Source organism: Amblyomma maculatum, chromosome 5, assembly GCF_055883805.1.
Source record: "Amblyomma maculatum isolate TAMU_Amacu chromosome 5, ASM5588380v1, whole genome shotgun sequence".
NCBI classification, from domain to species: Eukaryota; Metazoa; Arthropoda; class Arachnida; order Ixodida; family Ixodidae; genus Amblyomma; species Amblyomma maculatum.
The window spans coordinates 41166456-41238544 of NC_139348.1; the positions used below are offsets into that span (position 1 = coordinate 41166456).

Genomic DNA, 72089 nt, shown 5'->3' on the forward strand with positions numbered 1-72089 from the left:
CGAAATAAAGAGTTGAACCGCGGGCGATGCAGCATGGAGACGGAGGTTGAATGTGCGGATCCAGCCAAATTAGGCCCTCTTGACTATGAAGTGAGAGCGCGATACAGACCGGTGACAGGATTATTTTTGCCCCTTTAACACGAGCAAATACACGATTGCGTGAGTTAGTATCCACGTTCCTCTTGGCAAAGGTACGGAAACCAGAAGGGAAAACATATGCAATAAGCTGCTGCCTGGGCAGGTGGTGGTTTCTCCGTTTACTTACATCGTGCGGCCTCACAGCGACCTCGACACAGTTTTGTGTACGCAGCGCTAACAGACGGAGACAAAGAAGGAACGATGCAACACAGACAGGCGCTGAACTTTCAACTAAGTTTAATTGGGAAGTACGTACCTCATATACACATACGAAAAAAAAGCGGCTCAAATGCGCATAGTGACGAACAAAAAGAGAGGTAAGAATGTAAAACCGCTTCAAAAGCACGTCTACACATGCCAAACCGGATGCACTGTGTAGCAAATGTTCATTCGCGCGTGGACATAACGTAACAGATTGCGTACTTACTTTTTCTTATGCAAGGATTAGGGCGCTCGGCTGAGAATCGGAGGAATTGTGGTTCAGTTCCCGGTAGGGACATATTTGTTTTGTTTATAATTTTATGCGGCAGATACTCCACGAACGTCACCATGAGCCGAGAAAGGCTTATGCCTTAGTAAACAGGCCACCAGACGTAGCTGTAAAGCCGCACTTCGACGTAGCCGTAGGAACGTTCGTGGCTGCTTGGCCTAGGAGCAGCTTGCTGTATTCCTTCCTAGCCTTCAAATCTGAAAGGCGAAGGCTACGGCCGGAGCCATTAAAGCTGTGGCGTCATGCACTTAAAGGCGGAGCTTAAGTGCATCTCTACTTTTTGAGTAGGTGGGAAATACAAGGTTCTCAGTTCAGTCCGGTCTCACCTATAGATATTTGTGGTGTAATGAAGAAGATGACCTTGTGCCAGCGCGCCGGTACGAGACGCGAACACCAGAAGTTCGAGCCAGGGCCTGCAAGCACCTACCTTGATCTAGCTCTAGAAAACAAGCTCGCCCTACAATAAAGCTCGTTATAATCTTGGTGGAGATGCGGGGTAAAGAAGCGATTGGCTGGATGGCGTCAGAAGGCATCGTGGTAGCGAGGGTACGACTGTGCAGCTCCAGGATCAGTCCTCGCACACTCCACCAAGTTGTTGCTGCGGCAACTTTTCTAAAATGACACTAATTTGAAGACTTTTAAAACAATTAATTTCACATAAAACTCCTGCACAAGAAATAGGTGAGTCCGCTTGCCTATTTTTCGTAGACATTAATTTTGGGGCGAGCACTTTGAAGTTATGCAAAAGTTTAGAATTGTTTCCGGTGTATGTGTTTTCTATAGTTAAGGAAACGTTTGAAGGAGTCGGGATGTGTGACGTGCTTAGCAGGGAAGTTGAGCCAAATGTTAGTGCATGTCTTTTGCGTGCAAAAAGGCGCACTACTAAATTTTTGGTTTCTGGGCACACTAAACCACAGGCTACGTAGGCAAAGGTGGTTCATGGTACGTCTATCTCATCTTAATTATATGCAAGAAGCGTGGCCCAGTGCGAGATGAAATGCAGAGTTGACTGAAATGTCGGCGAAACACGGCTTCAAGACGGTGTTACTGAGTGCTTGGAGTGCAGATCATCTATGAGTCTATGTAAAATAAAACTGAAGAATGGTGCCTCATGTAAAGTCTTCGTCAAAAGTGTACAGCTTAGGGATTCTACTTTTGAGCTGTCTCGCGCGCATTGTAATGTATAGCTAATGTTTACTATCTCTTGATGGCAAGATTTTTTGCCTGACCCTCTCCAATGGGAAGTGCCTCCACTAGTGCTAAATCACGTCGCTACAGGAACAGAAGCAGACACCCTGGACTCAGGCTGTACATTAACAGGCGCCTGCGCAATGCAGAAATCAGAAGAGCGAACGACACAAAACGTATAAAATATATGAAGGTAAGGTCCACGCATAAAAATCGTCTACCAGACTGTCTATAGTATATCGACGCGGAGGTATGATATATGGTACGTGAGAATTAATGTATCAAATAGACATCGGCTAAGCGGGACGCTGTAATAGAGCGCTCTGGTAATTTCGACCACCTATGGTTATTTAACGTTCACAGATATCTATTTATTCGTATCGCCTCACAGGCTCAACGCATCAGAGCTCCGTGGGAAACGGGATTACACATGGGTTATGCCATGAGTATGGATAACACGTTTATACAAAACTTATTGGCTTTTAGTAACGGTCACTGAGAAGTAGCAGCATTATTATACAATAGTTATTGACGTGTTAATAACTCGAAAACAATTACTCTTATTTCGGCCCTAAACCTGCTTGCCCTAAGTGCACAGTGTACGGCCGTCCTGCATTTGGCCCCTGTCGATACGCAGGCGCAATGACCAGTATCGTCCGCGGGCTGAATATTGAGCACTAAGCCATCGGTTTGAGTGCACGCTTTGCCCCATGTCCAGTTTCTGATTACTCTGCAATTGTGCCGTGCCTGTGTTTTACATAATTTCTGGGCTTTGGAGCTAGCTATTGCCGGCATACTATAACTTTAATTGCGGCCTTTGTGTGTCAGATGAATGCTCCTGATGTGATACCTATTTGTAAAGCTGTACATTTGACATATTGGTTTATTCTGTGTCTTGAAGCTCAGGATACATGGTTGTTGCGTAGGCCGTATGATAGAAATAATCGTGCAAGAATAAGACTCCTTAACTTGCCTAATTCATCCTGCCGATTGATAGAGGAAATCTCCTTTGCGGGGCTTGACGAAGCCACTTTCTCTCGGCCGTCAGGAAGAAATAGTCGCTCAGGACTCGGTAAGGTGGTATTTGCCCTGACAACTGAGTTTGTGCAGGCCGCGCCTATGTTCCTGGAAACCTTCCACGCTGAGGAACGGGGTCGAGTGGTGGCCGTGCTCAACCGGACGGCCGAGGCATTGACGAACTTTCTGCGTGGCTCCAGTATCATCGCGACGGACACCAAGAGAAACGCAGCCCTCAAGATAGTCGTGCATGTCTACCGAAGCTTCTGGCCACCAGAGCCGTTCTCGCAGTTTGAGGTAAGTGAATACCATTGTTGCTTAATTCGTTATGATGACGGAGATTAAACCGTGATATCCAAGGGGTCACGGTTAACAGGAGTCATCTGGATTCACTTCCTATGTTCTGACTGGAAAACGACGGTCTGGTTACTCGTTCACAAATCTGGTGAGCTGTCGTTTCCGAATTGAATACGCCATAAATTAGCTTTAGAGCCGACTAAACTCAATACTCTGACGTGGATAGAAAACAGCGGCCGCTGGCAAGGGGGTAAATATTGTGGTGTTTCTTTATTCAAGAGGATAAATTAATTTAGTCACCTTAATGATCTAGTGAACTCAAAGATAGTTACTGTCTTGCAGCACTACGGTTCACTGGCGATCGAGCTAAATATATGCGCATGTATAGGCATGCGGTACTCACCTGCTTTGCCTTTGCAGTGTTCCTGTTTACTAACCGGTCAAGAGGTCCGGTCAAGAGAGGCGCTGATTGACTGGAGGTTGAAGTGCCATAAAAGTGATGAAAATCAATGGCTTCCAGCTCGCTACAAGTTTACCAGTCGGACAAGATACACAGTTTACATCTGTGCGAATACATTAATATGCGAGCCATCTTACGAAAATAACATTCGCCACACTTTCGCAGGTGCTTGACTTGCTGTACGGTGCGTTCCCGAAGGACACCCGCTCGTTCTTTGCCGTGTGGCTGGAGTCGCGCAAGGCCCTCAGGGCGTCTGCGGCAAATCGTTACTACGGGAGCCTCATGCTGGCCAAGTATGTGTCTCAGGATATATCACACGCTAATCTCGGTGCCCAGTGCAAGCACCACTAGATCTTGACAAGGCAAGCGCATCTCAGCCGCCTACGTTATGACTAACGAATGGAAGATAATGGTAGAGCAAATGAGATTGTGAGAGCATGTGTGAGTCTGCACATGAGGTGTCCATTCATCACTTCACTGATGTTTTATTTGCTGGCCATTTATCGCCCATTTGTTTGTATTGATTCTGGCTTCGCACAAAAGAAGGTGATACAGCGCTTTTTTGAGTTCTTGTTTATGACGATGGAAAACGCAGACTGTGCGGACACGCTGCCGGAATAAAACTGCTGTTTTGTCACCCTTTGCACACTCTAAATGTGCACTCTGCGGTGTAGACCCGCAGCATTGGCAGTGGCGCCTCGGAACACAGGTTCGCGGGTTTCATCCCAATGGTTGCGGTCGAATTTTCAAGGAAAAGAAGAGAAAATACTCTGCTGATATAAATGTTGTTGTGTACGATGGCCCAGTGTAGCTCTGCCCTTGGTATGTCGAGGCCTAAAATTTGTGGGTTACTGTCGATGACATGAAAACCAAGGAAATCTATGCAGTGCTGGTAGTCCTATAGGAATCATTACACCCCTAGATTATGGCCTCAAATTTTCGGCGTTATAAATCCACAAGTTTCGTTGCCAGCAAACGATGACGATTGTGGGGATGGCACACATCGTCACAGCACAGAGGACGCGATTAACCATAGTAAGTTCTTTTCAAGCCGAGTATATATGTTTGCTGTGCTTGCGCCTCATTTCGATAGTGCCTAAGCGTTGGCGGAACAGGCGGCAAGCGCACACATGTTCCAGGTACCGCTGGCGTTCGGCGCGGGTTATCTACCTATACGCGCTGAACCTGCTGCTCCTGGGTCTAGCCGCCGTGTTTCCGCCATCATACTTGAGCCGTGGGTCGCACGTCATGACGTATGCGAGCCTGGGCTTCCAAATGGCGCGACAGCTGGTCCGTGCCGTGGACGACCGGGGACGGAGCCGGGACCACGTTGGCCGGCTACACATCTGGCGCACAAAGATTGTCGCTGCCGTGCGTATAGCACAATTATAGGATTGTTAGTTGAACAACGCATGATGATGGCTTCTAGTACCAAACTTGGCAATTAGCTGAGTGTTACGCTATTTGCGGCATTCAAATAGACAATTAAGCATTATTCACACACAATACCATGCACCTTTAGGTGCCTTGTCCGATGGCGGAACGAATCACTGCCACATCGGCGCAACTATTTAGGCCGTGACACCTTTTCCCAAGCATTTCACCCCAGAAGAGCCGAGCACCAGGCCGGGGGAAAGCTTGTACCCATTGAAAAACCGGTGGGTAACCGGCGGCACCAGGGATCGAACCCGGTACCTCCCGAATGCGGGGGGTATGCACACTTCAAACGCGATGCCTCACACGACCACAGACGGACTCCATCTATCACCATAGGAATTAAGGGACTGATGTCTGCAAGGGAGCTGCTTGGTCGAACATATTTTTGTAGCAGGAAACACCACTCATAACCGGAAGGAGAGACGTATGACACGATCGCGGGACACCGCCTAAAACCTCCGGGTTTGACAGGGAGAAGAGAGAGAGAGGTCAGGGAACAAATATACAAAGAAAAGATATACTTAAGCTCTGAATACAATCGCAGACGCGTGTCGGCGTTGGTCGTGGTAGTCTTAAGGAGTGCTATGTGGCTTCAATCATCAGCTCACGCGCGCTCTAAACTTCTCAACAGACATGTCCCAAGTGTACCTTCTCAGAAACACATCAGCTGAGGTTTCTGCGACACTTTCCATCGCGTCGTGCTAGCGCTAAACGTGTCCTCCTTTTACTGCTACAGAGCCGGGAGTGCCTGCTATCCAAGGCGAAGAGTTCGGGCGAGCGGCGGTCCATAGCCGACCTATTTGCCCTGGACCTGTCCCTGGCAGCCATGAAGGCCGCGGCGGATGCCGATGAGTCGCCGCAGCAGCTGAAGTCTCTGGAAGAGCTGAGTGCTGCGCAGACCTTCTACGTGAGCTACTGCAGCCATTTCTGCGACGAGCAGCCGCTCAGCCAGGCGCGCTCCATGTGCAACCTGGCCGCCAACGCCTCGGACTTCGCCCAGGCATTTTCCTGCCCTGCGAGCGGAGTGCCTGCTGCCCGGAAGTGTCTGTTCTTCTGAACCGAACGGCTTCCATCATCACAGCTCACTATACGATGTCCTGCCATATTAGTGAGCAGTCATACTGTTCTGTTTTAATGTTTTCGATTTGGCTTAAGTAGTGATGATTCCGAGGAGAGGCACTGGTGATCTGTGCCAGATAATTATTTGTTGCGACGCCCTGCTTTTCTGTGTAGAGGGACATTTTATTTGCCTGGACAACATGGCACAAAGCCGATTTTTTTGCTTATAGTACTGTTTTTTTTTACAAAGTGACAGTACATATTATCTGATAGGTGGTGTAATGAGCATTGCAATTTTATATCGTACTTGGACAGTTTTGTAGTATTTATTTTGTGGACATAAGCGTATTGGCCCTAATTTAGCAGCTGAGCGAAATGTTTGGAGACTTTTTTTGTAACGCTGATTGTATCTTGTCAAATTGAAAATATTGTTGTTTTAGCTCTCGAGGTTTAGCCCTTAATAACTAAACCAGTGTGCGTACAAGAAGACCGACCAGCGGTTGTCGTTGCGTGTTGAATGAATCACCACTATGGCAACATTTTTGGCTTTGCATCTAGAAGCGACTAACTAGGACGTGACAGATCTACCACATTGTCCGCCTCCAACTTTGTGAGCAACGATGAGGCAGTTTCTAGACTAATATCTCTTCAACAATAGGAAACTAAATACGAAACGGCAAAGCCCGTTTAATTTATCCTGATCACTCGATAATTCCTGTGTCTTTTTTAAAACCTACAGTTAACCTACATAACACTTAAACGCGAAAAAGTATTCAACAGTGCCACATACTATTGGACCTTCTAAGCATGTCTTATTGTCGGCTTGTTATCCACCATGCAGTAAAATGAGCTACATCAAGGCTGCATCACTGTGCTTATGATGACTTCTGAATAGCTGTGAATTTTAGTCTCAAGCCTAGAATAAACTGCTACGGCACGCGGCTCGGCATATCTTCTAATTACAAGAATGTCATCGAGGTCGTCATCCTATAGCTGCTATGTCCTTCTCTCAAGTTGTTTCCTGTATTTGGCCTTTGAAATAAAGGAACAAAAATAAACAAAATTATTACGCAGATCGTTTCTTGATTTGCGATCAAAGTTTCAAGCCTGGCCATAAATATATCATGTAATCATAATGCCTCTTTCCAGCGCCGTGATTAATTCTACATTCAGTCACGAAATGCAGCTCGGAATAGCGTCTTGTGTTGTGTTGTGTTGAGGTTTTTGGCTCACAAGCAATGAAGGTTATCATGCGACAAAAACAGCGTGGTTTCTTTTTACTTTCTGAAAAGGACTAATCTGTTATTCCAGCTTGCTTAGGCGCTTTGACTCTTTCAGGAATTCAAAAACATGAAAAGTTTCTACCAGTGCATCTTCTCTCAAAGGCGGGCTAGGATGAAACGGGATTGGTTCTTTGTAAAACGTTTCAAAATTTTTTTTCTTAATTTCTCTAGTTAAGTGCATGAGAGTAAAATGTGATTTATTGTTACCTCCACACCTTTCACATAAACGTTTGTCATCTTTCTTCAGAATGAAGCCATGTGTTAGGTGCGTATGTGCGATGCGCAGGCGACATAGAATGACTTCAACAAAGCGTTTTGGATGGCTGCACGATGTTCATTCCTCCACGATTCGTTTGGCAAAGCGTAATTTATTGTTTGTTTCATTGTTTCATGAAACCTGCCATTTTCCTGTCAGTGTTTCCTTCACGAGTTTTACATCTCTATGTGGTATGTTTACGAGTTTTATTTCAGCGTCACGGGCTGCAGCAGCATATGTGTCAGCTCTGTCGTGGCCGTGGATTCCAACATGGCTTGGCACCCAGCAAAACTTTATTGAATGCTCTTTTGTTTCTGCATCTATTATATTGTGTATTATGCGCTGTCTTTCAACCATCTGCATAGAATGCTGTATAGTCTTTGTTTCATTCAGTGCGAACAGCCCTTGTACTATGTGTTCATGCGGTGATTGTTCTTTAGGAAAGTGGGTTAATGTCAAATCACACACACAGGGGAATTGGTACCAGGGTGGCAGAGAGCTTGGTCTCCGGGCCATATTTCGAAGTGGATCAGGTATGTTTAATTGCTGGCATGCCTGTTCAAAGCGTAGGATTAGTGGTTTGATTGCATGGGGTTTGTTATTACAGAGTTCCAGATGGACAGCCTGTGACTACTTGTAACATAAATGTTTCGGTAGAGACCTTATTTCACATGCACATGCTAGCATTGTTCTCCTTTCTGCGAGGGGTGGCTCATTTGGTTCAATATAAAAGCTTTTTATTGGAGATGTTCTATGTGCGCCAGTATATAGGCGCAATTCCATGTTGTGTATTGGATCTAAGCGCTTCAAATACAAGGGTCTCGCTGAATTGTAGGCTATGCTTTCGTAATCTAAAGTAGAGCTTATTACGAATCGACAGATATGTAAAAGGCATGTCCTGTGGACCCTCAGTGTTTTCTTGAGAGTACTTTAAGCATGTTAAAAGACAGATGCTTTCTTTTTGAGGGTGTTTATGTGGGGTAAAAATGTTAACTTTTTATCAAGGGTAATACCCAGAAATGTGTTCATTTTTTTACAGGAAATAAGGTTTCCTTAAAATATAGGTTTTGGGCTGTACGCAAGCTTCGTTTGAGCGAGAACAGGACAGCCACTGATTTTGTGGAGCGAATCGGAAACCATTTTTGTCTGCCAATGTAGCTAGACTCCGTTCTCTTGAATAAAGCTCCTGGACAGGGCTTATCCCAAACGTATCCTAAATAATTCATTTGATAGGAAATCTCTCAGGCAGTTTGACATCCTGCCGCGGATACCTATGTCTGCTAGGCCACGCAGAATGCCGAACCTCCAGGCTGTGTCATAGGCTTTCTCCATGTCGAAGAAGACGAGAAGACAATGTTGCTTATGGGTAAATGGCTCTTGGACAATATTTTGAAGCCTAAGAAGATGGTCTGTCGTTGAGCATGCCTTTTTAAAACCGCACTGATGTGTATCTAAGTTTGCGTGATTCTAAAATAAAGGTTAATTTAATGTTTAAAACGCTTTCAAAAGATTTGGCGAGGCAACTCGTAAGGACTATGGGCCTACAGCTATTAAGGGAACTTGCTGCCTGTCCAGGTTTAAGGAGTGGGACTATAATAATTATTTTGCAGGCTTCTGGTACCTTTCTTGAAACGAATATTGTGATAAAAAATTTCAAAATTGCATGTACAGCAGCAGAGATGGGCCAGTATTTCATAATGTATTCTGTGGGGCCCTGGGGCAGTTTGTTTTCCGACAGACAGTATTGTATTAATTTCATGGATTGTAATTTGTTCTACGGTTCACGCTGCCAGTTGTTGCACGTTTGTGTTTTTCAGAGGTGTTTTTGCATTTCAAAAAGGCTGCGTGTACTGCGAACAACTGAACACAGCCTCAAAATGTTCGCCCAATATGTTTGCCTGCTCCTCTAGAGAAATTGTAAATGGTGAGAACCTGCCATTTAGCCTCTAAACCTGCGCCTACATTATTCTGACGAAGTTAAGCTGCTTATGAACGATACATAACTTCCCACGATTTTCGGCATTTCGGATTTGCCATGCTTTTGCAATTGCTTTTTTAAAATTTATTATGTTATCATAGGTTGGGTATCTCCGCAAAGTTCCCCAAGCTTTATTTTGCATCTTTATTGCTTCCTTGCATTCTTTATTATACCAAATTTAGTGGCTGCGCCTCACTATTCCGCAAGACTGCGGGATGGCAATTTGTGCTGCAGCGAGAATACAATTGTAAACGTTTCGTATAGTTCACTAATGGTAAGGTTTTCTGAATATATTTCATGCAAGTTAGCTTTTTCTTTAAACGTTTCCCAGTCTGCTAAATGCAGCTTCAAACGTTGTGATTTAGTTGGAATGACAGCAGGCGATGATGACAGATTTATAAAAATTGGCAAGTGATCACTCCCGTATGGGTTATCTAAACATCCTATGCAAAATTGGTAAAACCAGATGGTGAACTCAATGACAGGTATAAAACACTCATTTTCCTGGATGATGCAGAGCAGTATGTGGGTTAACTCAGCAAACAAACGTTACTGGAAAGTATGAGCTCCTCAAATTTCACCTCTGCTGTCCGTTGTTTCGCTACCACAAAGATGAGAATGTTCATCAAAATCCTCACCTACCAAGTATGGTTCTGGTAGTTGGCTTAAGAGGTGTTCCAACGCTTGCAAAGTTATTTTTAGATCTGGTTGTAAGTATATCGTGCACACTGCAATGGAGGGTGGCTGGCACAGCTTCAAATTTGGTTTTCAATTTTCACGAGCTGCGATGCCTCTTTGAACAATTATAGCTACACCTCCTGAGAGCCTGTTTGTCTGCTCTCGGTCGTGGCGGAAGACATTGAATTTTTGAGTACACTAGTAACTTCGGGCCTAAGTTTGTTTCCTGCAAGCACAGGGATACAAGGGAAAATGATGCTAAAATGTGTTTAATGTCGGTTAAACTATTCAACATTCCTTTGCAATTCAAATGAATTAGGAATGCCATTTTTGTGTGAGAAAGGACAAATTAGGTGGTTTAAGGTCCTGTGATTCGGGCCATGTCTATTTGTGCTCGATCCAAGGAATTTCGCTGTCTCCGCGACGGTAAAGTGCTACCTTGGGTCGTTTCCATTGCGTCGTCAGGGACGCTGGACGTGGGTCCATGCTGCACGTGGACACTTGCATTTGACCTCGCCCCGTGGGCAGAGGTTTTGGGGGCACGCAAACCCTGAAGGCCGCGTGGCCTGCTTTGAAGGTAGTGGCGCAGCAAGAGCTGCTTCCACGTGGGGCGAGGATGGCTCTGCTACAGTTCCACAGTCTGCGGTCTGTGCAGGTGCCGAAGGCTGGTGTGATGCATCGCCCCGTATCAGTCTATTTTCGAGGTTAGAGAGAACATCTTAGCGGTTTTAACACAATTTCTAGCTTCTTGGAAATATATGGTTTCTGTTGTCTTTAATGTAATTATTTCTTTTTATTTTTTCCTTGACGGGTGATCTGGGGGTTCCCTCAACAGTTCGTGCGTTATCGTGCTGTTGTACGTATCTCATAAGTGTGATCCTTTGAAGAGCATTTCGCACAGGTTTGGTGACCGCGGCAACTTTAGGATCCGTGGCCAAATATCTGGAATTTGAAACAACGGCGAGGGTTCGGGATATATGGACGCATTGCTATCTTTGTGTGTATCCTACTGAAATAGATTCAGGGAGCTTGGAACAGGTGAACTTCAGAAGAAGATGTTGGTTTGTATTTATTTTCTTTTCTTATTTTGATTCTCTGGAATTTCATCACGTTGTTTTCAGGATCAACTTTTATCAAGTCCCTTCTGCATATCTTTTTCAGTGAGTTCTTGAAATCAATTTTGGAGATTACTCCGCGGACTGTATTCAGTGACCAGAAATGCGGCGCAACGAACAAAAACACGTGAATAGAAACACAACACAAGTGCACGCCACCAACTGGGTACTGTGCAGCACCAACTCGCCCCTTAAGCTGTTATTCTGCGTAGTTAGTGACCTATGGGGCGTGATGGATACTTGAATGTCTCCCAATGACTTGTGTTTGGAAGTTTCGACACTTGGTGTTTGTAATTTAGTGCTAGGAGCAAGTCACCGCTGCCAAGCTTCGTGGCCTTATAACAGGGGCCTATGACAGCTTTGAGGCACTTTGCAACAACGAATGAAAAAATTTTCCTGGCTGGTTTTTCCGGCATTTCAAGTGAACAATGTGGTATTTCGGAAATACGTCTTTTGTTTTAGGGTAGAACTCAGCACTCACATTGGTCCACCCTCGTTTCGGAGGGAAATTATGTTTGGAAAAATAAAGGAGCCATACAAAAACTTTGTACGGCCGCGGTGGCAGCCACCCACCACGGAGTCCAACTAGGGGCGGGACAAAAACTTCGATATGAGTCATGCCTACGACAGCCGTACACCGCGACTATAATCATATATGGCAGAACTCAGGGTAGGTTTGCCACATGAGGTTAACCTTCGCCGCCTGGAAGAAGGAATAAATCAAGAACGTAGGAGAATACAGGACGGTTTTAAGAAAGGAGATAGGAAAGTGAAAGATGGAGGGGAGGATAGGAAAAGGCGACTACTGATTTCCCCCGGGTGGATGAGCCCGGAGGTGCCGTCTATGGGAAGCGCGGGCCAAAGTTGTGTGCCTTCTCTGCCGAGGGGCCTTTAAGGTCCAAACACTAGGCATCGGCTCAACCACCAGGATCCTCTTTTCCCCAGACACGGTGATGCCACACACGGCTAAGCGTGGATGCTCGGGGTCCGTGGTGTGCATGTAAAAGGCAAACATTTGCTTTAGCAGATGCCCCCTGCGGGAAGTTTCGAAATAGCATTAGACGGAATGAATCAAGGCATAATAGCACTCAGGTGGGTTTTCGGGTGGCGAGTTTTATTTGAGAAATTGCCTCCCTATGATGTGGTGTAGTTCGATGGCACACAGTTCTGTACAATGAAGTGACATCCTAGCATGCATGCAGTTTGCTGAAAGTTTGCGACGAGCTGACTTCAGTACCGCGTCGAAGAGGAAGAGGTCTTCAGATCTTCTCGAACTTGATGTATGGGCCATGCGCTGGCGCTGACACTGAAGCATGAAAGCTGAGTTCCAGCTTGTTCTGCAGAGATTTGAAAAAAGAGACGCATTCAGTGACGTGTTGGGTGCTTCGGACGCGGCCTCTCGTGCCAGTGAAAGGAACTAGACGTAATACCTTTGTAAATTATTCTATGCTTTCAGGAATATGAGGAGTGCCCAGCTAAGGCGGACCAAGTTAAAAAAAAATACAAAAACCTACGTGTTTTTTCCAACCGAAATCGCGATTTTAGTTAGGAATCATAAATGTAACCACTCGCATTTTTGCTGCGTTTGTTTGAAAAATCGTGAAATTCACTAATTAAAGTTGTAACTATCGCTCTAAGCGGCCATGTGTGATAAGGAATGATTTCAATCACCACAAAAATAATCCATGAAACGTTTAGTGCGAAGACAGGATAACCGATGGTCGCTAAAGGTAACAAATTGGATTCCAACGAATGGAAAGCGTAGCAGGGGGAGGCAGAAAGTTAGGTGGACGGATGAGGAAGGATTAGGGATCAAGCGGATGCAGCTAGTCCAGGGCCGAGTTAATTGGAGGGCTGAGGGGGTGACTTTGGTTATGCACTCCTGCGCCCCAATGCACCGCGATCACAGCGCTCACATACGCGACTGAATAAAGGGGCAAGGTTAGCGCTGTTATTATCGGGCTTCTAGCCGCGGTTCTCGAGGCTTCTGCAGCGGCCGACGACTGGAGTCGATCGAGTGTGGGGAGCGCCTGACACCCCCTTTACATGCCCGGTGCTACTCCGCATGGCAATAGAGCACTTAGGAGAAGCATCATTATCTGGATTGTGTGTACTTGTCCGCGCAGATGCCAGCCATTCTGGCACCTCGACGACCACCAGCGCCATCTAGGTGCGCATTCTCTCCTGCTTCCTCACACATCGGCGGGGCCCAGCGCGCTTGTTAATGGGTATTTTGGCCAGCAGCCAACTACAGCGTCCGGAGTGGACAGTTCGAGTACCAACGGCTTTCTGGCCCATAAAAGAAGACGCTCGGCCGGTGGTCGGGTGAGACCATCGTCATCCGTCGACAGCGCCGTCGCGCGCAGTGCTGCTCGCCTGGAGTGGACGTGGCGGAGTCACTCTGGCCGTCGAGGTCAGGGAAAGGAGCGCTGACGTACTTAACCGAGACGTGATAAAGCCTTCTGCGATGCCCACAACATAAGAGCTTTGCGCTGCTCCTGCCTCAGGGATAACAACCATCGGCGTTTGGCCAACGCGCCAGAAAAGCGCGCTTTCAGCAGTCTTCGACGTTTATTTCGCGACCAGCAACAAAGCGAAGCTGTTTTCGGGAGCAACGCAGAAAGGACGAAATAGGCAGCGTATTGCCATGCCATGGATGATAGCGCTGCAATCGCTGTGCATCGGGTGCACGGAGCACGCTGTTACGTAGTATGTTTTTTAAACTACGTGTGTTTCAATTTTGACGAATACAAAGGACTACGCTCGGACTTCTTTGTCTGAAACACCCAGTTTGGACTATTTCCTTGGCACAAACACAAAATTCTTACACAATCGGTATTTAAAGAGTTGTTTCGTTAACGTCGACTAATTATTTAGGCAGACAGAAGGGAAAACTACCATGATGTACTTTACATGACTGCTAACAACACTAATTTGATTTCAGTTGGGAAGAACACTTCCGTTCTTATTCAGTCTTTGTCCAACTTAGCTGAGATATGCTGCATAATATGTTCCTATCAACATTATGCCCCCCCCCCCCCCCCTCACACACACACACACACACCCTTATGGGCTTATTTCGCCGACGACTATGCACAGTCTATAAGAAATATATGCAGCCTATTCTGAATGCGAGAATTACAAAGCGCACCCTTAAATATCAACCGACGCGCCTTGTACGCCGGGTGTACACAAAAAGAAGCGCATCAAACGAAGCGAAAGTAACATTTGGGAATGGGTCTCGAAGATTCCTGCCACTCGCGCATGCTTCCGCAATGTTCTAAGTTGTGCTAGCCACCGTTTGCAGCTTTATCTAGATGTTTCTTGCCGCCTTTAAATTGAACGTTGATGTGTGCGACAGTTATTCTTCGTTCGACGATCGCCGAGCACGTTTGTTGCTATCTTCGCCGCCGAGTTGCTTAGTTCTCTTGCAGGCGCAAGTGAGCCCAATAACGAGTTAATTTCTGTACTATCACGCATGTGGCATCTTTTGGTGTCTACGGCCTTGTCACCTCTACTTGACAATATCTTCTTTGGTGTAACTTAAAAACGAATTTATACCGTAAAGAAGAACAAAATGGTTACTCTTTGGCAGAGATACAAACTCTAACCGGGAGGGAGGCTGCTTACAGGCTGCATATAGCTACGGCGTGGACTTCGCACCTTTTGGGACTCTCCGAGGGTCATCCGGTACTTCTCAAGGATCCTCGCCATGGTGTACATGATTTCCAGCATTGCGAGGCGCTCGCCGATGCAGTTTCTGGGCCCTGCGCCGAAGGGTTGGTAGGCGATCGACGACCTGGCTGCCACATTTTCAGGTAGGAATCTAAATGGATGAATAACGCTGTTATCTTCAAATAACGCAAACATCAAAACAGTCAACACATAATTTAAAGCATCGATCGACTAATAAATAAATAAATAAATAAATAAATAAATAAATAAATAAATAAATAAATAAATAAATAAATAAATAAATAAATAAATAAATAAATAAATAAATAAATAAATAAATAAATAAATAAATAAATAAATAAATAAAAGTAATAAATAAATATTTAAAGTAAATAAATAGAATTCATAATAAAGTTCATACACAAGCAGCATTGCGTAGTTCAACCGCGAATTCATGGCGAGCGAGTATTGAGCATTACTACCACGCACCTGTCCGGGTCAAACTTTTCGGGCTCGGGCCAGTAGCGTGGGTCCATGTGAATTTGCATTGTCGGTGCCAGGATCGATGTGCCAGCCTTGTATTTGATGCCGTTGTATTCAAAATCTCTCACGGCTCGCCTGGTGGTGAATCTGCGCAGTGCCAACGCCAATTTATCGTAGAATGAAAAAAGAAAGTCTTCTGACACTCATGCACCGTCCCCAAACTGTGCATCGATGTTCTAGTGCTTGAAGTGACCCAAGCGTTGCGGAACTTTGTTTTGTTCGAAAGCAGTCCAGGGCGGCTACAGAGCACCGGCCTCCACCGTTGTGCTATTCCAACCTGCCCCAAAGTACTTCGTTACTCTCATCCATCTCCTTGATTTTATGCATTCGCTCCCTGCTGCGCTTGCATTTTCTCAGCATCTACTCGGTTGGTTGGTTTGTGAGGTTTAACGTCCCAAAGCAACTCAGGCTATGAGAGACGCCGTAGTGGAGGACTCCGGAAATTTTTGACCACCTGGGGTTCTTTAACGTGCACTGACATCGCACAGCACACGGGTGCCTTGCTTTTCGCCTCCACCGAAAAGCTGCCGCCGAGGCCGGCATTCGATCCCGCGTCCTTGGGAACAGTAGTCGAGCGCCGTAACCACTGCGCCACCCCGGCGGGGTAAGTCGGTTGCCCTTAGTGACCATCAGCTACCTTACCTTCGCGTTAGAAGCAATGCACATTTCTTCGTGTTTATTTCGACTAGCGTAGCATTAATTCGCGTAAGGTGCCTGGCCTACTGCACTCTGACCATGCCTCTCAGGGTTACACCTACCAGGTTCCTTTGTGTAGCTTGCCTGTGCTGTATTCACCCTAAGTTGAACATTTTTCCCGCTTTTATATTTCTATGTCAGTTGAGCGCTGCAAAGACAAATTTTTCATGTGCTTCTCTTTTGTGGAATAGTGTTCCATTCATGACCTGAGTTTACCTCAAAAGGATACGTTGTTCGACAAGTTCGTTTATGACAATGGAAATACAGGTTGCGCCAAGAACACAATCACAAATGAGGGCTTGAGCTCTCTTGTGATTGTATTTTATGCCTAACCTATCTTCACATCTGTGGGTACCTGAGAAAAGAAAACTGCTTTAAAATGATACTTATAGCTGCAAGTTGTGCATAGAATTGACTCAGGTGCCAAGTGCTGACTGATATAAATACGCCTTTGAAATGAAAAATTCGAGGACGTGTTGTCTGACAGCCGAAACTTTGTGATCCGTCGGCTGGAGGCTCATTATGATTGAACTGCAGTGCGGAAATCGGGCGCTACCTGTACTCCACCTCGTCACTACATAATGAAATAAAACAGCGCAAGGAACGGGACGAAACACGAAGGAAGGGAGACAAAGACACAGGCGCTGACTAACAACTGAAATTTTATTCCGAAGCAGGACACATATATAAGGTACAAAGAGAGAGGTGTGGAATAAAATTTCAGTTGTTAGTCAGCGCCTGTGTCTTTGTCTCCCTTCCTTCGTGTTTCGTCCCGTTCCTTGCGCTGTTTTATTTAATTATGCAGTACCAACTAGCCCGGCATCTTGCACTTCTGAACCTCGTCACTACGCCCTGCCTTGGTGATGCAGTGGTTAGGGCGCTCGAATACTGTGCCCGCGGATGCGGGATAGAATCCCGGCCGCGGCGGCCGCTTTTCGATGGAGGCGAAAAGCAAGGCGCCCGTGTGCTGTGCGATGTCAGTGCACGTTAGAGAAGCGCAGGTGGTCGAAATTTTCGGAATCCTCCACTCATAGCCTGAGTCGCTTTGGGATGTTATAACCCCACAACCAAACCAAATCATCTCGTCAAGTACAGTTATGTTAAAGCCACAACTCTATTTAACCAGTGAGGAGAGAAACTGGTTTTTAAACGTGTTTCTGCACATCTCCTCCTATGTTTTGAACCCCAAAAAGGCACACAAGCAAGACTCGCGCGACATTGGAGGTTCCGCATTAGGCCCATTTACGCACATACTGATACCTGGAGATAAAAGACGCAACGATAACAGGGGTAAAGTCCGCCATGGTGGGATTGCAGCGACGCGCATGATGAGATAACCGGAACGATATCACCGCGTTCGCTGATAATCGTCCTTGTATGTTATGATGCAAAAGAAGGAAGGGAAGTAGAGCTATGACGCGGAACAATTGCTCAAAGGAACGATACAAGTCGAGTTTTGTTCAGCGGGCGCAACCTTTCCGAAAGGTTCCACACCGCCATACCGCTGCTGTCCACCGGGCTTAGGTTATTCTTAGGTGTTTCTCGAGAGGCGCGCGAGAATTCAATCGAATGATGCCCCTATACACGCATGAAACATTTATCAAACGGCGTGTCATTTATGTTGTAGCTTGGTGTGATAAACATGAAGGAGTAGAGAAATATTTTAGAGGGTTACTGTTTGAGAAAAAAAAAATGCACTTTTGAATTTAAATTCAATTGCTTGAAATTCTGTTTCGTTTCTGCGCATAGAAGCCTTCTAACTCTTTATCCATACCTTTCACAGTTATCATGATGCTGTTATCAAACAGAAGGCCTAACACCATGATTCTTTGCGCCAGGAAGTATATATCATCTTCACGCTTTGTAATTTCTGCACCACATGAGGGCACATTCAGGCCGAGGTTTTGTCACTGTAGAAGCTTAAAACCCAACCTAGCCGACTGCTAAAATACGAAAAATATTACATCGAGATAATGACTCAAATTTTCATTAGGCACTTATTTACTCATATCGCGAGCGCGCGAAAAAAAAAACTGCCGTGTTATCATAGTGAAGCAAGGCTTGGCAAGTTAGAGGTTTGAAAAAAAAAAAAAGAAGAAAAAGATAACCTGCACGGGTTGCCGGCAAAGAAGCTAGGGCAATGATTTTTGAGGTCGATTTGACAATGAGCATTCATTCTGTTTTGTTTTCTTTGTTTAGTTTTCGTGTCATGTTTCATGCATGATTTAAATCATGGCTGTACTCACACAACGCCTGGTGGATACATCCTCATTGTCTCTTGCACCACATTTCTCATATACTTCATTCCCTGTATGACCGCCGGGTAATCCAGCTTACCCTGGATTGAGAGAGAGAGGCAAAAAAGGAACGGGAAGGCAGGAAGGTTAGCTATTGGTCAATGTTTCATGCTAACAGGTTATCTAATAGTCAATACGCTATGCACCACTAGATAGAGCAGCAAGCCTATGCACACCCCTTACTTGAAATATTCACACTGGCCCAGTTCCCTTCTCCGCGCAAGTAGCACGCCAGCGACTTTTTAATTGTCAGCTACTTCTCTGCTTTTCATTAAAGGGTTTCTCTCTCTTGCCTTCCTTCACATGACTTTCAAATGTTGTTTTACCACTTGAAACCAAAGACGGAAGGTGCACTTTCAGTGTGGTATAGCTTGATTACGTTTGCCGTACTCTACCCAAATAGCGGCGCCCGGACTTTCGCTTGTTCTCTCTGACACCTTGCCCTTGCTATTATAAAGGCAGCCGGTGCACTATACTCCTCAAACGATAAACTCATACAAGAGTACTGCGCTGTATATAGTTAAACCAAGCAGCCTCCACATGTAATGGATGCTGTGATGGACTACGAAAATTTAAGTCTTTGTGGAAAAAGCAGAGCAAGGCTGCGCTAGGCGGAAGGCACCTAAATGACGTGATCTGGCACTTCATCAAAATTCCCAATGACACCGATAGTCAAGCGATCACTCACTGCTTCCTCACAACTCGAGGACGATTTGGATGGAAGACCTCAGAAACACTGCACTTTCCCATGAGCCCCAGTGGCAAATATCGTCGGGATCAAAATAAAATAATCTGTTAAGCTCACAGCGCTTCCGCTCAAGTCTGGTGCGCTAGAAAGTTTCGCCTTGACGCTTCGTTGGAATGGGTCGTTGCCGTTTAGAGCATATGGAATGCAGAGCTTTAAGGCAAATTGAGAAGTCTATATTTCGGAGCCCCTTATCATTTACAAAGGTCAACACACTTACATATTGGCTGATGACTGAGATGACTTCTTTCCTGACTTTGTCTTGGATATCCTGGTACTTTGCGAGAACGTATGAGACGTAAGCCATCGCAGTGGACGTGGTTTCAAACCTTTTGGGAAGAAAAAAGTTTTAAAAAGCGGTCAGGTCGAATCGCTTGAATGAGTTGGGCTGATATAATATCGTACAAACTTCATCTCGAGACTGAGAACGAAAACATAAACGGGAGCATTTTGCTAGAGCTTGAATCAAACTTGTTGGCGACAGAGATTTTGTGAAATTCACGAGAGCTGTAATAACACAGCAGGACAGTAAGCAAGTTGAAGGGGCTGCAGTGTGCTCTAATGTCGCAAGGTGATTATTAAAAACTTACACATCCATGCTCATTTGAATATAAGTATCATTTAGCAACATCAATAAATGCATGCTTGATGCTTTAATTTGCTATATTAAAACGTTGAAAGATAATGAGATTCATGTGATATGTAGGCATCAGTTTTACTTTTCCGCAGCATGCTACGTGATTAGTAACTCCTTCGGAGAGAGGAAGAGACCGCTCTAAAGGTGACCGGCTATTTCCACGAGCGAAGGCGAACTGAGCAACCTCTTAACAGATGTCCGGTGACTTTCATGAGCGAAACAGAACTAAGAACCGCCCAACCCGTGTTGAATTGAAAATCCGCAACAGGAAGCCCCGAAACCCCCTAGAAACCATTAAATTGAATATTTGCATCCAAAAGATTTTTTTTACGCATTTATTCTGCTGTTCAATCTGTAAACAATGTAGATGTATTTTAAAAACATAAAATACCCATATTTCCGATTTGAATAGAAACTTCGGGCTGCAAATACTTTCATTCTCAAAAATAGTCCGCCTGCCTTTAATTCGTTTAATAAAATTTCAGCACTTTTTTTTTTTGGGTGTTAACAGATGGCCGCAGGCACTTTCATTGGCACTGTAGGCACCGCCTTCTAGATGACGGGACCGTTGTCTCGCCAGAAGAGTGATAACTCTAGCAAGTCTAAAACATCGGCTTATTCCGGATAAACAAAAAAAAGCACTTTGCAAAGGCACAGTCGACAATCCTGAGGACGCAATGTCACGATTAGCAAAGAACGGTGATCAGGGCTTTAACGCGGCAAGGTAAAACACAATGCTGCGCGAATAGCGTGATGCGACGGGGTCAAATGGATCCGAGCGGTACAAGGAACATTTTTGCCTCTCGAGCGGCAGCAACTCATGTAAGAGGGCCTAATTCATCTCCCGAGGCACCGGTTCAGTCTTCGTCCAGGCAAGGCTCCGCTCTACCGTCCGTGCACAAATGTGGAATATTACGGAGCACGCCTCTGATGTCCGAATTTTTCTCATGCCTTTCGCAGAGAAGATACGAGGTTTAATCGAATTCTTACGCGAGCGTACTAGTGGCATGTTCTTGCATACTGTATATGTAAGATACTTGCTAATATTCGCTTGGTGAGAAAATGTTTTATCGCGGAGCCGTGTTCCGTATTATTTGGCCGGGACTGTAAATCCGACGGGCCCGTGCCACTCGCCGACTGTGCAACCGCCCAGCCGGGCTCCTGCAGCACACTCTGCCTCTCACTTCCGCTGTCCTGATCTATCCCCGCTATAGGGCAGCTCCCCGAATTACCGCTTATGCCTTATCTATGACGACTAGGGTGGCTCCGTAAAAATCGCGCGTAGTTTGAAATGCTGAGCAGGCCGCAGGGGCCCCACAGCATAAATACGTCTTTCTTCTGTTTCACGTTGGTTTGCCGCAAACTGCGGACGTCTGTCCGCTCCTCGCGTTGCTAGCGTTCACCTCCATATTGTGCAGATCTTTGGATCAGATTTGCGCGCTTTTCATACCTTGATAAGCATTTACTCTGCCTTCGGAGTCTGGCTCGGAGAGTTTCGATTGGGTTCGTCATTTTTGTTGAAATTTTATTCCCTATTTACATAAAATGATATTCAGTTAACTGAACGTACGTAAAAACCCTGCGTTAGATCAGAGCAGCATTAACAAGGATAATGCAAACTTAGTCAGCTCGAAAAAGGAGCTTTGTCCAAAGTATCGCTGTACTTGCTCACTTCGTCGTAGGATCGGGCTGTGCTCCCACAATTTCACAGCTAACGATAGTGGGTTTCTTCAAGTGCAGTTGAATGGCAGCTATTTTTATCCCGTGAAAGACTCATGAATTACGAAAGTGGTAGCAAGGAATCTTTAACTCTACACAAAGGGTTTATTTGCATTTTGAAATTTACAATGTCAGTCTCAAAATGACGCGTTCTGCAGTTACTCTTCCCTGAATATAAGAGCGCATTGGGCAGGTTCCAGGGTACCAGAATTAGTCCAGGGTACCAGAATAGCTGTGTCGGTATATAATGTCACGTGCCTAGCACCGCGCGGCCTAATGACAATGTATTAAAAAGGGCTGTATAAATCTATTACCACTTACCGGTATCGTTCGAGAGGAAACTATACAACAGCATCTTACCTGTACCCACCTATGAGGATGAAACATGGAGGCTAACGAAAAGGGTTCTACTAAGTGTAGGACAACGCAGAGGGATATGGAAAGAAGACACACCTGTCCTGTGTGTCTATTTGTGCCTATTTGGGAGTGTATTTTTGTTGCGCTATTAGCCTTTCCTTTATGTGACAATTTTCTAAGTCTCGCCGTAACCTAAGTGGCATAACAAGCCTGCAATTCAGAAGAAAATTAAAAAGGCGAGAATGGTGGTGCTCGCTAAAACTAATTGATCAGTCATCGCTAAGAGGCGATGTTTGAAGTTTATGCTCATATATCCATTAGTTAATGACAATGAATTCATTAGTGTGAATTCATGCCCGGACTACGCTTCGTAAGCGATAGTGTAACTATCGTGCCGTCATTCACGTTTTTTTTTTTTGCGTAACGCTCGGTTGCTGGACAACAATGGGCTAGAGCCAACTTTGCAAATCAAGGCATGTGAACATTTTCGAGAACCTGCAGCGGTAGCTAAGGCAAGAACTTCAGAACTAAAAATGCGCAGAATATTTACCAACATACATGCATAACTCACAAGGGCCTTCGCGCTCGTTTCGGGACGTGAAACCCACTCAGATAACTCGGAACAGCTTTGCTGATGCGCACACAATAACAAAGAGACACTAGCACAAGATTGGGGTAGGCTACTTGTTTAGCGCCAAGCATATACAATTATTGCATTCTATACGCAAAAGCGCATTTGATTCAAGAATACGGAAATGGCATCATATCTTTCTGCAACTTCAATATTTTCGCCGACGTGATGATTCAGCGGTCAGGGCGCTAGACTGATGAGCTTGCAGGCGCTTGTTTGATCACGGTTTCGGCGAAGGTGTTTCTACGGAGGCGAAACGCATGGCGCCCGTGTACTGGACGACGTCAGTGCATAATAAAGAGCCCAAAGTGGTCGAAATTAACACGAAGTCCAACACTGCAACCTGCCTTTAGCCCTCGTCGCTTTCGATGTTAAGCACCATGTACGCCTTACCACCGAAAAAAATTGTAGACGTTCAAACATCCTTTAACCAAGTTTTACGAGAGTTATCCGTTAGCCGCATGCGCAGTCGCTGCTGTCGCTTCGATATTGGCTCGCTTCCGCTCTTGGTAAGCTTCTCGGCAATGGGCTAGTCTGGCGTCGTTAGATGGTCACGGCAGCCTTTCTGGCATGGGTGCGGTCGCTATCTTTATCGAGATGGCGCATGCACATGCCATATTTATCTATGTTAAATGAAGGAGCGCCGAAGATGGAGCTGCATGAAGATGATTATGTACAACGTACAGTGGAAGAGTGTCTTGCTATTGGAACTTGATGAAGACGACGATGCTTGCTGCACAGCGCAAGAGTGTGTTGCAGTTTTAAACGAGGCGCGATCGGCTGTGACGAAACATAGTGCTCTCGTGCCTGGGCACGAGGATGAAGATGACAAAGCGTGCTACACAGTGCGAGATGGAACAACTTGTCGCGCACGAGTACATCGGCCTCTCAGTGTAGCGCATGAGGTAATATGTCCAGGAACAATGCGGTAGGAAGCGAAACTCACAAATGAACTCTCTAGAGCTTAACCCTCTAAAAGAAAAACTCAATTCAACGCATGACTATCGCAACCACTCTCTTCTTCCGTGGCATAAGATCTGAAATCATTCAACGAAACCATTGATTTCTTCCGCAGAATTTTAACACGAGGCATTTAGTCACCATAACACTCGGAATTATACTTACGCTGCCAGCATTGTTATGGTCGTGTTGACTTCTACTTCTAGCAGACTCATGGTGTTTGCTGTCTTCCCGTCAACGGCGCCTGGAAGAAGTACAGTTGGTTGCTTTGGCTATTCGCAGCGAACTGCCGGATTGTCATATATGTTCGCGCCTCACAGGCCAGAAATTACGAATGAAGAAAAATATACAAAATATGCACTTGTATTTAATGATTTATTCGCTTGTACATACTGGAGCACAAAAGGAGCTTCAGGATTTTGGATATAAAATACACGGGCCTAATTAAGCAGCTATTCAGTATTAAAAAAAGTATTAAAAAGGAATATGCACACTGCGCTCGCATAAGAAAATATCAGTGTCGTCCAAATGTTTTCCTAATTGGGAATGAACGAATTTCACCTAAAAAGAGATGCAGCTTTCAATGACTCGTAGATAGAAAAGGCAGTGTATGAATATGCCATTGCACACGTAAATATGATAAATATTTAATGCGTGATTTCGCGTTGGGGAATGATGGGCTTCGGAAAACCGGTACAGGAACTCACAGTAGCGAAATATGAACAGCCGAACACTGCACATTTGTAGTTACTGAACTAGGCATACCGGCGCACCAAAATTGGTGTTGCCGATAGCGGACGAAAGTTAGTTTGTTAGTTGGTAGTAGTAGTAGTATTAGTAGCAGTAGTAAGTGATAATTTCGTGAAAATAACAAAAACGAAGTAGAAAGATTTTAAAGCCGAAGTCGAGCAGTCTGTCGTATTTTCGGCTAACAAATGAACTGCTTTCCTATCTATAGATTACATTTTTAGACAACAAAATGGAGCCGTTATTTATTAGCGGACGGATGAGTGTCTTTTTAAGCATAAGTCTTTGCATATCAGTTGTTGGGCTACAGGCAACGTACTCAACAGATACCAAGTTTCCGAAATGTTTTGTAGCACATTAGATGCGCTTCGATCAATATACATTGCTGTTTTATTCTAATGCATCCTGTAGAGGATATTTTAATGCGACAGTGCAAACCTCAACAGCGGAACACTTGGTGTAGACCTCAGAACTGCGCAGTGAAAATATGCATTTATTGAGATAGTCTCGATGTCGTACAAAAATTAAAATGAATAAAACATTAACGAATTGGGAATTTAGGGCTGGAGCACGACTCATACTTCATTATTACGTGTATGCAAAGTAACGTATTAGCACGGAAAATAAATTTGTGCTACTTAGAAGACAATGAGCCCTTTGATCCTTGGATCACTACTCAATCTCTAGGCCAGAGATGTACAATCGTTCGACTTCATCGAGTGAAGGTATGTATGTCTTTTGATAAAAAAAAAAGAAATAGAAAAACAGTGTCGTTGAGGGCGAAATGACACGAAAAGATGATGAAAGACCGCTGAAGGGAGCCTTTAATGCTATGGCTTCATGCCCTGAAGAACGAATTTTACGGTTCACGAAATGTTCTTTGGCTGGCTGCCGCAGGTCCTCCTTTTTTGTTTTTCTCATAGTGTAGCACACTCAGGCCATACTGAATAGAAGAAAGTTTCTGTGTGTGGGCCCAGAAATGATTAGAATTAAAAAAAAAGCGAGGTAAGAAATATTCAGCTTTTTTTTTTTTTTTATCGACGGTGTTGTCAAATGAATTAGAAGTTTGCTGGCTGCAGGGCAAACCTAATGATCTTGGGCCTATGTGGAATAGATTTTAATGAGGTTTCTGAGTAAGAAAAATAAAAAAGTACCCTCTTTTTGCTTGGTCTCTTCTTGATGCGCGTCGAGCATGACCTGCAGCAGGTCCGGATATCTTACCTGAAAAAAGAAGGAAATCTGTTACGCTTGGAGGAGCAGATTTATGAGCAAATGAATTATTTAAGGCTCCAGGCTTTTTAAGCATAGTCAGAGCATCATTCGCTTGATTCTTCGCAGTGAGCTCGCATAGGCCACTCACTTATATGCGAACGGTAATTCGTATTAAGGTTCTTTGGTGCATAGCGCGACTCTCAACTCTACGAGCTGAAAAGTTAGAGCGTGTTTACAACGAAGACGGCAGCTTCGCATATCAATTTGGCGCTGGCCCATACCCAGTAATGCAACTCTACAGTTCAGTGGATTTTTGGGTCTTCATTTTTGTACTGTTTGCTCCCATTTGCAATGCCTGAATGACTCATCTTGTACTCGACGCAAGCACACCGAATAGTACTGTATTGTATTCACTGTACTGTGTTCACACCAACTTAAAGGCATCTGCGATACCTTTCCCGCTACCTGATGCATCATTCGCTGCTATGGAATATTTATTTCCATTTCTCACACAGCGTCGCCTCCCTAATGAAAACGATGTCGCCACGGGTCGGATGAGAACGCCACTGAATGCGGCACCAGGACCACAACACGCCCTGATTCTCAACATCAGCGGCCAAGACGGTCTTCAATACTATTTCCGCAGCTTCGCTCATAGAAGAAGCCTTAGCGAGTAGCCATAACATCGGATGCAGAACCGGCGATGTAGCGATGATGAGCCTGCACAGTAGCTTCACTCAGTGTAACTAGACCACAAGTAACGCGACGCGTTGTTTCGCCCGAAAGGAAAACCCGTGATGGCTACCCCAATAAATGCCGCGATCTATACAGTCACAAGCTACTCTTCACTTTAAGCGCACATATTCACCTTTCATGAGGTCATGTCTGCGTTTTAGAATAAACAACAATTGTGAATGAAATGGTAGCTTTAGCGTTTAGGGCTGATATTGGGCGAATAATGCGTTGAAGACGGTGTTTGAAGAACGCCACTTACACTTTCTGAGGACTATAACAAAGAAACGGCTTCATTTCAGCCCGTGATTGTAGAAGGAGTTCACTTCAAATCTCTTCGAAAACAGAGCGTCGGTGCCACAGCTTTTGCAGGTTTATCGGAAGGAGACACTGTTCGCTTACCTTAGGGTTTCTCCGTCTAAGGTCCACGACTCTTGTGGTTTCCTTATTGAAGGCGCTGTAGCTGAAAGAGCCGAGCTTTTCGTTCAGCCACATGATCGGCGCTACCACACCCGACAAAGTCGTTGTTGAGTCTGTAAAGAGAGCGAAAAGGAAAAAGAAAACCTGTCTCAGTTAGGGTTGGCTTGAATATCGCACATACATTTTTGACTCCTCGAAATTATCAATGACGATTGCAAAAATAAGTTTGTGTATGATATACACCCGCAATAAAAAACAAACATTTCAGTTATATATATATGTACAGCTGGTAATAAGTGAAATAATCACGGTGCAAATAAATGGACAAGCAAGCGTTTACTTCAATGGTATGATAACGAAAACTACTGCTAACTTCAGTCTACTGGTATTTATCGCTCGTGCTGGTCTTTTTTCCTTCTGCGGTTTCATGTTTGCCTTTATCTAGCTTTACCGCCAGCTCGGGAGCCAAACTGTTTGCATTTTGCAGCAAGTGCCGTTATGGCTACATTTATCGTCTACGCGGCCTTTGTGACGCTGTAACATTGCTGATGCAAAACATCGGTGCTGATTTTTCAGAGAATAAGGATGTCAAGCATGATTTCGTGACAACGGGCCGCGTCGATTGCACAGAATCGAATCAGTGAGTAGTGGTTGTAGTGTATTCTATATAAATAACGTTAGGGAATTTCGTTTCAAAATCGTTAGAGCCAAAGAATAGCATCGATGTGGGCGAAATGCGTAAACGTTCACCTTATCAAGTGCGTTTTTAAATCAGAGATGACCGCAATAAAGACATTTCATAACTTTATCGTATATTATGATTCCCAGTTCGTCTTTCCCTTTCCCCTTTGTATCCCTAATAGCTTCACTACAAATCAATTTTCACCGATTGCTTTTCAAGTATTGCTCTTATGATAAATCCTTTTATTATTATTTATTCATTACATCTTTTTCAGCACGTCGCATTGGTGCAGTGGTTAGGGCGCTCGACTGCACTGTGCAAAGATGCGGGATCGAATCCCAGCCGCGGCGGCCGCTTTTCGATGGAGGCGAAAAGCAAGGCGCCCGTGTGCTGTGCGATGTCAGTGCACGTTAAAGAACCCAAGGTGGTCGAAATTTCCGGAGACCTCCACTACGGCGTCTCTCATAGCCTGAGCCTCTTTAAGACGCCAAACCCTGTAAACTAAACTAAACTCATCGTTATCATCTACTCTCAATCTTCTCGCATTTTCGTCGGCAACCTTCGCTGTCAGCATTGACTTGTCCGCATCTAGCATTTCTTCGCGGAATCCTACACGTCCTGATCGCCGTTATTTGCACTGCACCTGTCGCGCCATTCAACGTGACATATGGACATGTAACACACATAGCACTCTGCAAATCTCTGACCCCTGGTTCAACAGATTGCTGCACGGTCGTCCCGTCCCGCCTCTCTACTCCTTGCGTTTCCCCAACCACACCCTACTAAACTACTATTTGCTTCCTAACTCGTTCCAGCACCCGATCACTATAGGGACGCAGACTAACTCTGCAGAGAGGGCTATTGTGTTAGCACTTTGCTTCTAACGCGCGAGCCACCGCTTTGGACAGAGGAGATGACGAAGAGGCGAGCATGCTCACGATTCAGGCTGCTTCTAGCGAAAAGCGGTCGGTTTTCACCAACACTGGACTAGAACTGCTTTCGCAAAAAACGTTAAAAGGGTCCATTTTGGCGGAGACTTACGGATGCAAGCGCCATGTGGAACTGCCCTGTAATAGCTGTCGTCATGTGCCATCATCAGGTTATAAATGAGGCTTTCCTGCATGCTTCACTTCGTAATTATCTCTCGGACTGTTGCAGCTACATATCTGTGCTAGAGTAAGTGTTCTTTTGTTTATGCAGGCTCTTGTACATTTGTTAGCCATCCCGGAGTTTTTCAACCACGGGCCTTATAACAATTTGTATTATATTTATTTTACCTCAATCAGGCTTCTTTTTTATATATGGTCCTGTGGAAAATTTTGCAAATGACAAAATAAAAAAATTCTAAATTAGTACGGCTTACGCTTAAGACTGTTTGGAGTGTAACGGCATAAACGAGACACACATGCTAGGCCAACCAAAATTACCAAACACTCTGACGTCTGAATCTTGCACAACCCTAATAGTAAAACTAGCTAGCGGAAGTTCCTTCTTAAGCGTCGAGTTCCTCTGCCATCTAGCCCCGCGGCTTGCACGTCCCATCAACTCACGCGCAAATATGTGGAAAGGTCCGGACATGACTCCGTGGAGGACGCTGCGGGCGGTGTTCAGGAAGGGGTGCGAGAGGTTCTTCTGGAAGCAGCAGTCGAAGCCGAACTCCCCGCGGCCGACGTAGTCCATGGCGAGGCCTTGCAAAGGTTCCGCCACGCACCACTCCACACCGGCGTTCGCCTTTTCGGCCACCAAATCCATGAACAGGTCTGCTGATTCACTCAGTGCCGGTAAGGTCTGCGTGAAGACAATGGCTGCACGATGTTACGATCACATTTGGCCATTCGGCTTAAAGAGCGAGAGCGATATCCGTCCCCTGCGCCAAGTACTTTCGGGCGGAAAACACGGCAGTATACGTGATGAGCATGAACCTGTTTACGCCGGTGGAAAAAATTGTCACTCGGCGCTAGGTAAACGTTAGTTGCCCTCTGCCCTCACCTCTATCAATCCCAGATGCGCACTAGTAGTGTGCGCGCGTTAAGTGAGGGCACAGTTTTTTTTCGGCTGGGGAATTCGGCTTTTTTCGGCTCGCTATGGACGCTGAACACCTAGGTGTACCATTAAAGTGCGTTATACCGCATTGAGGCACCATTAAAGTAAAAAAATAAAGCTGTTGACCATATTTTCACACTAGACAACGTTTTATTATTGTTTTCATACCGTCCTGACACCGTTTCATGCCGTGCTGAGGCTCAGTGGGCGCTCGAGGGCTGTAGCTAAAGATGCGGGATGGAATCCCGGTCGCGGCAGCCACTTTTTGATGGGTGCGAAAAGCAAGGCGGCTGTGCGCTTTGCGATGTCAGTGCACGTTAAAGTGGTCGACATTTCCGGAACCCTCCTTTGCAGCGTCTCTCATAGACTCAGCCACTCTGGGAAGTTAAACCCCATAAACTAAACTATATCTTTATTTTATGGTGCAGGGAAAAAGGGATGGAGGTGAGGTTAAAAATATTCTGAAGCAAAGCGCCGGCTGAGGGCAAGACATAGAAAAACACATACAAAACACGAAATAAAAAAAAAAGAACGCGACCGCCGCAGGTATACGATTCATCTGGCTCGCAGTATTGGCTCGAGTTTTACAGCAGTTAATCTCAGGTCCTCCATTTTGGTACCCACGTATACCGGTACAGACAAAAGTAAACGTAGCCCACTATATCCTTCTAAAATTGTTCACGCCTTGCATAATCGAAATTGCCAGCAATGGTATATGCGAACCAGTAGTAGACGCAAATATTGTTTTCTTATTTAACGTGTGGACGAAATGATTTTAGTTTGAACGGTAAAGCGTGCTTCGTTTAGCTATGCCCGCACCTGTACATCACGAAACAGCGATTCGTTTGGTATCCATCGCACCTGTCAACAAGTGGTTCGCCCGCCACGACCCCCCGAAAGTCGCACTTCATCAAGGTTTCGAGGACCAAAGGTCATCTGTGTGAACCCCTCGCACATGCTAGGATTCACGTCGAAAAACAACTCTGTGCGCCATTTGGTGCCGTTCGTTTGGCACCACTCAGAACCTGTACCTCAAACATAGACCTCAATTTTGCCATCAATGCTGATTTTAAGTATGTACGCACACCTATTTCCAGGCGGTTATATGAGGCTGATCTATAGTATAGTAGGTAACGCAGCGGTTGTGGGGATGGTGGTGATTGTGGTGGGGGGGCGGCTCGGTCGCATGACTTTGGGGAATCACGACGTCACACATGGTGGACTCCATTGTATGTGTGGTCAAGTAGTAGCGAAGAAATGATTTGCAATGGTGTAGATATGATCACGTGACTTGACCGCCATCTTGAATCTGAGAGCGGACGAGAAAGCGGCAAATGTAAGCCGAAAGAGCTAATGCTCGTAAAATTCGATAAAACTGACGGGGGACGCTTAAGCTCCGCATTTAGGGGTATAGCGAAAGCGGTAATGACAACCGTGTGCAGCTAACTTTACGGTTCCTCATTTGCGTACAGGTAGATACCTCTTCCTTAGTTAGCAATCACCTAACTGGTGTATATTTAATATCTCAAATATCCTTATAAGCATACAGTCCTCACGCAGTTATGCGGACAAGTTGGTATAAAATACATAGCTAAGGGTAGCGCATAAATACGTACACACAGATAATACATGTGCACAAGCGCTCAGCTGGGTCCCTATATTCTCTCTGTGTCCGTGTTTTGGTTTGGGAAAACTTTATTTCCCACAGTAGGGGTCCTGGAGGACACTCGGCTAGGCGCCAGGTGTAGAGGGCAGCTCTCACGTTGGCACAGAGAGCCCGAAGCTCTCCGCCGCCGCGCAGGCCTCCTGGACAGCCCGAAGCTGATCATGCAGTGAAGCACTTTTTAACGTTCTGTCCCAATGTTCCTTAATCTTGGCGTAGGCGTCGCTCGATGCACAACCCCATAGCATATCGTTTAAGTCTACATGCGCTCATGTTAGCTACATCAGTCATCAGCTACCACGTTATTTAAATGACTGTCGTAAGGAACCTCCCGAAGTAGGTATACTTTGCCCCTCTTTAAACAAGCCATCCTAACGTAGTTGGATGACCTAGAAGTTGCCTGATTCAGCATACAAGACCACTAGAAGGTCGATTATTATTCCACCTGCCCACTTGAAATAAGCAACCCGAGTTAACAGCTGCTCTTAATTTTGTGGTATCGTCATGTTACACAACTGATCGACTAATCACTGTTTGGCGATTTCACCTGCCAATTAGTTAGCCTGCCGGAGCGATGGCCGTGATTTTTCGCTCACAACGGCAACGTTGACAACGCAGACACCACATTTTCCTCAGAGAAGGTCTTAGGCTATAGCGTATATAGAGAGGAAGTTTGCTCTAAATAAATGACATACAATAGATTGAGGTGCAAAGAATAGATGAAATCTAAAGACGAATTTGCGCCTTGGATATCGAAGGCCACCGTGCCTTTTAACGTAATTTTTCCACATTCTGCAACCGAACAAGTAACCGCATGAGAAAGAGCACGAGAACCATCAATTTGTTGGCAGGAGCTCTTTCGGTAGACTTGCAGTTTTTAAAATTAATTTTTAAAATGCGCTGCATTGTTTCTTATGGTATCTTAGTTACAATCAGTGCAAAATTAAGATTACAAGTAGCATTGTAAGAGTGACCAGAAGCTCTGATAATTTCTATCAAAATGCTCATAAAATCTATTTGCAGCAAGGTGGCTGCGAAAGTATTTCTAAAATGCAGCCCAATAGTTTTCTATGACAAATTAGCGTGTTGTAGGCGCAAGAATAACTTAGAAAGCTGTTTTCCAACGCATCGCAATTTTAGATGGCTCCCATCAACGTCTGTATAGTGTATCGTACAATATCCCGCAGTTGCCTCAAGATGAACTATTGAGCCTCTGAATCCTGGACTTGAAACTGCATCAGGAATAAGATGCTATATTCCCGGTGCTTCAGACAACATCTGTAAGCGCACTGAACTTTAACTCAAGACGATTCACTAAAAAAAGACAAGACTGGTACCCCGTACATTTAGTGAATCGTCTTGAGTTTATGTTCAGCGCTTACATGATGACAGGAAACTAACTAGCTGCCATTACAGCATTGCTTGCTTCATACAAAGCAGTTGTATATATGCGGCTGTGTAGTTTGGCTGTTGTGAAAATCCAAGAAGTTTGGTGTGCATGAACTTCAGTCGACCGTCAACTGTTGTCTTGATATTCTTCGTAAGAAGTTTGATAAAAAACAGGGAGAAGGGTGGGGGCTGTATATTTTTAGTTTCTTCTAACTTAGACAGCGGTGCTGGGCAGCTTTGTCAGGATGCGAAAGAACAGCGCAATTCCTGCAGAGGTCACCACAATATGGAGTGTACGATATAAAAAAAGTCGCCGTATGTAATTGACAAAAGTGTACGCCAAAAAGGTAATCAAAGGTTAGGGCTCCCGAAGTTTCCACTGTGCTGCAGCTCCACTCTTATACGCCCTTATTCACTCGTTCCCCCTTAGCACGTTTCAGGTGGCCATACAAATGCCTTGCCTGTACTTTTACATGCAGCATGGAACTGAGGTTGAAAGCGCTGGCTCTATTCTATCGCCTGACTTCTATTTCTCTTTTCTTGAGGATAGGGACTCTTCTGAAAAAAAAAAAAAGCCTATGGTGTCAAATGAATCCGCGCAGGCAGATAGGTCTGACTTGGCGGCAGGTGGGGTCCTCCATCTGTTATGTTGTTTCACAGCCTCCCCTTCGTTTTTGGCATTTCGGATTGGATTGATTAGGAATAGAATAAATATTCATTGGTATGCAGGACTATCATCCCCGCGTTCACATTGGACATTGGACGCACTTCTAGCGTGACTGCTATGAAATTTTCCCCGTCATTGCCTCTTCTAACGGAACGCAGAAAAGTATTTCGGCTATGTTTGTCTCATAAGATTTTTCACTATAATACATATCTTAGACAGAAAGTTGTAACGAAACCGTCCTACACTTCATCACGCATTGATCACCGTCACAAAGTAGGAATTCCATTATGTCGCACCAAATACTGCCATGATCCTTCATTCCAAGCACTTCTAACAGTTAGAATAGCCTTTCTCGTGCCATTGCTGAAATTACAGATGCCATTGCCTTTCGTACAGCTGTTACTAAACTTTTTTGCTCCAATGTTTCACATACTTTTGCTGTCGTTTCTCGGTGCTTTTGCTTGTTCAAAATCTACTGCTTGGTTGTGTTGCTGCTGATTTTGTATTTTTATATGTTGTTGCGCAGTCGTTAACATTTATTGTATATTGACCCTTTAGTTTTGTGTTATTTTTTGCTGTATTATGTTTAACTTTCTTTAGTTCACCCCCATTCCCCTCTGCAATGCCCTTGGGCCCTGAGGGTAAATAAATAAATAAATATAGGCGAACTTGGCATGCATGATGCATTTTGTGCATAGAATCTGGGATATATCTGACCTGTCTCTTAAGGGCGGTTTTCAAATTTTTGACTCAATGTTAACAAGATTTTAAGTTAGGTTTTTGAACACGTAGTTCAAAGATTTGTGAAAAGCCATGGCTTCACAATAAACACTTTCTTGTCCCGCCTAATTTTGCGGTTTTAAATAAGCTCCGCTGAGGAAGATTGAATATCTTTCATGGCGCAGGGGAATTTGCTAGAACCCGCTGCACCTGTTTGTGTTGAATACGATGATGGTTACTACAAGAACAGTCATGGTAGTAACCACTCCCTAATGGACAGTTTTGAATTTCGAAGGGACTCGACACGACAAGCTGAGTAGACACACCTGCTTCATCTTGTTTGACGTGAATGCTTGCGAGAGGCAGGTGCGCGTCCGTTTCCAGTGCGCTCCCTTGGCGTGGATGATGCCCTGGCCGAGGAAGCTGTGCTCTTCATCCGTCCGCATGATGACCTGGAAACGAGCGCGAAGGAATAAGTTTTCCGGACAAGTGTCATAGTGAAAGGCGGTAAATGAATTTAATGTGGTCCCTCCCTTGCGCACCACTTGACTTCACAATTGCTGTCCTGCTAACTTCCGCTTGTTACAAAATGTTTACCGCTGGTATTAAACTACGCCGGTCCTCCACAAAGTGTTTTTACTACAATGACTTTACATTTTACTATCTTGTATGTTACTTTGCAAATCTATTTCAGTTCAGTTCAGTCGTTCAGTCGTGTCCGACTCTTCGCCGGACACGACTATTTACTTTCTTACATATCCTGCAAAGCAACTGCTGAAAGATTTCGCTGCGTGGCCGGTTCAGAGACCGTGAAAGTTCTTAGCCGGCAATGGAATATCCATCAAAGCGTTGGGATCAGTGACAGTGTGCATAGCGCAGATACGTACTCCTCTGTCCGTGCAATTCTGGAAGTTCTTTATGAAGATATACGAGAGGAAGTCCAAATCCTTGACCACCAACATAGGCAGATCGCCATTGTAGAATCTTCAAAGATGAAATTCATTGTGGCGTCCTGACTAAAGTAGCACGGATAGAGTATGGCTAAACAGGTGCGCGCAAATTACAACACAGTGCAATACATTACGGTACATTACAATACAATTCAACACAATACAACTTTATTTTCCAGAAAGAACTCGATGGTACGTCTCGTGGGCTAAGAGCTACACAAAAGGTTGACGAGGCCCAAGAGACCATTTACAAGGTAGTAGCATAACAAAGCATTGAAAATATCTCTACTAATAATGTCAAAGACAAGAAATGGAACAGAATGGAACTATAGTTATTTTAAATACTGTAACCCGCAATGAACTAAAAGAGGCACTTCGTAGAACAATAAAAATGTTATACGTTGCAAGATAAGCAAGACACACAGATCATAGGTGCACAAAAAAAATGTCATTGTTTTTTGTTCAATCCCTCTGTATAACCGTATTTCTGAAGTGTTATTGACAAGTTATGCGTTATTGACTGGTATCTATAAAACCAACGGAAACGAGGAACAGCACCAAGCATCAGTATTTCTTCTTTCCACGCTAATATTTCACCGCTCTAAAGATGCAAAAAAATTTAACAGGCTTATAATTTCATTACATGACAAATAGACTGATTGTAATAAACGAAATTCGTACAGCTTGTCAACACTTACTATATAAAAGGATTCAAATGCGTCAGTTGTACTTTCCATGGGTTCAATGTCGGTAATGTAGCGAATATTATTTTTTCCGTATGACTATGAGGTTATTTAAATTAGTTTTGGCAGTTGTTCACCAAACTAGACGGCAGTATTTGATATGTGAGTTAGATTGAGCATGATATATGTCAATTTTTATCAATGGTGGAAGTATTCTACGACAGCGAGAGAGTGCCCCTCTAACAGAGCAAAGCTCTTTGCAAAGGTAATCAACATGAGTGCCTCAGGTTGAGATGTGAGGAAACGTGTACGCCAAAGATTTTATGCTGATTAACAATCTCTGTGTCTTGGCACACAATTTTATGGCATAACTTTTGTGCAGTTTGTTTTAGCGCGAAATATAATTGCTTTATTTTTGCCTAAATTAACTTGAAGGCGATTTAACTTCGACCAGTTAGCTGGGATAAAATATTACACTTTATTATTAAGTTATCAACATCAGGGCCATAAATTACAATAGTGCTATCATCAGCGTGCAATGCAAACTTTACTCTATTATCTCTACGAAGTCATTAATATATGTATTAAATAATGAATCACCTAAACGCTTCATTGCGGTACACCTTGTTTTATTTGTAAAAAGGTATGAGCTGTAGTGTTTAACAAAAACTATCTGAAAATTGTTGCTGAGGGGTTCCGAAACCTTGGATTTTGGGAAGAAGAATGTTATGATCCAGGCAGTCGAAGGCCTTACAAATAAATACAAATACAAATAATTTTATTTAGCATCAACACTGATTATACAGTACTCGTGATGCTGCAGGGTGCTAGCAAAAAGCCTGCGATGGCTTGACAAAGGCTAGCACCCCGCTTACAGTGCAATACAGCAGCGGACAAAACACAACAAAACAAGAAAAAGCCCTTATAAACATAACGACGGCTTTATATATTACAGAGTACATTTAGAGGATAGGACTAATATTGGGTGGTAAAGAACTGCATGTGTTAACAATATTTTGATTTGAGGACATACTGTTGTATAGATTCACTGGACTTGTTAACAGAGGAATTAAGAGCTTGTGGTAGCATGTACATCAACATTTGGCGGCCATAGTTGGTACGGGTATGGGGAATCTTCCAAACCTCATGGCTTCGTGTGCCATACGTTTTTTCAACTGGAGTCAGCGTTGCAAGTGTTTCAAGGAAAGCGTCACTATTTATGCGATAAGTATGATAACGTATTAGCAGAACTGCGTTGAACAGGTTCGGTAATGGTTCTAATCTAAGGTCATGAAATATAGGTTCTGTGTGTGCGTACTTGTAACCTACATGCTCGAAAATGACGCAGCGAAAACACACCTAGTATGTGTTTCCGTCCAGGGGGATATGCTTGGTCTTGAAAAGTGCTGGAAAAAGGCGGTCGTCACTTCTGCACCTTTAGTTGCTCGTCACCTATCAATTTTTAAGGTTACTCCTTCAGGTGAAAGTACTCTGCGAAATTTGAAATATTTGTATCTGCTACATGAGAGTTTTCAACGGCGGCCGATTTCTTTTTCAATTGAGCAAGAAGGCAGTAGAGTGGTGTTGCAGAACAAAGTACCTTTGAATTCTCAATACATTTTAATTCCACTGTGATACGTAGCTGCACATGAAAGGGTCAGCTGAGAAGACAGCGGGTGGCTGAGGCACCTTGTCGTCTGAGGGTTAACGGCAATATATTCTACAAAGTTATTGACGACTGCATGCAGTTCCTGTTACCATGAATAGAACTCTGCAACGTTGACTACATGAAAGCACGAACATGCGAAAAATTACAAAAACCGGTCGAGCGCCGAGGCTGATTTTAGTGCACTGTCCTATCTCTTTGCTTTTTAGCTGTGGCAAAAGTAAACAGTAGTGTGCTAATAACGTCCTTCTTAATAAACTTAGATTGAAATAAACGTTAATACAAAGGTAACAAAATGACATAATGTCTGCCTAATTTAGCTGGTCGAAAGGTTGAACTGGATTTAGTTATGGTTCACTGTAATGGTTGGCGATTCAGGTTTGAGTTCAGTTCAACATCATGGGCGACACATTACTATCTGGGAAAAAAAAGACCAAGGAGGACCCTGAAAACGTGGTACCAAACAAAGTTTACCGCTTTTTATACTATGCGAACTGACGGTTGAATTTGTGGTGATGGCAATAAAAAATATATCTGCGGACACAGCTGCAATAGAAAAAGACTTGAAATCCAACACTCACCCAAATACGTCTCCATACTTGCTGCACCATTCTGTGAGCGCGTGCACAAAGCCCTGCAATGGAGTGAACTGAAGCTGAGGCAATGCGGTCTGAGCTTTGGAGTAGAGGCGTGCGTTTCACTCAAGAAACTGATGCCTAAATACTCGACAAGTCATAGCATACAATAGCCATTCGCACGTTTTTGGAGTGAATTTGTTTAATAATTGTTGGCCCTCCTTGGCCTGACGCCTATGTTTGTTCCGCTGTTTTATTGAGTAAACTCATATTTACCGAAATTGTTTTTCAGCTCGACAAGGTGGTGTATACATTCAAAACTGGCAGCGGTATCGGCAGTTATCGAAGGACACCATCTGTAATTCTTGAAAGAGCCTGCTTCCAATGCAGGTGCAATGATGAGTTTAAAGGGTGCTTCCGCACCGATGCTTTGGTGCTGGCACAACCCAAGAAAGCAGCCGCAGATGATGTCCGCAAAGGGGCCCTTCCACCAGCGGCGTGCTCCGGTTATCAAAACATTGCGGCCAATTCTTGTTCCTGACATTGCAGCATAGCGAGGAGGGGCGACGCGTTATCGTCCTCATCATCATTACTCCAGGCTGAATATGCTAAATGCAGCGCAAATAAATTTCCAATAACCCTCCAATTAACCTGGTGCAGTGGTAGCTTCATCGATGCGAATTGCAGAATCTCATCCGTGAACCTAATTTTCTGCTGGCCCTTGCTACGCTTGCTTTCCATTCTTTGATTTTGATTAGAATGCCATTAACTCGAGCTGCTTCCCTGAGCCACTTTGCGCACCTTCTATCTCTACGTTACACCTAACATTTTTCTTTGTGTATATCACTCTGCTTGCTCCCGATGTTAAGTTGAAGTTTTCCGTCAGCCTCCACTTCTCAGCTCTGTAGGCGAGTACTGGTAAGGTAAACTGTTGTAAGCTTTCATGTTTAGGGATATGCATCGTTTCGAGGAAGACGCAATTGTCCTGGCGGTTTCTGACCCCCAAAGCCGAACTCCCATCACCGACTCGAGGTTCGCCTGTGAAAGTTATATGCGCGGTGAGGTGGGCACACTGGCTCACCGCTTCCTTTAAAATGCCGTCCGCGGAGTGGAATCCCAGCCCCGGCGCATCGCGTGGCCGCCGGCCCACCAGGGACTACCTGGAAACGAAGCAGTAAACTCCGCTGCTCGCGCGCTTATCCTCCGGGCACCCAACCTCCGATCCCCCGATGACGAGCTAGGCCGACCGCTGCTGCGGTTCTGAGAAATTATTGACGACTGAAAAGCTCGGCACCAATGATACCCACCTCCGGCCAAGGACCTGTCGAAGGCCAATGAAAGCGTTCTGCGACAGCTGCAGACCAACACTTTCTGGTGTCTAGCCCAGACTGTTCACTACGACATAAAGGTGAAACCCGAATGCCCACACTGTAAAGAGAGTCGTTCCTCTTTCCCACATGTTATGGACATATCAACCTAACCCCACTTTCTTCCCCGACCCGACCCCACTGTAGATGTTTAGGAGGCATTCCTATTCAGGTGCTCGTTGGTTTGGGCCCAAAAGGTCCTGGCCCGCCATGTTCGCGAGACGGCTGGCACTAGTGGCAGACCGGGTTGGGGATGCTGGCCAACTGAGGCCGGCGTTCAACAGCTTCGTCGGCTCGCGCCTCCTCTTTGATGCAGAAGACAAAACGTTTCACAAGCCAGCAAAGCCGGTGAAAGTGTGACAGATGCTGCGCTTTTCGTTTCCTGTAAACCAGTGAAAATTGTACGTAGCACTGCAACGAATGCCCATAAAAGGCAGATGATGAGAGGCAAATGATAAGAGAGGAAGGGTAGGCTTTCGTCATTCTCCTTTTAAGGGACAACTAAGAGAACCACTAATTTTTTTAGTTGCGAATGTTTGTTTCCCTTGTGTTTTTTTTAGAAGCCTTGAGGCGACTCTTTTTAAGGGAGCGATGCCACGAATCATGGTAACCCTTGTTTCCGGTAATAACCACTGGCGTGCGTCCTTATCAATTTTGCTTGCACCACGAAGAGCAATCTTATGTACAGGGTTTGTCAGAAGCCCTGAAGCCAAATGATCTTCGTCTCAACCACAAAATGAAGCTGTCACGGCACAATTAAAGACTAAAGGGGCGGGAAATGCTGTGACACAGTTTCTTGCGGTGGTAAGAAATTATTTGGTAACATTTGAAGTGACCTTTCACTTTTAACGGTAGCGTGACGCCTACATTTTGTGGTTTAGACGAAAAAAAAAAAAAAACCATTGACCTAAGGACTTATGACGAAGACTGTAAAGATATAAGTCTATAAACCACCGTGGTAAACAAAATATTGAGCGAAGTCGAAATACGTTTTATGTGCAAGCTCGTACTGCGTTTATTAACGTGTGAACATTAAGGAGGTATGTCGGCAGTTTTGGCGTGTGCAGTACTTATGCGCATTCCAGAAAGGGACCTAATTGGTATACCGGAAAACTAATTGTGTCATTGAATAGAGCGTTAAAGAAGGCGTGCTGGAATTGAGAAAAGTCGATGTAGTTTAATTTGTTAATCAATTACAGTTATTTAGGCATGCAAAAGGGATATAAGATGGCTGTCTGCCTACTTCCGGTCACGTGTCTTGGTGGACGTAAATGAGTAACATTGTTACGTCGAAGTCGGTGTGGCGTCATAAGGTCACACCAAAAGTCGGCATTTCAGTGCAAAAGTGTGAATGTATTTGCAAAAAGGGAGCAGTGCAGAACCACAGTGCAGAAATGCGAATGCCTGAGCGTTGCTGCTGCACACGGTACATCACGCACCTCTTGTCGAACACAACCAGCGTTCCGTTGAACGCATTAAAGTTCACCGGTGTTCTAAAATTGGTTTAGGAAAGACGCCGTATCTGTCACTCGCGGATTCCCGCTGACACGTCTCGCGGACAACACAGCAACGCTCAGGCTTGCGCATTTCTCCACTGCAGATTCTTCAGTGATCTCGCTATGCAAATATAGAATAATTATCCGATACGTAAATATTTTCTTCACCTTGTTTGTATTTCATACATATAATGATGTATAACAGTCCCTAATATTCAGGGGATTCCCCTAAATATTAGACCATAAACCATTCCCACTTCGAGTTATAGATCAATTCGCTCTCGCCCTACCATGTGCTCTGCTAGCCGTCCTGGTTAGCTCAGTCGGTAGCGCAACGGCCCCGGAAAGGCGGTGGTGCCGGGTTCGATCCCCGGATCAGGACGATTTTTTCTTTAACTACGAAGTTTCTGAGAAAGCTGTATAGCTTTCCTTTGTAGCAGTATGACTGCGCTTGGGTGGATGTCTCTGAGTAATTATTCCCTTATTAGAAATCTACTTCCCCTTTGGGGGATTCCCCTAAATATTAGACCGAAAGCCCCTCCCCTCTATAACGCTTTTTGTATGCACTGAGGGTAGAAATAGCCGCAACGACAAGAAACTGCTTTGATGTTTTTGGTCGGATGGCATCTTTTGAGTGGTACTTGTAGCGGCACTCATGTGTTTATTTTGGCTATAGAACACCGCAGATGGAAGCTGGTAACCGAGTAAAAAAATTAGCATGTTTCGCCGCCAATAATGGTGCTCAAAATGCTGCAGGGATGACACCTTTGTGCTAAAGCTTCCGACTGTAGTGGTATGCTTCTCTGGTACTGGCACAGTATTCACTCCTGTGAGGTAGGTATGCATTTCTACAAGGACAGCGTCGATGCACCCTATTTCTAGAGCATACCGGTCACTGCGTAAGGTATATTTTTAGCTGATTGCGTTAGTTCAGACTGCCAGGTAGATATAGCCTATCCATGACAAAGAGAATCATCTATACTGTGTCACTTAAACATTGTCGTTCTGCACTTGGTCAATCTGCACAGTCAGTTAATCTTCCTCCTACCACCGCAAAAGACATGAATTTTATTTGAAATGTTTTGATTTTTTTTTTACTGTTGTTCCCATTTGAATGCCTCGGCCTAGTAACTTATTTCTAGCTATACATAGGAAGGGCGTACTTGGTGTTTCTTCTCTGCGGGATCATGGTACTTCACTTCAGTTGAGATGCAAGACTATGTTCCTATAGCTTGTTAGGCGTACACCAGGACAGCGAAAGAATTGAGAAGTTGCGTGTATTTTGCACCTTGGTGTGATACTCAGCCAGGTTGCCCCACAGAAGGCTCGGTTCGGGGCCTGGCACGCCGATGTCCTTGAAGTAGCTGAACGTTTTCTGTCGGAATCTACGCAAAATAAAGAAAGGTATTACATTAAGGTCTCCTCGCCAAACTGCTGCAATGGCAGAGGAAATGTCAGGAGTGCTAGTAGTAGCAGCTTTCTCAATGTGTAGGAAAAAGGTAAGCGTTTGGAAAGAACTCCCCTTTTCTACGCAATGGAGTGTTGGATTGACTGCGCCTTTTGCTCCCTCTCTCAGGCGATATAATAGTCTTTTTACTGCTAAATAATTGTCGTGTTCGAACACAATGATTATCCATGTGCACGTGAGTTTCGCTTTTTATCATAGTATATATTTTCATTGCTGTCTCTGCCACAAAACGGGTTGAGGACTAGTGAAGTTGCCTTGTGCAAATGTTTTCTTGATTTTATCGGACATAGAACTGGATATTTTATGGAAATAAACTTTCATTCCTTCATTGTTTCAGGGCCTTTGCTGCTACGTGTCATCTCCCTGGACAGAACATAGCCTTCAGTGACATCAGCGGCAAGTGACGATGAAGCACTTCAATTAGATAGCAGACGCACCGCAGCTCGTCAGGACACGATACAGCGCTGCAACCCTGGAGTATGTGGAGTCAAGGAGGTATATACATCACCGGTATCCGAATCGCGCCAGCTTTGTTCGCGTGCTATCGAGCAGTGGTCTGACGCACGGTGTCGGGGCTCAAAACGAGCTGGACGCCCGTTCGTTGATTTAATCTTGATATTGTCGCTTTTCCTTAGAATTAATTAGCCGTTGATAATTACGTGATGGTCTGCCACAAACTGTAATGTTTTTCTCACTCTTTACTTATCAGCGGCACTCTGAAGAAGTAAGCGCAGATTGTTGCGTTGCTTCCCTCTCACGTCAGAGCGTTCACACGAGCACTATAATCACGAATAAGCCCATAAAGGAGTAAAAAGGGGGTAGCACGTCCTCGAACGCACTCCCTTTTTAGGCTGTCGCATTCTCTTTAAGATATATGTGGTGTATTTGCAGAGCTAGAGATACAGAACATCTGTTATCGGAAAAAGAAGCTGATTTTCACTTCAATACATGGCCTGTAGCAATTACTAAGATTTTAACCTATGTTTACGTTTTGAATTGCCAAAAGCAAAACGCCTGTTGCAGCCGGTTAAGTGTCCTGCCATTGAAGACTGCGGGAAATAAATGTGATTAAAGGTGGGAATCTGCCTGTGTTGTCAAGTACACCATTCCGTGCATTTAGTGCGATAACTTACCCCAGGGCTTGGAGAGAATACCGTGTCGCTACGAGGAAGTGCCCTAGGGGCATATCACACCTTTTTACTCCCTTACACGGTAATTTGTGTTTAGACTGTAAGGAAAAAACAACACCATGGCAAATGAATGCAACATTACAAAGCACGCAGCCGCGCAAAATAACTGCTCAGCAGCGACGGAGATCGACAAGACGCAGGCTCCAAAGTGGGATCCAGTGGAGAGCGAATTTGTATTACAATGTTTTTCTTAACATATTGTCACGATTAAGGTTAGCTACGTAGCGACATTAGCAATGTTTGAAGAAATAAGAAATATCTAAGCGGCGGTTTAGCATGTTTATGCGGAAAATATATGGAAAATGATATTTCACTGGGTGCCTCATCAACAGCTAATGCTAATGATAATGCTAGCAAAATGACTTCGCCCAGTACATATACAACACATGTGCTGTGACATAAAGGGATTGCAGGAATGAAAGACGCAGCAGCTCGGCTCTCACAGCCTCTATACTGACTGCGACTTAAGTTCATCTTGATTACACCTGAAACGGAAAGGCAGTCTCATGAGACCGAGACGGAACAGCACGTCTGTTTGGTCCTGTGTTTATTACAGGGCCAAGCTATCCCGGCTAAACTACAAGAATGACAGCATTTTTAGCATCTGTCTGCATGACGAAAGGGCGAGGTTCGACTCCCAGTGGCCAGCGGTGTATCAATGGCAGCAAACTTCCACGTGGGGGGCCTCCGGCTTGCTTAGGAAAATTCCATCACGCACAGATACATCCCTACTATTTGATGTGGCACCCAATATATGAATAGCCTCTGAACGACCGAGATTTCAAGTACCAATGACTGCACTTCGCAACATGCACAATATGCTCTTTAAAAGTGTCTCCAGGGGCCAACGGCGGAGAAATCACGCATAACCTTGAGCGCACTAATCGGCTTTGCAGCTTAGCTGACCCTGAAACACCTACTACAGTATGCCATTACACGAATATATTTTTATGCTATGCTATCACCTACGCGCAGTTTAATGAAAGGATAGCCTGTGTTTGCCCCTAAGATACCTTCGGACACCTTGCAAGCACATCTCGGCCGACGAAATGCAAAATGTACAAAATCCTTGATGGTGACCTCTTGTGTCTGAGCCAGTAGGAAGCGAAAACGATCTTTCAAGAGATAGCGAACGTTTACATGTGTTAGAACCGAGATAAGGTAGAAAACAACCTAGCACTAAAGATGCGACAAGAGATAATTCGAAATATATCAACGTGCGAGATGTCCCCCTATTCAGGTGGAACAGAGTACCTACTGATGCTTCCGTGGTAACCAGAGCCGCCAGGCCAACGCTACCCTTGTGGATTGCGCGCCCTATGAAAAAAATTGCTGTGGCTCAACTTGGTTAAGCCCGGGGATTCGCTAAAGATAGACCAACCAGTTCAGCTAAACATTCAAGCTATGCCTATTCAAGCTATGCCAAGCCAAGCGTAGCCAGGCGGCATTGCTTTTGCTATTCCCCGGGCTTAACCAAGTTGAGCCAATGTACGCGCTCCTTTTCGAGACGTTTCCCTCGTTCTTCTGAAGTTTCTTGAGCGCGTCGTAACCACTTAGTTACATTCAAACGTTCAGCACTGGAAAGACTTGAGTCCTCCCTAGCGTTAAGTGCACTCATTAAACTGATTTCAGACTCCCTAGAGCTAGAACGCATTCGATGAGCTGCATCTTGTGCCCGGCATTTATAAAGCCGCTGTTCCCATTGTTGAGCAGTTTCCGCAGCCCTCTGCCTCTTCCTGGCTTCGCATTTGCGAGCAGTTTTCTCCTTCTGCTTACTACTCGATGGCATGGCCAAGCGCGGCGCGTTTCCACCGCCGTGTTCTCCGACGAGCCGAGCTGGGGCCCCTTTTCTTTGCACCTGGCATGACGGATGGATGGATGGATGGAATAGAATATAGGAGCGACCCCTTTGAAACGGGGTGGTAGCTGTGCTATCGTGCTCATTTTCCTCCCTATATCTTAATTATTGGTTTAGATCGGTTAACTATACCATCATTCTATTTAATAAATTTTTGTTCCTACATTACTAACATTATGTCACTTCTCTGCTTTTAAGCCATCAATCTTCCAGTCGTTTTTTGCTAGCTTCCACCGCCGGTTTATTCACCCGGCCACTGGCATCTCTAAACCCCAGAGCTTCAGGAACAGTGACTGCGCCTGCATCGACTTCCGGATGGATACCATTACATTCGAGTATAATATGGTCAATGGTTTCACTGGACTTACCACATACAGCACATACGTCATCTTCATTGTTAAATTTCTCTTTGTAGCTGCGTGTTCTAAGGCACCCTGATTTAGCTTCAAAAAGTAGGGCACTGCCTCTTGAGTTATCAAAGAAAGCTTCCTTCCTGATCTGCATATTCCACTTTCGGTATAATTCCACACTCTGTTTCTTTTCCATCGAATTTATCCAATTTTTACCTTCTGGGTTTTTCACCTGTTGCTTAACGCTCTTTATTTCTCCGTCCTTGTGACTAGCATACTTACAACTTAGTTTCCTAGTTCTTTTCCTCCATTGTGAGTCCACGCTTTTTAAGTATAGGTTTTTAAATAATTTAGCTGCCCATCTGTGACACCGAGAGTAGCGCCACTGGTGAGCGGCGCGCTAAGCGCGGCGCGTGTGCACCACCGTGTTCTCTGACGAGCCGAGCTGGGGCCCCTTTTCTCTGCACCTAGTATGACGTCACATCGACAGTAGCACTGGGATGACTTAATTGCCTGTGCCGGAACTTGGAATCGGGTTTCGCGTGTGTACCGGGAGCCAACGACCTCTCCACAATTTTACCTGCTCGTGTCGCCTTTTGTCCGAAAACAGGATACGAGATGGGTCGCTAAACGACAGGCTTCAATACGGGAAAGACGCACTAATGACGGCTACACAAGCTCTGTTGCGGGGATCGCGAGGGTTCCGGGAACGGGAACAAAGGACCCGAGGTGAGAAGGAAAGCAACAGAAGGACAGTGGGGCAGAGAGGAACGAGAGACTCTCTAGAGCCGGTCAACCCAGCCTCGTCTCCAGAGGGACGACTGCCTGAAGATACGAAGACGGCTCGCTAGTCCTGGCGGCGCGCCTATTAATTCCGCGAAGTCAGAAAATGATAATGTATAGCTGCCGTTAGGCAAACTGTTATTCTAAGTCCCATTCACTCCTAAAGACAGGCTGAGCTGGCTGGTCGTAATTACGGGTGGACCCTCATCTATTGCGAAAACACAAATCCGGAGGTTTAGAGGATAGGAAAATAGTCTAACGCATGTGTGTACACTTCCAGTGATTTCATACTATAGGCAAGCGTCAGCCCGTGACGTCAGTGGAGGTGCAGTCGCGCTGGCTACAGCAGTGACTTTCGGGCTGTAGGCAAAAGCCCGTGCCGTCTGCATTGGATGCGCGGTACTTGCTGTGTTTTAGAGCATAATTCGCGATATTCTTGCAAGCTTCGGTGCGGTTGGTTGCGCCACGAGGCACGAAAAAGAAAATGGCACCTGTTTTCACATGTTTCTTGCGGTCGGATAAAGATGAGAGCGAAGGGTAGCGGCTTTGAGCGCGGCAAGTAGGCCCTTCGGAGACAGATTGCCTTCGCGTGTAACGTGCGTTGCACTTCTACACCGGTGTTCGGCCGCACGACGAAGAGTGCAATAGCACGCGACTGCATCTTGTGCACATTTTGTTGTATATACTATAAAATTATAAGAAGTTGTGACCCAATATCCTGTATGCGCATGATCTTAATCGAAGGCAGGAAACCTGCGCTGTGACACCCCATTCACCTGCAGTACTACACGTTTATATGTACGTACAGAAAAGGACACAAAAGCCGCTGCGAAGGTAACTGCAGTTACCTCCTACGGTCCCTCCAGCGTGATATTGCCGAAGCAGGCCCGGTCTTGTGAAGTAGCTATTCTCTGTTTTCACTTTCGCGATTTTCAACGAGTGACTATTCATCACCGGTCCTAGAAAGTGAGTAAACATATCGTTAGGACCCCTGCAAAGTCATGTAGAGTTATATCTCAGATTATTAAATCTTCTTTTGAAGGTCATTAAGAACTTGACAACGAAATAAATATCCACGTACAACCTAGCTCTAGCTTATCGGGCAGGATATATATAACTATATATATGGTGTATGGAGTTTAATGTCCCAAAGTGGATTCGGGTATGAGGGGTGAAAAATAAGCATTATAAGATGACGCAAGTTTGAATAAAAATATTCCAAGTATATTAAAAAAAAGATCCGCAGATCACTTCAATTTCGCAGCAAGACATTGCATTTGCGCTTGTGCACCTCTCCTACATAGAACAAAGAGAACGAAATGAGAGCATTCTTAAAAGCCTTCATGTATACATATTAACCTGTGAATGACCCTAACGCGTCTGTGCGATGAAACAGACGAAAACGTTTTCCTTTTTTATCGACCGAGATAAAACAAGTTAGCAGTGCACTATAGGCGAATTTTCCGAAGAATCATAACATGAAATTCTGTCCCTTAAGTTACAGGCACAGTGAGCTAGAGATATGATTTCTAGTTCCCCATAGTTGCCGGTAATAATTGTTCTTTAGAGTGAATAATTGTGCTTGGAGCAGCAGAAAGTCCATCAAAAGAGTCTAGAAATATGATTTCTAGTTCCCCATAGTTGCCGGTATTAATTGTTCTTTAGAGTGAATTAATGTGCTTGGGGCAGCGGAAAGTCCATCAAAAGAGTTTTCATATGAAAAGCTCACTTCCAGTCATTCATATCATTGTTCTTCATTCATGCGCTAGCAATAGAGGCGCGGGAGTTGAACAGTGGTGTCTATTAGTTTTTGCTGTATAGACTGCGCTTTCTCTTTTTGATTTAACTTTATCAGTCACTGCAGCTGCCCACCGCGTAGGTAGCCGCGCGCTGTTGAGGCCACAGCGAAGGAAGCCAATGCAGTCTTTCACCGGGTAATTCCAGCATTAATCATCCTAAAAAGTGGTGAACTACTCTACAGGCATAACCAACGATTTCTACGCACAATCGAAGTTTCCACTTCAGAATATTCGCACACGCGAGCTGGTTTCGAAAGCAGCGCCGCTTGGCGCTGTGTAGGCACGCTGCGTTTTGCCTACCCCCCATGTGGACGGATGGATGGAATATAGGAGCGTCCCCTTTGAAACGGGGTGGTAGCAGTAGCTATCACGCTCATTTTTCTCCCTATATCTTAATTATTGATTTAGATTGGTTAACTAAACCATCATTCTATTTGTTAAATTTTTGTTTCTACATTACTAACATTATGTCACTTCTCTGCTTTTAAGCCACCAATCTTCCGGTCGTTTTTTGCTAGTTTCCACCACCGATTTATTCACCCGGCCACTGGTATCTCTAAACCCCAGAGCTTCAGGAACAGTGACTGCGCCTGCATCAACTTCCGAATGGATACCATTGCATTCGAGTATAATATGGTCAATTGTTTCACTGCAGTTACCACATACAGCACATGCGTCATCTTCATTGTTAAATTTCTTTTTGTAGCTGCGTGTTCTAAGGCACCCTGATCTTGCTTCAAAAAGTAGGGCACTGCCTCTTGAGTTATCAAAGGAAGCTTCCTTCCTGAACTGCATTTTCCATTTTCGGTATAATTCCACACTCTGTTTCTTGTTCATCGAATGTATGCAATTTTTACCTTCTGTGTTTCTCACCTGTTGCTTAATGCTCTTTATTTCTCCGTCCTTGTGACTAGCATACTTACTAGTTAGCATGTCGCTGCCGATCGCAGCGTCACCTTTGTTTACAAGCATGAGGCTTGTCTATAGAAAAAGAAAACGCTGGCGGAGAACGGATTCAAAATAAGGAGTTCTCCATGCGAAGCTAGTACCGGGCTTCATAGCTATGATTTCTTTATTTCCTGCTTAGACAAGGGGACTCAAAGCCCTGGAAATTCGCAGTTTGTGGAAGATGGCAATGGCTGTTTGTCATGCAGCTGTCAATTTGCGTTCGTCGCGGGATCATTTTATTGAAAGTGTTTTGTTCATTACAAAAGTGTATCGAGCCCAAATTGAACTCCGCGAGGGGTGAGCATTTTCGATGACACTGGCACGCCTCAGGAAATTGTTATATAACAATTCGTGCTTGTGTTGCGCTGATGCATTGCACGCGTTTATCTGAATCTGGTCGAACATTTAGAAAAATCCCCCAATATGGAGTAGATTTGTGTTAAGGGAGTAATGTGTGATTGACATCCACCCAAGACAAACTTTATAGTTGAATACAAATTAGTCCTGATCAGGGGATCGAACCCGGGATCACCGCCTTTCCGGGGTAGTCACTCCGTATTTGTGTCGTTGCTACCAGCGCAGCCGGTCATCCCGCGTGCATATTGCAACATGCTCTCACGCTGTGCATTCAGCGTCATCATCCCCATAAACTTTCACCTGTGTGCAATACAGTTCATCCGTGGTACGGAGTTTAAATGCATTAAAACCATCTTTTTTTTCTGGGCGAGAGCAACCAGTCTGAAAATCGGCAACATGAATGCATACAATTTGCGCTGAACAAATCAATTTGCTGAAGATCCACGTATCTAGCGTAGAACTCTTTTTCTACATTAGAAGGGAGTACGTAGATACGCACCTGATGAGCTTGAAGAGCAGGTAAACGATGAGAGCCACGGAGGCCGTCCAGATGTACGTCTCGAAGTTGGAGACGAGGACCTGCCCAGCCATGGCGACTGCTTCGATCCGAGTGCGGAGAAACGGTGGACCTAAACATGTAATAGCGACTGTTTTTCTCGCGACGTCGGCGCTTTTAGCTGATAATGCGTTTTATCTGCTTTGCCGCACTTGTGTGTTATTATTTGTACTTCTCTGAGGTATTATTATCAAGGTACGTATACACCGCTGGCCTTCGTGTAGTGCCCCTGGAGAGTCAAATCGCCCGCATTTGCTCTGATAAGGTTCGATGATGATAAGTTCATTAGGTCATTGTTTCAAGACAGCGCAGCGACGTTTGGGTTAACGTTCGTCACATTTCCGGACAAAGGAAGCTAGCCATTCAGTGTGCGATGGGCCTAAATTGGACCGGATAAAACATCACCGTCTCTTCGGTTGGTAAAGGACGATAGTAAGATTATAACGTAAAGACAAGAGCTGTGACAGAGACCTGCAAGCGCCATTGTAATGGCCTGTAACACCTAGAAAGTCTGTACTCCTGTCGCGCACGTATTGAGATCTGTTTACGTCCCTTCTTCAGAATGCATAGTAGATAACTGCACGTTGCTTGAATATGCACGTCATTGTGCTTTGTTCTCGTCTTTTAAATATCTATCGCGGTTTCTGTTTCGGATTGATTAGATTCTATTGTAGTGTAGTTCCTGGCACACCGACAGGGACATGGACAAGATACAAGAACATGGCATTGTGCCCTCACTTGAAGCAATGAGGACGACAGAAAATAACAAGAATGTAGTAAAACCATAGTAAAATAGTCATGAGTTTCTATTCTTGGTTAAAACTGCCACCATGTCATCGTGGTTTTGGCGCTCGAATGCGGTACCGAAGAATGCGGGATCGAATTCCGGACGCGGCGGCCAGTTTTCGATGGAGGCGAGAAGCGAGGCACCCGTGTGCTGTGCGATGTGATTGCACGTTAAACAAGTCCAGGCGATCAAAACTTCAGGATAGTAATGCTTTTCTGTTCCGGCTTTGCGTGCTACGACTAGCCGTAGCTCACAATAGCCGCGAACAGTGTTCCATAGCGCATTTGTCTGAATATATTTGGTTTGACGTCAATGCTCGTTCAACGTGTTAAACAAGTAAATGCATATTTATGCAAGCTGGGTGTTTCAGTTTACTTGACTGGAGGTGTAGTATAAGGAAGAAGAGTCGGCAGCCGTCGCAGCGCCCCATCCATAACAGTAGGTAGGGCCTGCTTCTTTCAAGATGGTTTCGAAGCAATTGTATTCCATGGACGCTATTATGATCTGGCACAACTCAAGAATGCAGCAGCTGATGCCCCGTAAAGGGGTCCCTTCTGGAAATGGCGTGCTCTGATTATTGCGGTTAATCGTCTTGCACCTGACAGTGCAACATAGCAGGGAGCGGACAGGTGCATCATCACCATTATCAACAACAGTAAGACTAAACTTAGTGCAGACCAAAGACCTTTCCTACATTCCTCCAATTAACCGAGTCCTGTGCTGGCTGAACTGCTTGACATTTCCGAACTTCTTAACTTCATCCGCCAAGCGAACTTTCTGCCTTCCTCTGTTAGGCGTGATTTCCCTCGGAAGCCGCTCTGTCACCCTTAACTACCATCGCTTATCCCTCCTTCGCCTTACAGGTCCTGCGCATCCTCATTTCTTCTTGATTTTGTTTAGAATGTAATTAAGTCGAATCGGTAATAGGAAGTTTTTCTGCCGACCTGGATGATTTTAGGTGATAATGAATTTTATCGCTATTACGCATTCCTTTCTTATTTGTACTTCTCCGAGGTATACGCAGTCTGAGTTCGTATCCAGCCCCTGGGCAGTCAGATCACCCGTATTTGCCCTGATAAGGCTCGACTGATAACAAGCTCATTAGGTTATGGTTTCAAGAGACAGCAGCGAATTTAGTGTTAACGTTGTCCGCATTTCCTAAGAAAGGACGAGAGCCTTTCAGTGTATGATTTGCCTAACCTGGAAGGAATAAAGTGCCAGTTTCTTTTCTCTAGGTAAAGAACCACAGTTTATAAGACGAACTTACAGTGAAAGAGACCTTCGTGCATACGTATCTTCAACTCTGTCTTATTTGTGCGAATGAGATCCTGGCGCATACTAGTCGAGCAATTTTTTCAGCGGTGGGCTCTTCCTTTACTTCTATAGCTTCCTGTATTTATAACCATGTCTATGGCTATGACATGTCTCTACCATCTCTACTATGCTTATCTCTTGATGTCACCTCGCCTTTTGTCTTCACAGAATCGTTTATAATTATTGCAGCTGCATATTTGCCATTCACAAAACAATTAGCCGCGGCTGCCGTCGGTAAAGATCTTCAACCTTCGTTTCGGTTGTCTATTTTTTTATTTATTGTAAAGGCTACGGGCACCAAATCGGTCGCCTAGTTCTTAAACGGGGACGAAGTACTTTGAGCTCGAGCTAGTGAAGTGATAAGCTCGATCCTATTGTTATCATTTGCAGCCTGTGGGAAGTGGGTAGTCCTTTTTCGCGCTCATTGTGCGTCTGGTCTTTAGAGTGCGTAGTAGATAGTCGCGCGTTGTTTCAATATGCAATCCTTTGTCTTTTGTTCCCGTCTTTCAAATATTTCTCGCGTGGTCTGTTTATAACGATTGGGTCGATTAGATTCTATTGTAGCGTACATCCTAGCGCGCCGATGAGATATCGACAAGACATGGGAACATGGTAGTGTGCTGTCGCTTGAGGCAGTGATGACGGGACAAAATAACACTAATGTAACAGAACCACAGTCGAATAGTCATGCTTTTCGATTGCTGGTTAAACCCGTCGCCATGTCGCTGCAGTTTTGGTGCTCGAATGCTGTACCCAAGAAGGCGGGATCGAATTCCGAACGCGGTGGCCGGTTTTCGATGGAGGCGAAACGTGAGGCACCCGTGTGCTGTGCTATGCCATTGCACGTTACACAAGCCCAGGCGGTCGACATTTCCGAAGCCCTTCACTACGTTTTCTCTCATAGACAGTCGCTTTGGGCCGTTAAACACCATAAACTAACCAAGGAATCATGGTTGGCGGTTGGCACAAGTCATCTTTAGCCTTACTTAAGTGCTTCGTTTTCTTACCGCGCCTATTGAAAGTTGCGATTAGGTTTTCTATTTGACATATGTCCTGAAACACATTACCTTAGCCCTCTCGGTAATGCTATCGCGGAGTCCATTTATACATACCTTTCGGACCACGCCGTTGTGTTGAGTCTGTTGTAGGCGAGCTGATAAACCAAGAGTAAAAATAAAATTGAAGCATCGTACTATATAACCACGTTATCTCTTATCTGGCGAAGACATTCCCGTTGGAGCAACGCAGATAGTCCGAATGTATTGCCGGCGTTGCGAGGTTCGGGCATATTGTGTGCTATAGCGGGTACAACCGGGTGCGCGGCTTTCGAGGTAGACTACTATTATCCGTTGTTAATTTAAACAGCGCGAACAGGAAGACACGGGACAAGGTAAAAGGGAGCCACAGTACAAGCGCTGACTCACAACTCAGCCTAAGCCTTTACTCCAAGGCCTTACTGTAGCTTCCTTTTACATTGTCCTGTGTCTTCCTGTTCGAGCTGTTTAAATTAACAATGGATGTTAAACCTGGAAAACGCATAAAAAAACACACACGGACAACAGCAAGAGACAGACACACGAGCGCTTACTTCCAACTGATTTTTCAAAAAATCAGTTGGAAGTAAGCGCTCGTGTGTTTGTCTCTTGCTGTTGTCCGTGTGTGTTTTTTATGCGCTTTCCAGGTTTAACATGTCTAACCAACTCGCCCAAACGCTGCCATTATTACCAATGGATGTTTACCAACTCGCCCAACAAAGTATCTTGGTACGACTACAATCAGCCGTTGTTTGGGCTGTGCAACATTTTGGGGCACTTGCATTTTAGCGCAAGGGAAATAAGAGAGGCTCGTTATTAAGAGCATGGTATTTGCCGCTGAGGACGCTGTTCAAGGTGCCGCGGACGGCGTTCTATGCGGAATGTGACTTACGACTGACGTGCAACTTCGCGAAGCGATTTGGCATGCTTATGTGGTGAAAATATACGCGTGAAAAGCATAGCCTTTTGCTGACATCACTGCTTCACCACTACTGCAGTACGCTGAGAAATTGTGTAGTTTGCGTAAGTCTGCTTGCCTAAGCGGTCGACTAGCGACGCAGACAATCTGTTGCTAGTTCATGCAGCTAATACAGCTGTCAGGCTACCATGAACGTACTTCAGCGTTTGCGTTGATACCAAATGAAACATTATGGGTAGCCTCTAGGATTGAGCAAGCCAAGCAATTCATTGACAGTACCATGACGGTACCAGTAAACCATGTGTCTGCATCTTAACTGCGGCTGAAAATGCTCGCTTCATATAGGAGTAGGAGATATGTGTTTAAGGAGAACGACACAATGCGTATGAGACTGTAATGATCTCAAATCGGTTCCTTTTCTCTGGCTTCCATACTGATGACATTGTTCGTTTCTCGATGAAAACGGTGTGGGTTGCAAGAAATGTTTAGAGCGAATTACACATGAAGATACAAAGTGAAAAAGTGAGAACTTTAACGGCAAGCAGGCTACACTAACGCCATCTCAAACAGTCCGCATGGTCTTTCACAGTGATAAATGTTTACTTTGTAAGTGTTCACTAAATAGCGATTTATTCTGTTAATCCAAAGACTTGACTTCGTGTCTAATACATCGGCGCACAACCATGACGATGTTCTTCAAAAGCTTAGCTTACCTTTACTTATATCAGCTATGAGGGGCGCCGTAGTGGAGGGCTCCCGAAATGTATGCCTCCGGGGTTCTTTAACAGACACTGACATCATGGGCGTCTTCTATTTCACTTTCATTGAAACGCTTCGTGTCGTGCAGTCGGAAGCCCGTCTCCCGCGTTTCCATTATTGCGTTAACCAACGGCTGTGGGATAGCCCATAAAAGTTGCATTCTTGATCCATGCGACTTATGCGGGTTGCAGACCTTACGACACAGGCCAAGGAACGCTCTCTGCAGAGCTAAAAACAGCTCGAACAGCGATGGGAACGAGGCGGAGGTGTACTGGTGTGACCATAGTATTGGGGAGCACACTCCTCGGGCTTAAAAGTTCTTCACGCGTTTCGTAGGGCAGCAGATTTTATGGTTACTTTCGTCCATAGGCAAGCGCGTCAGGGCAATTTACAAACATAGTTATAAGATACTCCCTATTATTCGCTAGGCTGTGCATGACAAATTTTTCATGTCCAAGGCATGTTCCGTACTATTATGGTTGGGGCTGCAGGGCACACTCCAGTCACTGGGTCCTCAGTGATTTTATAGTTGCTCATTCACTGTGTGAGCAATCACTTGTTTAGATGCAGTCGTTTTCGTGCAGTTTGCAGCCAGAAGAGAAGAATATAGCTTTGGGAAACGATATGAGCCCTCTTGACTCTGCGCCGATAATGTTACTGTTAGCTTGACATAAAAAAAAAGCAGGGCTTCTGTCCTGCCCTGAAACACATGCTTGCTTAAATCTTCAATATTGTGGTTTAACTGCCATAGTATCTGTAATTCATCGCCGCCGGGATAGAAACTTCTGACGCATCAGCGAGTGTATCTTGGTCAGTTTGGAAACCTGCAATATGTGGTAGAAATGTAGGGTCTAAAATAATATCCATGCTTGACAATTTTCTAGTTAGCGTACCTTATTTCTCTTCGCCGCTCCGGCCCCTCCACCTTCCTTTTCTCTCTCTGTCTCTCAATCTACTGTCCATCTCTCTCGTTTCGCATCTTGGCTCCTTCTTTCTCCTCCACCTCTACACTCCTCTTGTCCCCGGTTGCTGTCCTCTGCGGGCGGCGGAAAGGGGTCGTGTGACACGGTGCGTAGTGATCGGTGCACAGCGGCGTTCGTTCCTTGCGTAGTTGCAGACGGCGGTGCTATGCTTTGCTAAATTCGTGATCTGCTGCTTCTTTTCACCAAATGTGCTCCCTTGTGCGTTTTAGTTTGTAGTCTGAAGATAATTCGATTTCCTACTCGACATGAATGCTCACTTTCAGCTCATACCAAAGTAATCATCATCATCAGCCTGACTATACCTACTGCAGGGCGAAGGCCCCTCCCATATTTCTCCACTTAACCCGGTTCTGTCCTAGCTGCATCCACTTGACCCCTGCGAATTTCTTAACCTCATCCGCCCACCTAGCTTTCTGCCGCCCCCTGCTACGCTTTCCTTCCCTTGGAATCCAGTTTGTTACCCTAAGCGACCATCGGTTATCCTCTCTTCGCACTACATGTCCTGCCCATGCCCATTTCTTCTTAATTTCCACTAGAATGTCGGTAACTTGAGTTATTTCTCTGACCCACTCTGCACGCTTCCGATCTCTTAATGTTACACCTACCATTTTTCGTTCCATAGCCCTCTGAGTTGTCCTCAACTTAAGAAGAACCCTCTTGGTTAGCTTGCACGTTTCAGCCCCATAGGTGAGTACAGGTAAGATGCAACTATTGTATACTTTCCTCTTGAGCGATACCGGTAAGCTGCTAGTCATGTGAGTGCTTGCCAAATGCGCTCCATCCCAATCCTATTCTTCTTGTTATTTCCTTTTCATGGTCCCTATCAGCGGTTACTACCTGTCCTAAGTAGACATATTCGCCTACTACTTCCAGTGATTGGCTACCTAGCGTAACCTGCTGTTCCTTCCCGAGGCTGTTGAACATTACCTTAGTCTTCTGCATATTGATTTTTAGGCCTACCTCTCTACGTTTCCTGTCGAGGTCATCAATCCTTATTTGCAGTTCATCCCCCGAGTTACTTAGCAAGGCAATGTTATCAGCAAATCGCATATTACTGAAGTATTCTCCATCTACCCTTATCCCTAGCTACCTAGCTAGATGCATCTGCTCCCATTCCAAGTCCCATTCTGCTCCCATTCCAAGTCTCTGAATACTTCCTCTAAGCAAGCTGTGAATAGCACTGGGGAGATCGTGTTCCCTTGCCTAACACCTTTCTTTATGAGAATTTTGTTACTTTCTTTATGCAGAAATTGTTGCTGTGCAGCCACTATATTGCCGCGAAACCTTCAAAACTGCATTTGTTGTTTTATTTAACAGCCGCCGGCATGCGGCCTTGTCACTCTGATTCTGGATCGCGTATCGGTTCGGTATTCTTTGTTAATGCTCCATGTCGCGAGCCACACCTTTATCAGTTTCGTTGTAGCGCAGGATGCACCGAGATCTGTCCCGAAGATTCCGGCCACTCGTGTGTCTTTCTACAATGCTCCAGCCTGTACTGGTAGCTGTTTGCGATGTTATCCAGATTGTTCTGAGCAGCCTTTAAATTGACCGTTTACGAGTGCGACGGGCATTCTTTGTTCGACGACCGGCGAGCACGTGTGTTGCTAACGCCGCCGCCGAGTTGCTTAGTTCTTTTGCGGGCGCAAGTCAACCCAATAAAGAGTTTCTTCAGTGCAGTCACCGACTCTTCATTTGTGCCATTGACTCTGGTCACCACCACGTGACAATATATATCTTCCAGCACTTTCACGTACGGCTCGTCTACCCTCTGATTTCGCAATGCCTGCATCACCACCGAGGTTTCTACTGAGTCAAATGCTTTTTCGTAATGAATGAATGCAATGTATAAGGGCTGGTTATAATCCGAGCATTTTCTATCACCTCGTGTATGGCATGGATATGATCGATTGTAAGTACCGTTTCCGAAAACCTGTTTGATCCTTTTATTGATTGCAGTCTAAGATTGTCCTGATTCTATTAGCGATTACCTTAGTGAATACCTTATACGTAACAGACAGTAAGCTGATTGGTCTGTAATTTTTAAGGTCCTTAGAGTCCCCTTTCTTACGAATGAGGATAATGTTTGCATTCTTCCATGGTTCCGGTGCCGTCGATGACACCAGGCACTGCGTATAATACAGGGTGGCCAGTTTTTCTAGCACGATATCCCCCCCCCCCCCCAACCGTCCTTTAACAAATCTGTAGTTATCTGATCCTCTCCAGCTGATTTCCCCTTTTTCATATTTTCTAATGTTTTCTTGACCTCGTCCTTCATCACTGGTGGGACGTCTGACTGTTTTTCCCTACCGCCAATCTCATTACGGTCCTGACTACTTTGGCTGCTGGAGAGATCTGTATAGAACTCCTCGGCTACTTTGACTATCTTGAAAATATTCGTGATGACGTTGCCTGCCTTGTCCCTAATCGCATACATCTGGTTTTTGCCTATTTACCATTTCTTTTTACCGCTTTAATGCTTCTCCCGTTCTAAACAGCATGCTCAATGTTCTCCACCTTACACTTCCTTATATCGGCCACCTTGCGCTTATTGATTGGCTTTAATATATCGGCCAATTCTATCTGGTCGGTTGGATTGGAAGCTTTCATACTCTGGCGTTTGTTAATCTGATGTTTCGTCTCTTAGCTCACCGGTATGCTCTCTAATTATCCTACCGTCTACGTGAACAGCGCACAGAGTAATGATGTCTCTGAAATTATTGTTCATTGCTTCTAGGGTTCTAGGGTAACGTCGCCATCCTCGGTTAGAGCTGAATATCAATTCTGTAGCGAGATCTTGAGCTCTTCTGCCCTCCCACTCACCTGTAATTCGTTGATAGGCTTCTTTCTTACTAATCTGTTGCGTTCCTTCTTCAGATTTAGGCTAATTCGGGATCTCACCATCTTGTGGTGACTGCATCGTGCTTTCCCGGTTACCTCTACATCTTGCATAATGGCGGGGGTTGAACACAGTATGAAGGCAATTTCATTTTTAGCCTCCTCGTTAGGATCTTTCCATGTCCATTTCCGGTTCTCTGTTTGCTGAAGAAGGTATTCATGATTCTTCAGTTATTGCGCTCTGCAAACTTAACTAGTAACTCCCCCCTGCTATTCCTAGAACCAATGCCATAGTCACCTACTGCCTGGTCTCCTGCCTGCTTTTTTCTTACCTTGGCCTTGAAGTCGCCCATTAATACAGTATACTGCGTTTTTACTTTTCGCATTGCCGATTCTATATCTTCGTAGAAGCGTTCCACTGCCTGGTCATCATAACTACATGTGGGTGCATAGGCCTGTACAACCTTCAGTTTATAGCGCTTATTCAGTCTAATTACGGTGCCTGCCACCCTCTCATTTATACTATAGAATTCATCTATATTGCCCGCTATATACTTGTTGACAAGGAGACCTACTCCTATTTCTCGCCTCTCCGGTAAACCTCGATAACACAGTACATGACCATCCTTCAGTACAGTATATGCCTCATTCGGCCCCCTAACCTCACTAAGCCCTATGACATTCCATTTCATACCCTCTAGTTCCTCTAACAGCACTGCTAAATTAGCTTCACTAGCTAGGGTTCTAGCGTTAAACGTTGCCAGGTTCAGTTTCCAATTGCGGCCTGTCCAGCGGAGCCAGAAGTTCTCAGCACCCCCTGCTGCGTCACAGGTCTGACCGCCGCAGCCGCTGGCGACAGAAGGCCGGGGTTTTGCGGAGCTTATCATAGGTGGTTGCGGCCAATTACTGAACCAGGGTGGCCAACTCCTGTTCTGGTGAGGGAGTGCGTTGCCGGAGGTGTTCACCGGCATCAGGTCGCGCCCCAAACCTGTTTATGCAATTCCATCGACACGCGGATTTTTTTTTTGTTTTTTAAATCTGGTGAAGAATTGCGCGGCACCGGGATTTGAACCCCGGTCCTCTTGCATGCGAGACAGACGTTCTACCGCTACGTCACTGCTGCAGACGGCCAAAGTAATACTGCATAGTTACTGCTCAGCAGCCAAGCATTGATGCGAAGGCATATCTTGCGTTTTGAGTAACGACACATCAGAATGTGTTGGCAGACCTTGTGAGTAGACCCGCCAATCATTAATAAGAAAGAAAATCATGTCGCGGCCAGTAGTTGATCCATTATCCCTCTGTTCCCAAGCTGAGCGTGCAAACCACTACTGCAGGCCGAATTATTTTATGAATCGGGACCTTGGTGTAATTTTGATGCCCGTAACTAAACCAGAGAACGATGACCGGAACGCGAGCATGGTCAGACAGAATAGCAGCTTGGGCATGTTGGTTATGCATCTTGAGGTAACAGCGCGGAACGTAGACGGGAGCACAAGATTAGAGGACGACAAAACGAGCGCTGACTTTCAACAACGTTTATTTTGGAAAACCCTCAACTTCTTATACCCTTACGCCACAGATCACGTACAAATGGCTTGCACATTTCAGCATAGCTATAATAAAAAAAAAACTTAAAAAAAAAACATAATAATAGATAAATACACGTGCCGCATAACCTTCTCTTGCACACAGCGTGGTGCACTCTCTGAACACTCATAGAAAAGATTGCACATTCAGCAGTTCGATTTCATTTTTTTTGTGTTAGCAGCAGGGACGGTTTGCTTACACATCGTTCCTGCAGTCTAGCTATCTCAGCGGCTTCAATTATCTCACGAACCACAGCTGGTTCGTGAGATATGTGAAGCCTCTGAGATAGCTTGACTGCAGGAGCGATGTGTAAGCAAACCGTCCCTGCTGCTAACACATAAAATGAAATCGAACTGCTGAATGTGCAACCTTTTCTGTGAGTGTTCAGAGAGTGCACCACGCTGTGTGCAAGAGAAGGTTATGCGGCACGTGTATTTATCTATTATTATGTTTTTTTTTAAAAGTTTTTTTTATTATAGCTATGCTGAAATGTGCAAGCCATTTGTACGTGATCTGTGGCGTAAGGGTATAAGAAGTTGAGGGTTTTCCAAAATAAACGTTGTTGAAAGTCAGCGCTGGTTGTGTCGTCCTCTAATCTAGTGCTCCCGTCCACGTTCCGCGCTGTTACCTCAAGATCAAGCGAGCATGGTGCAACGTTTCAAGACTTGGTACAGTCGAGCGCGATTTGAAGGTTATCGCGCGAGTGTCGACCGGGAACATGAACAGCGCCATGGCCCAGAATTCTCCTCTGAGGCGAGGGGGGTATCAAGCCAGCTTCCCTCACTCTTTTTGCTATTCCTTCAGCAGCCGTCACTCCCTGCTGGGACATCACTTCCTTTTTTTACTTTGGTTTTGCGAACATGCAGTGATCGTTGTGCGCACGACGTATTCTTCGGTATTATCTGAAATTGGACAGTTTATCGCAGCAAATGGAAAGCTTAGAATAGAGAGAAAGGGCCTGGAGTTTGTCGCGGGGGAGATGGTTGTTGTATGGAACAGCGAACGAGGGAGAGAATTGTGCGAAATCATAATTTTTCCTGTTCCAAATTTGGCCGCCAGGTGCCTGGAGTGCTAGGCTGGTCGATGCTCGCGCGATAACCTTCAAATCACGCTCGACTGTACGACGCACATGTTATCCATGTAGTCTGGACGTCAGGGGATTGGTTCTGTGTGTTGCCAAGTGTGCAGGAATGGTTGCTACGGAGGTCACAACGCCTATTTTGGGCCGGCCTATAGTATGTACTTCTCATTATCGTCTTCCGAATGGCGTGTTGGTTCACTGTTCACTGTTCTCTCTCAGTTCAGTTCAGGCGTTCAGTCATGTCCGACTCTTCGTGACCCTATGGACCATGTCACGCCACGCTTTCCGGTCTCTCACTATCTTCTTAACATCACATAGCTTCACCTGCAATGCCTCGAGAATGCCATCTAACCATCGCGTTCGCTGCCTACCCCTTCTCCGGCGACCCTCAACCTTTCCCAACATCAAATCTTTCTCCAGCGACTCCTCTCTTCTCATCAGATGACCAAATTAGCTGAGCTTTAACTTTAGAATTTGACCCTCCAATGAGCAGTCAGGGTTTATGGTCGACAATATCGACTGATTTTATCTTCTGGCAGTCCAAGGAACTCTTAAGAGTCTTCGCCAGCACCACAATTCAAACGCGTCAATTCTTCGGCGGTCAGCCTTTTTCACAGTCCAACTCTCGCATCCATACATCAGAACTGGAAAGACCATAGCACGGGTTATACGGATCTTGGTTGGCAGACTAATGTCTCTGCTCTTTACTAGGCGGTCAAGGCTAACCATTGCTGTCTTTCCCAGAAGCAGGCGTCTCCTAATTTCATGGCTGCAGTCTCCTTCCGAGGTAATCTTGGCACCCAAGAACAGAAAATCTGTCACAGCTTCCACTTCTTGTCCATTGATGCTCCAGGACTTGATAGGGCAAGACGCCATGATCTTCGTCTTTTTAATGTTCAGTTTAAGCCCAAACTTCTCACTCTCTTCTTGTACGCGCATCAGAAGTCTCTTGAGTTCCACTTCACTTTCTGCCATTAAAGTGGTATCATCCGCATATCTAAGGTTGTTGATACGTTTTCCAGCAATCTTCACTCCAGCTGAAGACTCGTCCAGACCGGCCTTTCTCATGATGCACTCTGCATATAGGTTAAATAGGCAGGGCGACAGTATGCAGCCTTGCCTCACCCCTTTCTCAATCGGAAACCAATCAGTAAGACCATGCCCAGTTCTGACTGTGGCCTCTTGCCCTTCATAAAGGTTCCTGAGGAGACAGATGAGGTGAATTGGAACTCCCATCTCTTGGAGAGCTTGCCGCAATCTGCTGTGATCTACGCAGTCAAACGCTTTCGCATAATCAATAAAGCAGAAGTAAATGGGTTTCTGGAACTCTCTTGCTTTTTCCATGATCCAGCGAAGGAAAAAGCAAGAGAGTTCCAGAAACCCATTTACTTCTGCTTTATTGATTATGCGAAAGCGTTTGACTGCGTAGATCACAGCAGATTGTGGCAAGCTCTCCAAGAGATGGGAGTTCCAATCATTCGGTCGTTTTTGGGGTTGTACCCTAGCACTGCTTTGCCCATTCTTCTGTTTACTATGAGAGCGACCCCATTCCTTCTCTTGGATTCGTGCCCACAATAAAAGACATAATGGTCGCCGGAGTTAAATTCTCCCATTCCGGTCCACTTGAGTTCGCTGATACCCAAGATATCAATGTTCAATCTGTCCATTTCTCGCTTGACGATATCCAGTTTACCTTGCGTCATAGATCTTACATTCCATGTTGCTATGTGATATATCTCCTTGCAACATCGGACTTTCCGGTCGCTTCCCGACACATCCACAACTGAGCGTCCTTTGGCTTTAGCCCAGCCGCTTCATTCGTCCTGGAGCTACTAGGAATCGCCCTTTGTTCATCCCCAGTAACATGTGGGACGCCTTCCAACCTGGGGGGCTCATCTTCCGGCGCCATATCGATAATGGTATTGTGACTGGCCATAGGCTTTTCTTGGCAGGAAATACTGGAGTGGGTTGCTATTACCTTCTCCAGTGAATCACATTTTGTCAGAACTCTCTGCCGTGACCTGTCTATCTTGGGTGGCCCTACACAGCAGAGCTCACGACTTCATCGAGTTTCGCAAGCCCCTCCGCCACGACAAGGCAGTGATCCATGAAGGGGACTGTTCTCTCTATCATTGTATAAATCATATACTGCGCGGGCCTTGATCAAGGTGTCCTAAAACGATTGAAAAGAAAAGAACATTATTCCTGCGGTCAAAATATTCTTTCTCAACTACATGTGGAGACTCTTCCTGTTAAGGAGTTGTTGCAAACGGAATTAATTTTTGTGCCTCCGAGAGTCAGTGTCTTCTATGCGAAAAGGATGAAACCATTGAGAGAGAGATTCAAGAAACGTTTTTTGCCCAACAGAGAAGGTGTCCCCCTCCCCCCCCCCTCTCTTGGTCTCAGGCCGATGGTGCCAGGGGGAAGCATCGCCTTCTGGGCTGGCCAAGATGTATCGTTCCTCGGAAGCCTCCTCGATCAGCCAGACAAGTTCCCGCTGAGATCCGAGGTCCGAGCTCCGCAGCAGGGCCTCCCAGGCTCCTTTTCTATCAATATTCACTACCCTTACCGAGGAAAAAAAGGTTTCCCAGGTAACTTGGTCGAGGGACCCGCTCAAAAAGTAGTGATAACACTGATCCGATCTTATTTTCGGGAACACCGTGTTCACGAGAAATAGATGTGGATATGTATAGGTTTGGAGTCTGTTTTTTATCTAGCGACTGGTCTGGCGGTGACACCAGCCTGAGCTCCAGTCTGTACTGTTGTGCAATCTCAGCAAATTTTCAGTTCCCCACTCTCTTGGTCAAGGGGTTCTGAACCTGCACTCGGGCGGTAAATCTTCGAGCTAGCTCGTGTGCTGTCTCATGACCAGCGATGGAAACCGGTGTCTGATTGGCTTCTTTGCTTTCGCAATGCTCTGCTGGGCTAAAATTCGCGTCGACATCTGGGAGGTCATGTCTTTACCAAAATTTAGAATGCCAGTTTTGCTATTGCTAATTATTAAACCATTAAGCATGTTTTTGTCGAATGCTGGGACGCAGTTTTCGTCTTGGACGTCCGCCAAAGGATTTTTTTGTAGACTGTTCCGCTTCACTCCCGCAGTATCAGATATCTCCAGATTGAAAACGACGACGATATTTTTTATGTGATCTAGTAACGGCGTTAGGCCATGCATATAGCATATGAAGAAACAGGATAGCGGTGCTTCACACAGATTTGACTCGCGGCCAGTGACAGAACACTTTAGCAAAATTATGATAAATTATTTGAAAGTTTTCGAACTAGTGCCTATAGCACCTGACTGGAGGGGGATCGAACACTATAAAAACCTAAAATCAGCAAGAAAATGTTTGGCCATGTGACTTTAGTGATACGGTTGACCCAGGGCCGGATTATCCCGTATCAAAGGGTTCAAATGATCTAGGCCCTCCGTTGTCAAGGGCCCCCCTAGAGCTGGAAAAAATGGCGGATTTCGAGGTTCGGTCCCAAAAAGTCTGTCTTCCTGATTTCCTATGATTAAACTTAGAGTTCATTTATTGCAATGTCGAATGCTTCAAAAGCTGTTTGTCGCATTGTGCGGCTAATCACAAAGCCATTCCCCTATTTCGCCAGTCAAAGTACAAAACTTTGTAGTCGCCCGCATAGAGGAAAACAAATCTAAAATGATTTTAGCTGGTTCTAATTGGTATCAGTTGGTTTCACAGCACCACTACCATCACCAACTCAAACGAAGGACCGGATTTGGCAGTTCCTCCCAAATATTTGATATCATGTTCATGGTGTCGTTATGTCGCACGAACCGTAGAAGAATCAGTGCCCCGGAATGCCAGCGGCAAGCACCACCCACCAGCGCCACATCCGTGATTTTTCGCTGTCAGTGCCTATGGCGATGCTGGAACTTGAGTTGCGAATCTTTAACGCTGTCATGTTGAAATGTGAATTTAGGACGTATGATACTGGTCTGACTGACACAAGGCATATGAAAGAGGCCGTAGGGAAGCGCCCCCAACCTTAACCTAACAGGTGCTTTTTAAACATGTGCTGACTTCATGAGCACACGAGCGTCTATGCATTTCGTCTTTACTGAAATAAATCGAAAGAAAATAAGAGCTCCACCTCTAGGGTTTGACGCAATAGTGGTAATGACTTCCATCTGCTGTTCACCTCGTTCGCGGATTCTCACTCGCGTAAGTGCACTTTGCAACTCAATCAGCAATTCTTTGATACGTGACCTATTATTTCGAATATACAATTTAGCATACAGTTCCTCGCTAGCTCATTTTATGACCGCTTGATATCCAAGCAAATCTTCACAGAAACGAGCCATAAAAACATGCTTTCATGGAATAGGGGAAGCATGTCTCACTCGGATTGCAAGAACATTGAATGCTTGATCTCCCTTAGCCTTTTATCTGAACTGAGAAGTCTTGACGCCGCGTTAACGTAGCACACTCCAAGGATCAGTCAGTTCAGCTGCCATCTGTCAGAGGCATGACAATGATTTTCGCTGAGAAAGGCGGTTCCAGATCTTCTGGAGGAAGGGGGCCGTGAATAGTGCAGCATTCTTAAGGCTGCTAAAGCTGGTGAGGTTTGACCTTAGCTTGATGGCGTGGTTTGTAATCTGGTTTTAAAGGCAGCTGACGTCCGATTTTCAATTAATGGAATGGCGTTACACGTCACGCTCTCCCGAAATTCCGATGTTGGCATTGCGAGCGAAGAATCCCTCTGGCAGAAGATAGTTGGCAGGTTACATGACTGGACATCACCTGGTTGTCGGATTGGGAGCCGTCTCTAGACCACATGAGACGGCCGAGTAGCCAGGCCAAATCGGATGACGTTGATTTTCTCAAAGCCTGAAGCGCAAAAAAGACAGGGACGTGAGAGACACGGGGCACATGACATGAAACATTACACGAGACATGAGTGTGACCACAGACTCTAGCCTTCCAGGATCCTTGGTTCTCGATTTATACGCGCTTCCGATAGGCCACACTGGCACGTTCGTACGGCTTGGTTAAAGCGCTCGGGCTTTCCGCCTATTTGGGTGTCCTTTCCCATAAAGTCCTATTTTACGAATTCATCTCTACATGTATGAGATAATAGGTGGTATGCACTTAGCCCGCATGGCGCCCAAGAACGCCACCGGCGGCGGCCATTTTCGCGGTGCACGCAGTAGACGAATTATCAGTACTGCTCCGAAACCGTGCTTTCGTCGTGTTACGGTGGCTCGCGTTCCACATTCATGTTGTCGTTTGGACTCCGTACGCCGTACACCGATTCAGGGGAGAGCTACCCGTTTCCAGCGGGTGCCAGTGGCGTATCTGCTGACCACGGACGGGGCTCCACCGGATCCTTACGCTAACAGAGATAGTCACGCAGTGAGAGGGCCTTGGTCTACTTCTATACTAGGAAAAAACCAGTAAAAAAATAAGATACGCAGGACAAGAGGAAACAGAAAAAAACACACAGTCGCCGGCTGGGTTTTTCCTAGTAGACATGAACCACATGGCTCAGCAATTCCCTCTTCTAATCTACTTCACTGAGCGAGTCCCTTCTCGAAAAGCCGTATTGCATCGGGTTTCCTACTAGAACTCTTGTACCAGTGAATTGTAATTACTGTGCGTGATGGGTTTTTTTCCCTGCCTCGCCATCATCTCTATTTGGCTGACCTGCCTGAGCGTGCAAATAGCATGAAAGGTTGCCTTTGATGAATGGCTTGTCATAATCAAATGAAAAAAGGGGGACATTTAAACGGACACTGCAGTGTATTTTTCTTCAACATTTCAAGTTTTTTTATTGCATTACATACCTCGGTGTCCCCTGCCTACGATACATTAAACAGTTTTTCGAAGTTCTATATTAAAATGCTTGTGTAGGGAAAACAGGAAATCTAAATCAGAACTATTTGCATAGTTCTGACCGATATATCACTGCACATACAGCATTCGAAAAAAATAAAAATTGCATATACACTTTGAATGGCGGATAGATTGAATATACAGACGCAGTGCATAAAATGTTTTAGATATTGCCTAATATTGGCTTCAAATGTTTTTGTTCATGTGGGGAACGGGTAGAAACGCGGGTGAAATGGTTGACGACGCAAACGCCATTAACAGCAGAGATCTCCTGAACTGAGGCCACAAAAACGGGACATTTTAAAATTAAGGGGAGCACTATGAATCATCTTCCAGTTCTAAATGTTAGTGAAATGTGGCAGGATGGAGAGGAAAGTCTGATGTAAGAGGTTTGTCAGATACGGCAACGTCGAAGAAAACCCGTAGTTGCGCTTTAAGGTCTCCCTTTAAGGTTATGTGTTCCATCAGCTTTAATGGTTGCTGTTTGTGGGCTTCTCCTACGGGTTCTCGTTAGCGGACATCACGTTGCCACTGGCCTAATAATTAATTCCTTATTTAGTCTCTATTAATTGATGCATCACATAATTTCACCTCATCTGTCTCCTCAGGAACCTGTATGAAGGTCAAGAGACCACAGTCATAACTGGGCATGGTCTTACTGATTGGTTTCCGATTGAGAAAGGAGTGAGACACGGCTGCATACTGTTGCCCTGTCTATTTAACCTATATGCTGAATGCATCATGAGGAAGGCTGGTCTGGACGAGCCTTCAGCTGGAGTGAAGATTGCTGGAAAACGTATCAACAACCTTAGATTTGCGGATGATACCACTTTAATGGCAGAAAGTGAAGTGGAACTCAAGAGACTTCTGATGCGCGTACAAGAAGAGAGTGAGAAGTTTTGGCTTAAACTGAACAATAAAAGAACAAAGATCATGGCGTCTTGTCCTATCAAGTCCTGGACCATCAAGGGACAAGAAGTGGAAGCTGTGACAGATTTTCTCTTCTTGAGGTCCAAGATTACCCCGGAAAGAGGCTGCAGCCATTAAATTAGGAGACGCCTGCTTCTGGGAGAGAAAGCCATGGCTATCCTTGACCGCCTAGTAAAGAGCAGAAACATTACACTGCCAACCAAGATCCGTATAACTCATGCTATGGTCTTTCCAGTTGTGATGTATGGATGCGAGAGTTGGACTGTGAAGAAGGCTGACCGCCGAAGAATTGACGCGTTTGAACTGTGGTGCTGGCGAAGATTTTTGAGAGTTCCTTGGACTGCCAGAAGATCAAATCAGTCGATATTGTCGACCATAAATCGTGACTGCTCATTGGAGGGTCAAATTCTAAAGTTAAAGCTCAGCTACTTTGGTCATCTGATGAGAAAAAAGTAGTCGCTGGAGAAAGATTATATGTTGGGAAAGGTTGAGGGTCACCGGAGAAGGGGTAGGCAGCGAACGCGATGGTTAGAAGGCATCATCGAGGCGCTGCAGATGAAGTTATGTGATGTTAGAAAGATGGTGAGAGACCGGAAAGCGCGGCGTGATATGGTCCATAGGGTCACGAAGAGTCGAACACGACTGAACGACTGAACTGAACTTAATTGACACATACGAATTATTATAGTTCAGTCAGCTACCACATTATGTGAAAGGCTGCCAGGCAAAGATATAAAGTTTAGTTTGCAGATCGGCCTTAAGAACTTGCCTGCGTGACTATATAGCTGGAGAAGCTGTGTGCCTGCTCGGGATTCAAGGGTCCCGCAGAATTCGATTGCTACCTCACTGCAGTAGACTGACTTTGTTCTGTGGTATGACGTCGCACAATCCAAAATGACGTCACAAAAGCCGTGCAACAAACACCTGGTGATGCCATCTGCCAACTACAACCTGCCAGAGCCGTGCCTATGAGTTTTCGCCCGTAATGCCAACACCGAAAACGCCGGCGACAGGATTTTCTGCAGAAAATGTCTTTAGAGCAGTAGAGTTGCAATCAGCTGTGAAGTGCAACTTGTAAAAGTTATTTTTATTTATTTAATCAGCATTCCTGACAGGGCCCTAAAGGGCATTGAGTAAGGGGGACAAGAAACTACATAAGAACTAAAGAAACAATACATGTTCTTTCACAAAATGGGCGCAGTAGGACGAAACGTCTGTCCCACACCTTGAATGGAAAATAAAGAAAATGTAGCCGGTATATGGTAACAAACCGCGCCGTTGGAAATGAAATAGCCGCTTTTGAATGTCTAGGAACATCTGTGCACTGAAAGAGAGAGAAGCTTAAGTGGGCATTGTCTTCTCATTGTGAAGAGGGTTCAGTGCCCGTAGCGTACACTTCAGGTTCATCAGAGGCGCAGATAGACACTTGTAAAGGGCTGGCACTAGATTATGGACGTTGTAGCATTTTTTATTACAAGCGGTCAAAATCGCATCAAACGTCAGACACCCCTCGAGTCTCGAGGTATAATGCATCTTTTCATGTGGTGCGCGTATTTAGGCCTGTCACAAGCGTGGCATCTGGGTATTTACTCGTCTGAGAGGTGTCCTTCAGCTTTACATTTTTATATTAGGCTGCAATGCGTCATGACGCAGAAAAATTTTCTCCTCCATCCAAGTTCAGTAGATGGTCTGACATACTAAACGATAAAGATTAGGGGACACTTAAGCTCCGCCGTTAATGGTATGGTGTGGTAGCTTTTCACATGCAGGTACGATGTTTTCTCACTTTTTTGTCTGTAGATTTTTAAGGCACCAAAAAGCATTGTCTTTCCATCCTGACAAATTTGACACCGTTTAACGATTTTAAGTTTTTGCTGTTATTTTATTTTTTTTATCAATTACAGAGTGTATATTTTAATTAGTATCAGTAAGCATTGAAATTTCGCCCTGAAAACTTTTATGCCATTGTACCATTTTTTTCCAGATATTTTCACATCTTTAACTCGATATATTATCAATTTTATAAACTCGTACTCGCCTGTCACACACCATTCAGTCATGAATCCCTACAACCACAAAGTATGCAACAATTGCATCTTACCTGTACTCACCTATGGGGCTGAAACGTGGAGGCTAACCAAGAGAGCTCTACTTAAGTTGAGGACAACCCAGAGGGCTATGGAACGAAAAATGGTAGGGGTAACATTAAGAGATAGGAAGCGTGCAGAGTGGGTCAGAGAAATAACTCAAGTTACCGACATTCTAGTGGAAATGAAGAGGAAGAAATGGGCATGGGCAGGGCATGTAGTGCGAAGAGAAGATAACCGATGGTCGCTTATGGTAACAAACTGGATTCCAAGGGAAGGAAAGCGTTGCAGGGGGCGACGAAAGTTAGGTGGACGGATGAGGTTAAGAAGTTTGCAAAGGTGAAGGGGATGGAGCTAGCATAGCACCAGGTTACTTGGAGGAATTTGGGAGAGGCCTTCGCCCTGCAGTGGTTATAGTTTGGCTGATGATAATGATTAAGACAACCACAAATTATCATGATATGATTTTTGTATACGCAGACTCCTATTATTTGCCATATGCAGTGCCGACTACTACGACGCCGTCGGCTTTTTCGACTGAGCGAGTTGTGTAAGCTATTGCGTAATATATATGTTTCTTTACTGACATTCAGAAAAAAAAAAGTGTCTTTAATGTAACCGCCGTTTTGTTCAAAATGCCAGCCGGTTAAAATGGTCTTGACAGCTAACAGTTGAGCATAAACTAATTATTGCATTTAACTCCACATACATGAAGTTACTATTCACCTACATTGGAACCCATCCGATGCAGTATATATTTTTAAAATGAAGTTCTTCAAAAGCTGTTTCCTACTCTGGCAACCATTGGTCGCAGACGTCACAAACACATATCATCCCCATGTCGTCTGCAATTCGCGGTGTCGACTGCACTCTTGAATGCATGCTGGGGATGGTGGTCACTGAGAGCTTTTTTTTTCTTCAGCAAAAAGGTTTTATTTGCCTATCCTCTTATCTCTTTGAGAAGTCTTCACTATAATATTCGACTTTAGTGATCCTCGGACTTTTTTTGGCTTATATCTAGAGATTGTCGAGGATGCTGTAATCGATGGGATCAGGCTGTAGTATTCAAGCGTGTAATCAGAAGCATATTATTCGTACATTATAAGGGTTAGCTTTGGTTGAGCAATGAGCGTTCTCCAATGAAACAGGTACGCGTCCAACGTTTCGTTCCGCCGTGTGCTCCGAGAAACGAGGAAGGGGTTAGTGTTGTGTGGCGGAGCAATTTTCCGTCGCTGTTTCGGTAAAAAAAAGTAAGAGGAAAACTCAAACAAGGCATACGATGACGCGAGACCACACGTTGCGACATTAGAGGAGCAGACAAAATTCTTGAACGAAACGGTACATTTTGACTTGCTGTTATAGGCACGTGCTAGTCAAATTTAATTATTTTCTGCTGATAAATCATTTTTGGAAAACTATGTTGAAAGCCCCGGCCAGAGCACGAAAGCATGTGCCGCTGCCGCAGCTTCAGTCCCGTCATCGCAAAACCCAACGCGATTCGAATGCGCTACATTGCCCGCACCGAACATGAGCCTCCCAGCCGCCGCCGTCACCCATACCGCCTCCCCCGCAGTCGCGCGTGCACGACTGAAGACCCGTTCACACTTGCGACTCGCAGCGGTCGTGCGACCGTTTTGGTCGAAAAGCGGCAGTCGCAAATGGTCGCATTGGTCGAAAAGCGACTGCCGTGGGCCGTTCGGGCACTGCTCGATTTCCAGCCGCGCGACTGCTGGTCGCAAACCGTTAAACCAATCAGCGGCTCAGCTGACGTGAACGTAAGTTAGCTTTGCTCTATGTGGTGAACAGTCAAGGTAGACACGATGTGGAAAGCAACTTGCAAGTCGCGTTCGCAAATGTGAACATCGGTTGCTCTCTGGTCGCATGCGACTGCCGGTCACGCGTCCTTCTCTAGTCGCAAGTGTGAATAGACCTTGA

At 45.1% G+C, this 72089-nt stretch overlaps 2 protein-coding genes across 2 annotated transcripts; one reads left to right on the top strand and one right to left on the bottom strand.

The window, feature by feature from the left end:
* The first annotated feature begins 4838 nt into the window (after positions 1–4838).
* On the top strand, positions 4839–6084 carry LOC146188135 (uncharacterized). Its single transcript, XM_084604996.1, has 2 exons — positions 4839–4958; positions 5764–6084. Exons 1-2 carry the CDS (start codon positions 4839–4841, stop codon positions 6082–6084), a joined length of 441 nt encoding a protein of 146 aa, XP_084461122.1.
* A 6411-nt stretch (positions 6085–12495) lies between these two features.
* LOC146188136 (cytochrome P450 3A8-like) lies at positions 12496–50057 on the bottom strand. The gene is made up of 14 exons (XM_084603078.1): positions 49921–50057; positions 41957–42053; positions 37812–37864; positions 34819–34915; positions 34258–34383; positions 29000–29237; positions 26750–26880; positions 25558–25624; positions 23822–23900; positions 19573–19681; positions 18557–18648; positions 15561–15701; positions 15060–15222; positions 12496–12733 (listed from the first exon to the last, which is right to left on the bottom strand). Exons 1-14 carry the CDS (start codon positions 50010–50012, stop codon positions 12656–12658), a joined length of 1563 nt encoding a protein of 520 aa, XP_084459204.1. The 5' UTR covers positions 50013–50057; the 3' UTR covers positions 12496–12655.
* Positions 50058–72089: the final 22032 nt, after the last annotated feature.

Coding starts and splice junctions, on each gene's coding strand:
- LOC146188135 (XM_084604996.1), top strand. CDS start 4,839: ATGACGTATGCGAGCCTGGGCTTCCAAATGGCGCGACAGCTGGTCCGT. Junction 4,959..5,763: donor GGCGCACAAAGATTGTCGCT/GCCGTGCGTATA, acceptor TTACTGCTACAG/AGCCGGGAGTGCCTGCTATC.
- LOC146188136 (XM_084603078.1), bottom strand. CDS start 50,012: ATGGCTGGGCAGGTCCTCGTCTCCAACTTCGAGACGTACATCTGGACG. Junction 42,054..49,920: donor CTGCTCTTCAAGCTCATCAG/GTGCGTATCTAC, acceptor TATTTTGCGTAG/ATTCCGACAGAAAACGTTCA. Junction 37,865..41,956: donor TGGCTGAGTATCACACCAAG/GTGCAAAATACA, acceptor ACTCCATTGCAG/GGCTTTGTGCACGCGCTCAC.